At 40.0% G+C, this 72,089-nt stretch overlaps 2 protein-coding genes across 3 annotated transcripts; both read right to left on the bottom strand.

Annotated features, from left to right (window-relative positions):
* Positions 1-39,262: 39,262 nt before the first annotated feature.
* Positions 39,263-48,536, bottom strand: nfil3-2 (nuclear factor, interleukin 3 regulated, member 2). The gene is made up of 2 exons (XM_060902587.1): positions 48,233-48,536; positions 39,263-43,263 (listed from the first exon to the last, which is right to left on the bottom strand). Exon 2 carries the CDS (start codon positions 42,619-42,621, stop codon positions 41,050-41,052), a length of 1,572 nt encoding a protein of 523 aa, XP_060758570.1. The 5' UTR covers positions 42,622-43,263; positions 48,233-48,536; the 3' UTR covers positions 39,263-41,049.
* Positions 48,537-52,599: 4,063 nt separating this feature from the next.
* nfil3-6 (nuclear factor, interleukin 3 regulated, member 6) lies at positions 52,600-56,233 on the bottom strand. 2 transcript variants are annotated; one of them, XM_060901552.1, is made up of 2 exons: positions 55,949-56,233; positions 52,600-54,920 (listed from the first exon to the last, which is right to left on the bottom strand). In XM_060901552.1, exon 2 carries the CDS (start codon positions 54,837-54,839, stop codon positions 53,625-53,627), a length of 1,215 nt encoding a protein of 404 aa, XP_060757535.1. In that variant the 5' UTR covers positions 54,840-54,920; positions 55,949-56,233; the 3' UTR covers positions 52,600-53,624. The 2 variants fall into 2 exon arrangements, with proteins under 2 accessions (XP_060757535.1, XP_060757536.1); XM_060901553.1 differs by having other exon boundaries at positions 56,124-56,223.
* Between the last annotated feature and the right edge of the window lie 15,856 nt (positions 56,234-72,089).

Genomic DNA, 72,089 nt, shown 5'->3' with positions numbered 1-72,089 from the left:
TAATGCTTTTATGGCTGAGGACTACAGTTAACTTGCTAAATTTAGGACTGCAGTTGGCATGAACAGTTTTGCACTCAAGTTTCCATCAATGAAGAGTTTATAACATCAACAAAACTGACTTCTTGTTAAAACTGTTAATGTTATAGTCATGCTGTCTGTTGTTACCCAAATGAGGATGGGTTCCCTTTTGAGTCTGGTTCCTCTCGAGGTTTCTTCCTCATGTCGTCTGAGGGAGTTTTTCCTTGCCACCATCGCCACAGGCTTGCTCATTGGGGATAGATTAGGGATAAAATTAGCTCATGTTTTAAGTCGTTCAAATTGTGTAAAGCTGCTTTGTGACAATGTTTATTGTTAAAAGCGCTATACAAATATACTTGACTTGATTTAATTTATTTGAATTGCCTTGGTATTACGGAAACATCGGTTCAGTATATAGCTAGTGTTTCATTATCTCATTCTAACAGGCTGTTTATAACAGAGATACACATACTGACATGCCAAATAAAGTTTGGAAGTTTCAAGCTTGGTTTTATTTTATTTCTTTCTTTAATTTTTTGCCACCTGGATCATCCTCTGTTCATAAATTTGGCTAGCTAGTTTACTAGTGCTGTGTGCCTCATTCTACTAGTTAGTTATGAATATGCAAAATAAGAATGTTGTATAATTGATTTGTTGCAATTGATCTAAACAGTTTTCCAGGTTATAGCATTAACTTAAACACCTGTCCAGGACGAAGGTACCTAATTCAGTATCCAGCTTCATCTCCTTTTTGTGGAATAATTTTTTTTCAACAACAAGAACAACAACAATCTGACTATGCTGATTGCTTCTTAGCACAGGAATCTTGTTTACCACGTTTACCTTTCTGAGAACTTGAATGGGGTCATGCCTATGATGTACTGTAACTTACAGGATGAATGTTTGTACATTGTACACATGCTTTATGACAGGCTTACAGCAAATATGTTGTTTAAGTTCCCCACATACTTTAAGACAACAGAAACATTAACCAGTGCATGAGGCAGCATAACAGTGCTGGGAAAGAGAAAGGCAGATATAAAGAGAGACTGACATTCCACTGTGATCGGTGTGTCTGGGTGGAAAGATCTGACTCATTTTTTGGCAGGTCAGTGGGATTTTCAGCCTCGGCTCTGAGCCAGCAACGACCTTCCAGCACTGAGAGGCCTTGAATGGGCAACCACTTAGCAGCCAACGCCCGAAGTCAGGCTAACAAGTTTATTTATATACCCTTTAGGCTTGAGAGACCATAAGTATTTCCTAAGTTTGCATATTACAAAACTGGATTTGGACCACAGTTAAATATAGTTATACCTGAAGCCTTTCATTAGGACTAAGTTCAGAAGTTTAGGGTTTAGAAGTAAGAGCTGTTCAACAGTACTGTCTTTGTTCCTCCACAGACAAACTATCATCCTCTGATTAAGAGGCCCTCCTTTACTGCTGAATATGTCTTTACTGGGACTTAGCAATACATTTGGGTTCCTTGATCATTAATCACCACAGGACAGAGAACCCACGTGGAGATTACAAGGGATGGTAACATTTTATCTTGATTTCCACTTTATTGCTTTATTACTGTTGTAGGAAGTCATTACACATAATTGTATTGGTTCCAGATACATGTGCTCATCCCTGTAATCAGTGGCATGTTTTTTTTAAAGTGCTTGGCGCATATTTCATTCACATACCAGCCTTTTTACAGGGGTGTGTATGTGTATGTATATGAACACTTACATATAACTGGCTCTCATAAAACAGTGCAGGTACACAGCATATGGTAAAAGTTTGGACACACTGACTCATTCGTAGGTTTGTCTGTATTTTGACTATTCTCTATACTGTAGAACAATACTGAAGGCATCAAAACTATGAAATAACATATGGGACATAGATGGAATTATGTGGTAAACAAATGTGGCACAATATTGGCATTATCTTAACCAGCTTCATGAGGTAGTCACCTGGAATGCTTTTTAATTACCAGATGTGCCTCGTCAAAAGTTAATTAGTGTAATTTCATGCCTTCTTAATGTGTTTGAGATCAAACAGTAAAAAATAAATAAAAATACAGTAAATAGCCCTATTCAACAACTGTAGTAATCCATATTATGTCAAGAACCATTCAAATATGTAAAGAGAAACGACATCCATCATTATTTTAAGACATGAAGTGACTTTTAATTAATAAAAATAAATAAATAAACATTGAATTCAAAGGTGTGTCCAAATTTTTGCCTGGTACTGTATACAGTGGCGGCACGGTGGTGTAGTGGTTAGCGCTGTCGCCTCACAGCAAGAAGGTCCTGGGTTCGAGCCCCGGGGCCGGCGAGGGCCTTTCTGTGCGGAGTTTGCATGTTCTCCCCGTGTCCGCGTGGGTTTCCTCCGGGTGCTCCGGTTTCCCCCACAGTCCAAAGACATGCAGGTTAGGTTAACTGGTGACTCTAAATTGACCGTAGGTGTGAATATGAGTGTGAATGGTTGTCTGTGTCTATGTATCAGCCCTGTGATGACCTGGCGACTTGTCCAGGGTGTACCCCGCCTTTCGCCCATAGTCAGCTGGGATAGGCTCCAGCTTGCCTGCGACCCTGTAGAAGGATAAAGCGGCTAGAGATAATGAGAATGAGACTGTATACAGCTTATTTTGCACAAAGGTCCTGTATTGCTGTTCTATTAAGTTTGTACAAACTGAAAAATAGCACTTTATCACACACTCTTTGTGATAACTTTGTTCTCTCTCTCTCTCTCTCTCTCTCTCTCTCTCTCTCTCTCTCTCACACACACACACACACACACACACAAACACCAGCTTTTCAGTTTTTCACACTAAATTGCAAAATATTGCACACACTCTCACTTACATGCTAAATGTGACACTCCCTCTGAATAAGGTCAGCTTCCTCTTGTATGCTTGTGCCTGCACATCCTCTGCTTATACATTTTTTTCATAGTGCATATCACACTTTAAACTCACTTTGCATATATGATCTGAAATATAGACTTTCTACTTCCAAAATATTACACAAAGAGAAACTTTCATAAAGTGGGCAAGAAAAACACACATACAGATATTAAGCAGAGTCAAACAACTACAAATGAAGAATACTGATTCATGCATATAGCTAATTTAACTTATGTGTGTCTGTGGCTGAGTTCTAATGATATACAGCATTAGTACGTGAAGTTCATTCAAAGTGGCATAGAGCATTACTCTTAGCTCGTTGTGTTTTAAGTCCAACTTTTGTATAATAGAGAGTATTGTTATAGGGCACGCAATCAGTGTCCAGATCAATCAGGTAAATGAGCACTACATCCAGAGATCTTTAGGCTTCAAAGCCTTGCAGGCATACAGTCCTTGTTACTTAAACTTGACAGGAAACAGAAATTCTCAAACAGACTTGTAGTGTTAAAAGTAGCTTGGTCTAAAAATGAATATCTCTAGTGTGTAACTGCACTGCAAAGCACAACAAGCACTAACACAGCTAATAGAGCATCAGAACATTCACTAATATATTCGACAGAAGAAGTTTAGACTGTAAGGTTACAAAAATAATGCAATTTCCTTAAACTGTGATGTAATCGTGTTTGCTTCTCAGTGTTCTTACAACATATTCATTTCTAGTTAAAGACTACTGTCATGGAAACAATTCTGTGCAAGATTCTAGAAACCAAGAAGTTTCTAGAAGAAATCGACAATGAGGAATTTTAAGTGATGACATCAGAATAATTTATGGACTTGTAATGACAATTAACAAACTGTTGCATATTAGTGCAGCATCAACTTGGTCCTGAATGCCAACAACAACAAAGACTGCATTGTTGGTTTAAAGAAGAATGAATGTTTCACAGTGACTGGAGTTGATCCAAATTGATTTCTTACTTGTCTTGGACTTAAAATGTGAGAAAAATGCAGTGAAGCCTTTAGGCTCTGATAAGGAACATATTCTGGCATTGTGTCACTAAACCCACTGGCAGCTACAGATTAAGTGCTGTGGGGGAAAACCCCTGCTATAATCAAATACATACAGTATTATCCATCCATCTATAGTCGCTTATCCTGTGCAGGGTCACGGGCAAGCTGGAGTCTATCGCAGCTGACTATGGGGCAGGGTACACCCTGGACAAGTCGCCAGCTCATTACAGGGCTGACACATAGGTGGGGTTTACATTAGACCGTATCAGCGGATCATCAGATTAACGTTTTTAAAACGATTAGCGTGCACACAGCAACGCCAATACACGATTCGCGTGCACACAGCAACGCCAATACACGGATACGCTCGGCTCCGCAGGCATCCTGCGCTCCAAATCACTCCGCCCTGAACAGCGAGTGCCCTCTGGAGGGTGCGCACTCCGGCCCTGCGCAGCTCACAGATCGCGCGAGTGAAGCGCACGAGCAGTGATTCGGGACTGAGCCGCTGTGTGTGTGATCCTAGTGTATATCGTGGAAGGATGGCAAGCCTAAAGACAATCATAACTACACAATGGGCAGTATTTGCATCAGTATTTGCAGTATTTTCATACTTTTATACTCTTTAATGAAAGGTGATACAAGGCGGAAGTCCGCGCCATTTTTCAGCAGTCGCGTCACATGACCAACGCCAACGAATCAGGAAGGTAGATGTCACAGTGACGTTGTCCAATGACGACGCCAGCTAGAGCTCAGCACAGCGTATCCACGTATCCGCGTATTCTCAATGTTTACACAGCACCGGACCAGACACGATCTGGATTGAATACGTGGATCCTGGCGGATTCCCGTTTCCCGGCGTTTCCAGGCGTTTTAATGTAAACAGACAGTGCATCCGCGAAGAAAACGAGACAGATACGGTCTAATGTAAACTTGGCCATAGAGACAAACAACCATTCACACTCACACCAACAGTCAATTTAGAGCCATTAGTTAGCCTAACCTGCATGTCTTTGGACTGTGAGGGAAACCAGAGCACCCAGAGGAAACCCATGCAGACATGGGGAGAACATGCAAACACCCACACAGAAAGGCCCTCGTCAGCCACTGGGCTCAAACCCAGAACCTTCTTGCTGTGAGGCGACAGTGCTAACCACTACACCACCGTGCCGCCCATACAGTATTATATTTATACCCTAAGTGACCTACAAGTGTGATACAAGTCTTCGTGAATCCTGATATTTAATCTTATAACCCTTCACTTGCTGTCACAGAACCTTAACTTTTACTTCAGTGGATGCAAGAACAATATCTTCAAACATCCTAAAACATGAAATACTGTATCTGGACTTCTTCTTTCTTTCTTTTTTTTAAACTTTCTATTTGTAGTACCTATTTAGCCTGAATCCGTGATTATTATTAGGATTGAAGAAAAAAAACTTTGGTTAATGTTGCGTCCCAGGCTCTGTAAACAGAGAGGAAAAAATATTATGTAGACATAAACATATTATGTAAAAAATGTTTTATGTAAACCAGTCTGAGATATTTTCACCAGTGATTGTCCTTCTTTCTTTCATTTTAATTAAATGCAGAAATAAGTGTTGCCTATGTCTACAAAAAATAAATGAAAGACAAATAAAAAAAGAAACACGTCATATAGTCAGCTCTTACCATTCACCAGAAAGAGCCAGCTCAATCAGCCCACTCATTTGTGAAAGACATGTCAATATTGTGTATTTTCTTTCATCACAGCAGTCAATTACTATTTGCTGTATCTGATAATTAAGTCAAAAGCATCATAACATTGTACATTCTACAATATCATAAAACCCATAATCCCATAAAAAGACTAGATGATGTTTTTCCAATCTTCAACTGTTTAGTTTTGGTGAGTCTGTCCCTACTATCGACTCTGATTCCTGTTCTGGAACCTGATGTGGTCTTTTGTTGTTGTAGCCGATCTACCTCAAGGTTTAAGATGTTATGTATTATGAGATGCTTTTTTGCTCACCACGGTTATAACAAATTTGAGTTACCATAGCCTTCTTGTCAGCTTGAACCAGTCTGTTCATTCTTCTATGATGTTTGATCCATTCTTCTAATTGGCTGATTGGATAATTGCATGAATGTGCAGGTGTACATGGAGACGATAAAGGACTGTGTGTAAATCTGTGTTTAAATAATGAACAATTATTTGCCGAAGATGAAGGGAATATCGGTGAATAATAACCGAGACAAAGTCAAGGTTATTATTCATAGATATTCACTAAACCTGAGGTGGATAATTGTTTTAGTATAAATAAACAGGTAATTATTTCCCCCCCAAAAAATCATTTTGGGCGGCATGGTGGTGTAGTGGTTAGCGCTGTCGCCTCACAGCAAGAAGGTCCAGGTTCGAGCCCCGTGGCCGGCGAGGGCCTTTCTGTGTGGAGTTTGCAGGTTCTCCCCGTGTCCGCGTGGGTTTCCTCCGGGTGCTCTGGTTTCCCCCACAGTCCAAAGACATGCAGGTTAGGTTAACTGGTGACTCTAAATTGATCGTAGGTGTGAGTGTGAATGGTTGTCTGTGTCTATGTGTCAGCCCTGTGATGACCTGGCGACTTGTCCAGGGTGTACCCCGCCTTTCGACCGTAGTCAGCTGGGATAGGCTCCAGCTCGCCTGCAACCCTGTAGAACAGTATAAAGCGGCTAGAGATAATGAGATGAAAATCGTTTTGAAAATATTTATTTCCAACTTCAAAAATGGCATGCAAATGTAATAAAGGTACATGCAAACTTGTGTCACTTATCTATACCAAGTCACATAAAATACTTTGTTTTGAAATAGACAAAATAAATCACAATTCCTCTTTACCTCTGAATAGTTTTGACCAAACTTCATACCATCTATCATGCGTTTAGGAACAGCATTTTCTTTCAGAATTTGTAATTCTTCTTCACTTATAGTGATGAAATGATTGGCCGCCATTTTGCCAAGTCGCTCGAGGTGATTATTGAGAAATAATCCGAATCTCTCGACCAATCAGTGTGCACAATTTCCTATAATCACCTGTGTATTTATACTAATATTTTTTATTTTGGTCATAGATTTTATATTTTTATAATATTTCATGTGTTGAAATAATATTTTGGGAATTTTTGATGACTGCAATAGCATTATGATTTATAAAAGTATTTTCACTTTTATATATGCATTTATCTATGGCAAAACAAAAGAAGCAACATCTGTGGCTGAATACTTCGCTAACACATAAGGCGATGTAACAGTAACACTGACCAGTTATGAGACAACAAAATTTTTTACCTCACATATTTGCCTAATTTTACATTATACTCACAATAATTTGGAAGTTACTTAAGATACACAAAATATTAATTCATCCTACGTTCCTACTATAAACAGAAAAGATCTGACTTCAGTGGCAGATTGTGTATGTGATGTGATTAGAGGTTAGAGAAGATGGTGCATGTAAAGCAGACAACATGTCTGCAGCCAAGCCCTTCTCGAATCCTTATGTGTCCTGGTGCCTGTGTGACTCACAAACCTGTGCGGATTGCTGTAGGCTCACACGCTTGCTGCTAGCACATGGCCTGAGGAAAACACAGACTCCACCTTCACATGATGATCTCTCTCTCTTCCATCCCATGATCTTTAATGATCAACATACTTTTGTCTTTCAACATGTGTTGTTCTTCCAGGCAAGCACCTTAACAATGATTTCTTTTTCTATAGCATTAACACTGAGAGACACAGATGAATGTGATAAAGCATGGATTCTGGCTACCATTTAAACAATGCAAAAAAAAAAAAAAAAGAAGGCCCCCCAACAATAACCCAGTATCAAGCCTACAGTGTCAAGCAACTTTATTAACAAACAAACAATATATCCAGTTCTTTGTTTCACTTCAACATACTTCATTCAAATCATGAAGGGCTTCAGTGTTGAATTCATTGTTTTTTTTTTTCATTTTTTTTCTAAGGAAATTATTCTCACTTTTCTACATCAGTTATTCCTGCAGAGAAAATTTTCATCTATGTGCAAGCCCTTAAGAAGCAGAAACATAAAAGTCTTTCTAATGTTGTCTGTTTTTGCAGTCTCTGATTACCAGGAACCCAATGTTTCATTGAAAGCTGTGTGTTTTGGCTGGATGACAGGCGAAGGTCACCATGGCTTCTCTTCTCTTGCTGTGTTGTGGAAGCCCGATGTCTGTTGAGGAGGTTCCCTTCTGTTAAAGGAACAGTCCACCGTACTTCCATAATGAAATATGCTCTTATCTGAATTGAGACGAGCTGCTCCGTACCTCTCCGAGCTTTGCGCGACCTCCCAGTCAGTCAGACGCAGTCAGACGCGCTGTCACTCCTGTTAGCAATGTAGCTAGGCTCAGTATGGCCAATGGTATTTTTTGGGGCTGTAGTTAGATGCGACCAAACTCTTCCGCGTTTTTCCTGTTTACATAGGTTTATATGACCAGTGATATGAAACAAGTTCAGTTACACAAATTGAAACGTAGTGATTTTCTATGCTATGGAAAGTCCGCACTATAATGACAGGCGTACTAACACCTTCTGCGCGCTTCGGCAGCGCATTGATATCTGAGCTCCGTATCAATGCGCTGCCGAAGCGCGCAGAAGGTGTTAGTACGCCTGTCATTATAGTGCGGACTTTCCATAGCATAGAAAATCGCTACGTTTCAATTTGTGTAACTGAACTTGTTTCATATCACTGGTCATATAAACCTATGTAAACAGGAAAAACGCGGAAGAGTTTGGTCGCATCTAACTACAGCCCCCAAAAATACCATTGGCCATACTGAGCCTAGCTACATTGCTAACAGGAGTGACAGCGCGTCTGACTGCGTCTGACTGACTGGGAGGTCACGCAAAGCTCGGAGAGGTACGGAGCAGCTCGTCTCAATTCAGATAAGAGTATATTTCATTATGGAAGTACGGTGGACTGTTCCTTTAAATCTTAAATCCCAGAGTAGCCTCATTTTCAACCTAAACCCAGACGTATGAGGTTCATCTTTATCTTGTTTACCTAAATTCTTAATTGATATTGTAAGGTGTATTTCTGAAGTTTATCTTGAGAAAGCACACAACTGTAAACAACTCCCAAAAGTTTTTTTTTTTTTGTCTTGTAAATGAAACAAACAAACAAAACTTTAGATTTAGGCTGAAACTCAGGATTGCCAGATTAAATAGTTTGCAGTGCTGTATAGAATTAAAGCAGAATTCTGGTTTTTAGGCTGTTATTTGTCACTAACCAGTACCATTGTCACTAATGTTTGGCTGCTGATTGTCAAATGAAGTGAATAAAAATACACCTGGCATTATATCAACTAAAAGCAGGAGGCTACTAATGGTAAATGGTAACAGATCAAATGTTACATGCCGTGATACTCAGGTTGTGACATAAAAGGCTGTTATTAATACAATTCTGACTAATAAGGATTTAAAACGCATTCAGAGAAAGAATACAAGTGTAATTGAATTACAGGTATTTAAATGATACTGTCCTGAAGCAATTTAAAAACAGAAACCCCATTCCAGCAACACAACCCTCTGACGTTCCTGTTGTGTTTGTCTCTTCTGTAGCACTGCCCTTGGCACAGTTTCTAGGTTTTTACGTAACTGCTCTGGCCTCAGACACTGTGTTACAGTGACACGTTTACCTCCTGCTGCATGTGAACTCGCTGTCACATGGCAATGTACTTGCCTCCCTCCTCCCCTCCCTCCTCCCCTCCCTTCTTCCCTCCCTCCTTCCCTCTCACTCTCAGGTGCTTAGGTTAAAGGTAAAGAAAACATATCAACCAATCCAAAATGAAAAGCATCTGGGATATTTATAAATTCAACAATTGTGAGAAAAATAAAATACAGTATGCATATATTTTGTGTTGTTGTGTCACAAAATTGTACTTATACTTTGCTTCACAAAGGATGTGATGCCTCTAATGCTCACCACTCTCACTTTACCCACTTGTGTTTCTTGAAATTGCTTTGTAGCGTTGTACCATATGTTCTGTTGTGCAGCTGTAATCTACAACTACCACTTCAATAACAAAAATATACAGTGAAGAATTTACAGACTTCTGCTAGACAAAAGGTACAAGCTGGTTTGCCAGTTTGAAGAGGAAAATATTAATCCTGGTCGGGGTTGGATCTGGAGTCTATCCCTGGAGCAGTGGGCACGAGCTGGAAATACACCCGGGATGGGACACTAGTTCAGTTCACAATACAGAAATCTTCATTTCTAAAATTTTCTTCTTTCACCAGATGTCATTGACCAGCCAAAATATGTCTGGTGTCTTTTGCACAGAAATTACAAGGCTAAAAAGTTATGTAATTCCAGAAAAGAGGTGTGCATGGGTCTGTTATTTTAATTCTACTCATGCCTACTTTCAAAGGAACACAATTAATGTGTGTTGCAGCATGACCAACCCACCACATCCAATATGCTCTGATGTAAATGAATGTGGCCTTTCTTTGTGCCACACGTTTTATATCTGAATGTAAAAACCGTCACTCTAACCGACATTTTGTTCCCAGTCTTGATGCACACCTGTGGTCCAACTCTTTTGCATAAATAACCAGATATTCATATTGATGACATTCATATTCAAGTATTAATATACTTGCTTCCAACAACTAACTGTTAAGCTATCAAAACCACATTTTAAATAAACAATTTTGTTTAAAAATAAATAAATAAATAAATAAATAAGCGTGTATAGTTATTATCTATTGGTGGTCCTAATGTATTTGGCACCTTAGGCACAATTTTCAATTGAAACTTTGCATTTCCGTGTCAACCCTGCAATGACCTGACGATTTGTCCAGGGTGTACCCCGCCTCTTGCCCATAGTCAGCTGGGATAGACTCCAGCTTGCCTGAGACCCTGTAGAACAGGATAAACGGCTACAGATAATGGATGGATGGACGGACTTTACATTTCCACTGAAACTTCAAAATATATCTACGTTAGCTGCACTAAACCAAATCTAAACACATTTAATGCAAATCTAAACATATGGTTATGACTAAATCACCACTTTTTTTTTTTTTAAATTTGGTATTAGGATTGAGTTTGGAATTGGGTTGGGCAGCATTTGATTGCCTGTAGCCAGTACTGTGCCTGTGTTGGACAATTTTGATGACTTGCAAACTTACAATACAGCCAGAATAGGTGCTGTTGGGGAATAGGGATAGAGAGTTGTGTCCCATCTCGCATAATTATGATGCAGTAATATGATTCTCTCTGACCCATCAGTAGCCTGCAGTGTTTTCACATCACTTTTTGGCATTGCCTCAGCTCACATGGAACCTTGAGGGAGGTGATACCAAAAGAAATACTAGATACCAGGTACTACCCACAACTTTGGCCTGATGGAAAACTTACAATTGTTTTTGCTTTAATAACCTGTCATGTCAAAGTACAAGCAAATAATCATCCTATGTTTATCTTGTAAATACAATTCCCTGTAAATAATCATGAAGCCTGAAAGTATAACCATGACCTATAAATACCACTGAATTTATCATGTAGTTCATAACATGTCTACAAGATTATTCATTAATAACTGAAATAGTTACATTATTATATTACTAGTGCCTACAACATGAGCCTGAAGACTTTTTAGTGGAGTTCCCCATGTGTGAAGCAAAGCTCCATACTTAAGAGACTATGGTAATGCATTGACCTGATTTTTGATGGCTTTTATGACCATATGACATCCGTATGTACGAATGACATACATGTACCACCAAAGGGAACCCAATCGTAAGTGCAAGGTAATGTATCTCATAAACACCTGACCACTGTACAATGAAATTTGTACCTTTTATTTACATAAGATAGAAGGGTTTTTAATCCAGTGCTTATTTTTAATTTGCTTTTTAAAAAATAACGTGGGATTATTTACTAACACATTACGGGAAATATTCATGACAGTTTCATATAAAACTAGTTAAAAATGTTTCATTAGTCCACTAGCCTGTTGGACAATTGACAGTTGGAACCAGAGAACTGTTTGACATATCCAGTTTGAAATATCAAAATTGCAGCTCAAACCCTTGGAGCTCATATGCTGCATTTGGTTGAGGAGATGTTTTCCAGTAGGTTTTTTTTTTTTTTCATTTTTTTCAACATATCTTTGCACTGTATGCTTTTTTACCTGAATGATTTCTTCCTTTGAACACTCCATCCATCCATCCATTATCTGTAGCCACTTCCTACAGGGTCGCAGGCAAGCTGGAGCCTAGCTAGGTGACTATGGGCGAGAGGCGGGGTACACCCTGGACAAGTCGCCAGGTCATCACAGGGCTGACACACAGAGACACGGACAGCTATTCACACTCACATTCACACCTACGGTCAATTTAGAGCCACCAATTAGCCTAACCTGCATGTCTTTGGACTGTGGGGGAAACCGGAGCAGTCGGAGGAAACCCACGCAGACACTGGGAGAACATGCAAACTCCGCACAGAAAGGCTCTCGCCGGCCGCTGGGCTTGAACCCAGGACCTTCTTGCTGTGAGGCGACAGTGCTAACCACTACACCACCATGCTGCCCCCTTTGAACACTCGTATAAACATAATTATTGTATAGTTCAATAGCAATTATGGGCATCTTTCCTTAGTTTTAGATCATTTTAAAACTACCACAGATTGATATCAATTATTGCTTATGTCTGATAATATCTGATCATAATACACTCACCAGTCACTTTAATAGGAACTTGTTATTGATTCGAAGATTCTTGTTCTTGGCTGGCAGGAGTGGAACCCAATGTGGTCTTCTGCTGTTGCATGCTGAGATGCTTTTCTGCTCACCACGGTTGTAAAGAGTTGCTATATCCTTCCTGGCAGCTTGAACCAATCTGGCCATTTTCCTCTGATCTCTCTTATCAACAAGACATTTCCACCCACAGAACTGTCACTCACTCAATGTTTTTTGTTTTTTGCACCATTCTGTGTAAACTCTAGAGACTGTTGTGTGTGAAAACCCCAGGAGATCAGCAGTTTCTGAAATACTCAAATCAGTCCATCTGGCACAAAGACCCATGCTACGGTGAAGATCACAGAGATCACAATTTTTCCGATTCTGATGTTTGAAGTGAACATTAACTGAAGCTCTTGATTTGTATCTGCATGATTTTATGCATTGTGCTGCTGTCAAGGGATTGGCTGAGTAGAGAACTGCATAAAACAGCAGGTGAATGAGTGTTCCTAATAGAGTGGCCAGTGAGTGTATATAGTAATGATGTAATGTGAAAGTGCTGGTTCACTGCTGAACACCAGGCATCCAGCAGAGTCACACCATAATAAATGACGTGGTGTTGTTTCTGGCACGTGGCATGTGGTGTCAAAGAAAGGAATAAATATGTATCGTAACTGTGATGCATCTCTCATTATTGGTATCACTGTCACAAGAACATACAGCAATTTATTGACATGAAATACACTACACTACACTACACTACACTACACTACACTACACTACACTACACTACACTACACAATTCAATGGTTCATATGCTATAATATTATTATTCTATTCAGACTGATTTTGTGCCTTGGCAAATATTTTTCTCATTCACTCACCAGGAGCTCCGCTTTTAGGCAGTGTCTAAATATCTATATTATATTAAATAATGAGACATTCCTGCAGTCAGAAGACATACTTGCCTGTTTGATGACTAGCCTTTAATTAGACTCAGTCATTAGCATTATTCACACCTAGAGAATGTTTAGAGTAGCCAGTCCACCTACTGGCATGATTTTGGGACATGGGAGGAGACCTGGAAAACCCAGAGGAAACCCACAGACAGTAACCTGTGCCACCTTTACCCTTTCCCACCTTACCACTTCAGATAATTATACTTAAATAAATGTATCTTTAAAGTATCTTTAATATTTTGACATGTAGTAGTTCTCTGAAATACTGACCCAGTCATGTATTTTCTCAATTGCCTGAAAGTGACTGTATATTTTCTACTTCTTTAAGCCAGAAGGAGGGAGTAGGGAGGGTGGCGGGTGAAGGCTGCTCCCGTAACCTGACTCTCTCAGTACTGCTGCACAGTGGCTATTAATATAACCTCATTGGCCTCAGTGTTACAGAGTTCGTGGTCTCTATCTATCTTTCCCTCTCTTTCTGAGAAAGCAAGAGGTTTCATGGTTACAATGTTGAAATAATGATGGATTTTATGGTTTTCAACCACTTTTTTTTTTTTTAACATGCCCTGACTGAACCCTTAATAAAGCCTCAATGGCCTCAGGGTTCAAGACTCTCTCTCTTTCTTTCACTCTGTGTGTGTGTGTGTGTGTGTGTGTGTGTGTGTGTGTGTGTGTGAGAGAGAGAGAGAATTCAGAATTCAGGACCCCATGAAATACTGATCAGTTTTCATTTATCAATCAATAAACAGGGTTTATTGATTGACAAACAAAGTACGATTGATTTTAAGGTTTCAAAATGCAAGTGTTATCAGCTTACATTTTCCAAACATGCAACAGCCTCAGAGTTCAAGGTCTCTCTCTGTTTACTCAGCCATTTATTATTAGACATGGGTAAGGCTTATAACTGCACAAACTTTTTAAAGTTTCTTAGGATAGGAAACAGAACAGGATTTTCCTGCCATGGAGATTTAAAATATCTTCACACTAATTCCAGACAAGATTTTAAATGCGAAATGCGAGACTGAAAGTTTGAGAGCTAGATGTGTACTTAGATAAGGCCTAGATTAGATATTGTCACATATTAGTTGCATATATTACAATATTGTTTAAAGCTATTAATTATTAATGCCCACATTTAATTCACAGCTACTAAGTTATTAATATCTAATTATTGTATTGGTATCTGGACATCTGCCTGAAATAGAGATCTCTTTTGTTGACTTTGTCCTAATACCAGGAAGTTGACATTTGTCCAATTTATATTGTGTCTGTGCATTTCCTTCTCTGAAAAGCCAAACATACTTCCAAATCAGTGGCGGCTGGTAGTCTTTCAAACAGGGGAGGCCAGTCGGTTATGATATTTCCAGATTTTAAAAGAAAAAACACATCAATTTTTCCCATACGCTTGCCTCTGATCTGGCTGATTGTTGGCAGGGTCACAAACTGTGAAATAACAGGTTCTTTTGGCCCATTAGCCTACTATCCAATATACATGATGGTGGTGTTGGGGGGGGGGGTATATTTTAACATTTTATATTTTAAAATTGTGGCATGTGGCATGTTGTTTAAAAATTGATCATTATTGAAAGCAGCTCTTTGTCAGGAACCTCAGCAGTAACAGCAGAGTGTTCTGGAATAGGCACAAGCACTGACCTTGGGGAGCCAAACATAGAGCTGGGTGCCACACATTTCATTCAATGACACTTTCCCTATATTTTACTTATTTTGACTGAGAAATGTTTTATTGGCAATTTTGATAACCCTTCACTTTTAATCCAGGTCTGTAGTGTGAAATGTTCTCGGCTGTGTTTTTGTTTAAAAATGTTTTCCAAATTGTAGCTGTGTTTAATTAATATCCAGAGAAATATATATTCCAATATAATATACTCAGCATAAACATTTTAAATAGATTCTATATTTTTGGTCCATCCATGACATATTACTAAAGTAGCCTATTTACTGTTGTTGATGTGGGTCACTTGCTGTTAGCCAATTCACTTTCTCGTACCAGGAGAGCTGAAAGGAATGAGTATTATTCCCTACCTTTTTCACCAAGTCAATTTGAGGCATTGGTCTACCCTGCTCTTTAATTTTAATTTTTTCCCCGAAAGGAAGACTGGCAAATGGCTTCACCAAAATTAAATCAACAATGCTTGGCATCCGTGCGCAACTTTCTTGCTAGCTGACTAGCCCCCTCAAGTTCAAGTTCAGTCACTCAAATAAACGAAATTTCTGGAACTAAGATAGCAAACTTGACAACACTATATTTATACTTTATTTACAATGAAAATATATACAAACTAAAAAAGCTGGTAGAAATCATATGTAATGAATGAAATCGAAATGTAAGCTGATCTCTTACAATACACCACACCACTTGCGAATCCGCATGGGACTGAACTGAAATTCACCGCTGCCTGTCTATTTGAAACGAGCTGTCAATCAAAGAAAATATCCAGCCGCTTTCACCAATCTCCAGTCTCCTCGCGGAAAGCTTTGCCGTGTCCCTCTCATTGCCTCCCACTGTGAGGCTGGAAGTCCGTGGGAGTCCGTGGGCGGGCGTTTTCGCAGTATTTGTCCAATAATCATCTTGCATTTTGATATTGAAAAGCGCATAGCTCCCAAATGCCACTGAAGTCCACTGAGGCTGGGAGTCCGGTGGGTGGGCGTTTTCGCAGTATTTATCCAATAATCGTCTTGCATTTTGAGATTGAAAAGCGCATAGCTCCCAAATGCCATTGAAGTCCACTGAGGCTGGGCTGCATCGTGCTGTCACGAGGGGGAAAAACTCACGCACACATTAGGCGAACTGGGGAAAGTTATAACGGAATGATTTCGCACTGTAGTTGGGTTGAGCACATATATTTCTATGATTCTGGATCTGAAATAGCAATGTTATAAGGTCGGCTATAACATAAGCCTAGCGCAATTCATCCTACACGATGTTCGTCATTTTTAGAGGAGGCTGAGCCTCCCTCGTTGTCTTAGAGCAATCGCCTGTGTTCCAAATCTACACAAATCAATTCTTTGCAATGGTCATTTTTGTGTTTCAAGGACATGCTTAAACAAAAGTCTACACGTATATTAGAGTTCAAAATATCACTTATTGCATACAGTACAACTCAGAAGTTTGGACACACCTTCTTAACTGATTTTTCTTTATTTTCTTTAATTAACAGACACTTCATGTCTTAAAGTAATGATGGATGTCATTTCTCTTTACTTAGTTGAGCGGTCCTTGATATAATATGGATTACTATAGTTGTGGAATAGAGCTATTTACTGTATTTTTATTATTTACTGTTTATTGTTTGATCTCAGACACATTAAGAAGGCAAGAAATTGCACTAATTAACTTTTGATGAGGCACATCTGTTAATTGAAAAGCATTCCAGGTGACTACCTCATGAAGCTGATTAAGGCTACGGTCACGCTACAGCTTGTGATGCTTTGTGATGGGTTATTGATGAAAATGAGGCGTTTGGTGGCGATGCTTCCCCGAGCTTCAGGAAGTATCCCCAAACCCATGTGTGAGTATTCGCTGCTTAGTTTGCTGACGACAACATCACCACCAAATTTCAGTGCATGCATTGAAATTTTTCGCAACATTTTTGGCCACTCACGAGGCGGGGACACACCAAAAAAACAACTTGCGAAGCTCAAAGAGCATTCGCCGTGCATCACATGATTGGTAGCGATGCTACCAATTTTTCATCACCAAGTATTCGCAAATCCATCGCAAGCTGTAGTGTGACCAGGGCCTAAGATAATGTGCTCATAGTGTGCCAAGTGTCATCAAGGTAAACGGTGGCTACTTTGAAGAATCTAAAATAGGAAACATTGTTTTTTTAAACACTTTTTTGTTTACCACATAATTCCAGATATGTTTCATATGTTATTTCATAGTTTTGATGTCTTCAGTATTGTTCTACAATGTAGAGAATAGTCACAATACAGGAAAAAAACACATATGAATGAGTAGGTGTGTCCAAACTTTTGACTGGTACGGTATGTTAGACTGACTGACTATCTATCTATCTATCTATCTATCTATCTATCTATCTATCTATCTATCTATCTATCTATCTATCTAGTGGTGGGACTACTACCAAAAACTAGTGTATATACGTTGGCTATAACAGTACACATTAGCTGTGTGATGTCCCCATCCTCTCAGTCTGTATTGTCACATCCTTTTCAGATCAAACAACATGTTCTAACTGTTTCTTCATAACCATTTGCTTGAAAGGGCTTTATTGTTTGGAGTAGTTACATGACCATGGTGTTGTGTAAAAAACCCTCACACACACACACAGTTGTTGCCAAACACAGATAAGAGTGGTTGAATCATTAACGAGCCTAAGCCGGGGGGATGGTTGAGTTGGGTGTGTGTGTGTGAAAATGGAGCCAAAGGAAGAATAGTGAGTCAGAGAGAGAGAGAGAGAGAGAATGAACCAGGTCAGCAGTTGTATGTGAGAGGGTATTTTTGCCATCTGCAAAGAAAACTGAACCCACACACACACACACACACACACACACCTTCTCCTGGCTTTGGCAGGTAATCATTCAATCCATTCTGCCCTCTTATCTGTGTTTGACAACAAACCTGCCGGTATGGAGGAAGGGGACTGTAGAAACATTTTGAACACAGATTTCTAAGAAATTTAAGTCACTCCTGATATTTTCATATTTCTGGATTTCAGTGCTTTACTTGTACTTTGCTTGCTGCACACTATAACACAGTTATATCTACACGGGGCAGATGGTGGTGCAATGTGTAATGTTGCTGCCTCACTGCTCCAGGTTCCATCTTTCAGTCCTGAGCTTGTGTTACTGTCTGTGTGGAGTTTCACATGTTCTCCTTGTGTTTGCATGTGCTTCCTCCAGGTTCTCTGGTTTCCTTCCACCTTCCAAAAACACACCAGTAGATGGATTGGTGACTCTAAATTGCCATAGGTGTGAGTGAGTGAGTGAGTGAGTGAGTGAGTGTGAGCATGGTGCTCTGTGATGGACTGGCATCTCATCCGAGGTGAATTCTTTTAGAACAGGCTCCAGATCCACTGCTACACTGATTAGGACTGAGTTGTTACTGTAAATGACTGAATGTACTATTAATGGAATTACAATAGCAGATACAATGGAATTTCTGGCTCTCAAAGATCATGATTCAAAGTAGCATTAGGTCAAACTATGAACTTGAAAAACTCACCTCATGAGAAATTTGAATTGTTGCAAATTTGTAACAGTGATTGATGATGAGTTATATTCTATTAGTTTATGTTTTAGTATGATATACAGTTTAGTATGACACATAACTAGTTATTGTTACTTGCTAAAATGGAGTATGTCTCTTATTATGATTTGAGTAGGAGATTACAAACATTGATTAGTGATTACAGGATATTATTGTTTTGTTTTTCTTACCTGAGGTAAGAATATACTTGCCTTAAGGTGGTAAATTAATCTTTAAGGGAAAAGGAAGCCTCTCTGTAACCTTTCTTTAATTTTTAGAAGATTAACAAATTTTGAAGTGTTTACCAAAAACCTGAAGTGAGAGGGGTCTATTAATTTCTCCAGAGCAGAGCGGTGGAGGAGAATTGTGTGATTAATTTGCCTGATAGGTTACAGTTTACTGAAGAGTAACAATACCATTAGTGAATAGGAATTTATTCACCACTTTCCTTTTTTCCCCTGTTATCTCCATCTTCGGCGGCATGGTGGTGTAGTGGTTAGCGCTGTCGCCTCACAGCAAGAAGGTCCGGGTTCGAGCCCCGTGGCCGGTGAGGGCCTTTCTGTGTGGAGTTTGCATGTTCTCCCCGTGTCCGCGTGGGTTTCCTCCGGGTGCTCCGGTTTCCCCCACAGTCCAAAGACATGCAGGTTAGGTTAACTGGTGACTCTAAATTGACCGTAGGTGTGAATGTGAGTGTGAATGGTTGTCTGGGTCTATGTGTCAGCCCTGTGATGACCTGGCGACTTGTCCAGGGTGTACCCGCCTTTCGCCTGTAGTCAGCTGGGATAGGCTCCAGCTTGCCTGCGACCCTGTAGAACAGGATAAAGCAGCTAGAGATAATGAGATGAGAAAGAGATGAGATAATGAGATGAGATGAGACCTCCATCTTCTATACTAAGCTGTGACTAAAGGTAATAAGCTAAAAAGTTGGGATGGTATGTTGAAATTGAAATTAAAACTGAAAACAATGATTTATAAATAAGCTTTGACCTGTATTGCACTTAAAAAAACAACAGTACATTATTTGATGTTTTACTTCATGATCCCCCCCCAATAAACACATTTAAATTTTGATTCTTGCAACAGATTTTAAAAAAGTTGGGATGGTAAAGCATTTACCACTTTATAATGTTGCCATTCCTTCTCACAACACTTAAAAGATATTTAGGAACTGAAGACACTAAGTGATGAAGTGTTTCAGGTGTTATTTTGTCACATTCTTCCTGTAAACAGGACTTAAGGTATGCAACAGTACTGGATTATTGTTGTCATATTTTTGGTTTCAAAATTCACCACACATTCTCTATTGGAGACAAAGGGAACAGACACCCTCTTCTTCCACAGCCATGCCTTTGTATTGTATGCAGAATGTAGTTTCGCATTGTTTTGTTGAAATATACCTGAAAAAGATATTGGCTTGAATGCAGTATATGTTGCTCCAAAACCTCAATGTATTTTTCTGCATTAATGCTGCCTTCACTGAAGTGTAAGTTACTTTTGCCAAGGGCACTGACACAATCCCATACCATAACAGACCCTGACTTTCGGACTTGTTAACAGTCCGGATGGTCTTTTTTGTCTTTGGTCTGGAGCACACAGCATCTGTTTCTTCCAAAAAGACAAGGAATACAGTTTCGTTTGACCACAATACACATTTCCACTGTGTGATGGTCCATCCTAGATGCCTCTGAGAAGTCAACAGTGCTTCTGGACACAGTTAATACAAGGCTTCCCTTTTTCACAGTAAAATTTTAACTGGCATTTGTGGACAAAACTCCATATTGTAGTGCTTGACAAAGTTTTACCAAAGTAATCCTGAGCCCATGTGGTTATATCAGCTATTGATGAGTGATGGTTCTTGATGCAGTGCCATCTGAGGGCTCAGAGATCACGGGTATTCAGCTTAGGCTTGTGCCCTTGCCCTCTATGCACCGAAATTCCAGTATAGAAATAGATATTGTACCAAATCATGATTACAATCACCTGTTGACATCACCTGTTTCAAATCACATCATTATTTAATTGTTTTACCTCATTACTAGCCCAAAATTTCCCCCATCCCAACTTTTTTTTGGAATTTATTACCGGCTTGAAATGCAGGAATGGATGTAGATTAACAAATGAAATGAAGTTGACCAGACAAAACATGAAGAATCTTGGGTTCATACTGTCTGTAATGAAATACAAGTCAAAGTAAATTTAGAAAGCACTGCTTTCTTTTTTCTTTGCATTTTCCATACTGTCCTAGCTTTTTCTAACTTGGGGTTGTAGTACAAGCATAATTAGTAAACCAGCAGGGGCTGTAGGCCAGAGAAAAGGAGACAGTGGAGAGAGAGAGAGAGAGAGAGAGAGAGAGAGAAAAGCAGCCTTTGTTTGGCAGTGATGATGCACAAAGCAATTGTACTGGAGTCCAGGCCCGTGTCTAAGGTCACTGCCCTCTTCTGAGATTTATTCAGTATATTTACAGAGTTAGTCAAAATTATGTTAACACTAATGGATTATTTTTCTCCTGCAGATAGACGTACGCCATGGGTGACAGATTAAATGGTACTGTTGCTCGCTGGTTTTTGTGTGTTGAACACAATGGTCAACAGGTGGAGACCGTCCTGTAAATCATCTTGCACATATGATGTATGTTTTGTGAATAAATGGTTTCTACCATTTAAGTGTTAACATAATTTTGACTAACCCTGTATTTATATATGCAGTGTATGGGATGGACAAATAGACCAAATTGACACACACAAAAAAAGCACACTTAGTTCCTTGATGTCCAGGATCAGAATTGGTTATCCTCTTTATTATTAATTTCCCTTCTGTTCATAATTTATTAAAAGAACTGATGACAGCACTTTTCTATTGAAATCATAGATTAATGTGCATATAATTAGTGAATACAGCAGTTATTTGGGAACATGAAGAGCACTGTAGAAATAATATTTGCAGTTGTATTATCAGGATTCAACTGAGCAGTTCAGGCTTACGGGTCTTAAGGCTTAAATAAAGGACACAAAAAACACAAAGAAAATCAAAGAGGCACAGAGAATCTTTACCAATCTCACTACCATTTAAATATACAAGACATCCCACTATGGTATGGTTTCCTATTATTTTACTGTAAACCAACGCATTGCTCTAATTACACAATCATTTATCATTTAATCCTTTAAAATACTAAAACAGTACTTTGCTGTAAAAGAAATACTGTACATGCACAGCAGTTTTGTACAGTGAGCTTATTACTACTTTATTTAGTATTCTTATGCTTATATTTTTCTAATATTTCTCTTGCCTTATATTGTACCTGCTTCTCCTTCATAACTACAGTTTCTAGAAATGTATGTGACTCTTAATGTGAAGTGTTAGTAATATTAGTTTTTAGTTATTTATTTTTATTTATCCTTTATTTTAGGAAGTACTGTTATAATATTTGGAAATCTATTTTCTTTTTTAGTGTGCTCATTCTAATACATTATCATTTCTCTGGTAACAACTAAATCACGGTAACTTGGATGGCGCACAATCAAATTGATGGATTTTTAAAAAAGTGCCACCGCGCTTCAAAACAATCAGAGTTAAAGCTGATCCTGTAAGTTTTCAGACACAGGAAAATTTTCAGGACATATGATAACATGTCATGCTACATTGTTCTGCAACTTCAAGAGAGGAAAAAAACAGAGGCTGTTGACAGCTGCTATAATGTAATTTATAACAGGAACAAACTTGTTTTTCACGAACATTCCACAACGTTAAATGCAACTATAACCCCTTCGGATATAATTGTACACATGAAGTTCCATAGCATAAAGTTCCATAGCATTTTTCCTTGTGTCCAAAGGGGACAAACAGATAAAAAGTATGATGTGTTGCCCGTAAATGGAATTTTGCTTCGAGGCCACATTATACCATTGATTATTTTCTCTTTAAAGCATGCCCTGTTGTTCCCCCCTCCCCCCATCATCTGGGACTGACAGCTTGGGCCGGCTGAGCCAATACCTTCTTCCACTTGAGAAACCCATCCATCCATCCATCCATCCATCCATCCATCCATCCATCCATCCATCCATTATCTGTAGCCGCTTATCCTGTTCTACAGGGTCACAGGCAAGCTGGAGCCTATCCCAGCTGACTATGGGCGAGTGGCGGGGTACACCCTGGACAAGTCGCCAGATCATCGCAAAGCTGACACAGAGACAAACAACCATTCACACTCACATTCACACCTGCGGTCAATTTGGAGCCACCAATTAACCCAACCTGCATGTCTTTGGACTGTGGGGGGAAACCGGAGCACCCGGAGGAAACCCATGCAGACACGGGGAGAACATGCAAACTCCACACAGAAAGGCCCTCGCTGGCCACTGGGCTTGAACCCAGGACCTTCTTGCTGTGAGGTGACAGTGCTAACCACTACACCACTATGCCGCCCACTTGAGAAACCATGTATGACTAATTGTTCATTTACAACGATTGTTTAAACATTTCCAAATTTTATTATTTTCTAGCAACAGTGTCACTGTGTCTGAGTTATTACAGTCCAGCTCCACATCTAATAAAGAAAATAAATAAAAAATATTGAATAAAACTGGGTGTAATGGGTCCATTGCGCCTTATATGGAATGTGTAATTAAACTGGCATGGTGGTGTATTGGTTAGCACTTTCGCCTCACAACAAGAAGGTCCTGGGTTTGAGCCCAGTGGCTGACGGGGGCCTTTCTGTGTGGAGTTTGCATGTTCTCCCTGTGTTTGCGTGGGTTTCCTCTGGGTGCTCTGGTTTCCCCCACAGTCCAAAAACATGCAGGTTAGGCTAATTGGTGACTCTAAATTGTCCATAGGTGTGAGTGTGAATGGTTGAGAGGAGAAAACCTATATAATATTCCAGTAGAAGGCAACGGGAAACCACTACTGTAATGTTCCCTAGAGACTTTGATGGCTGAAGCCGTCAGAGCGGTCACGTCACTGTAGTGATATGCCAAAATGGATGGAATTAAACTACTTTACTTAATGCATATTAATGGGCTCAAGCATGTAGGCTACCAAGCAATCAAAGCTTTATTCTAAAAGAAAGTGATGCAGATGTTGTTATTTTAAAGGGCATATCATAGGTAAATTCAGGAGCAAGATCAATGTAATTCTCCTATTTTATATTAAACTTTGGTCAAATATCTGTAACATTCTGCATTCTCTGCAATTTTTTTACCTTGCACAATACCAGAAAAATTAAGTTGAAATCAAGCCATTTGAGGCGAATTGGTCCACCTCAAACTTTGCATTTGAATTTCCCGGGAAACACTGATTTTCGTGACGTCACATGCGGGACGCCTCCTTCTGAATCCTATGTCAGCACTGGTTTGTTTATGAGAAAACAACCTGGTGGTTTTCTGCAAATTTCTTCAACGTTATCACGTAATTATTAAAATGGTTAACAGCGTTAACATTGTAGGAGGGTGTAGCAACACCAATCTTGATATGATTAGTACTCATCGTTTTCCAAAAGACCGGACAATGAGAGAGAAATGGGAGCTCTTGGTCTACACAGGCTGTGCACTGAAACCATGCAAAGCTCGTGCAGCCTGCTCGTGCTTCCGCAGGTAACGTCACGATTCTGGTTCCAGACTCCCTTGGGATTTTTCCAGACGTGTTTTGTTATTTTATTTTTTTCTGCTGTAGACAGATGGCCTTGTGCAAAATTACCCTTCTGGATGAGTGTGTAAAGGGACATACTTTCATATAAAAAAAACCCCCAATTGGTCCAGAATATGCCCTTTAAGTCAGAAGGGCAACCTTTTATTTATTTATTTATTTATTTATTTATTTAACTTTTTGCTAACTTGGCTTACATCACAAAAAAAAAAAAGACTAAAAACATGACTAAGTCCAGTGTTGTCCAATGCCATTAGGTCTGATAAAACAATATGCTCATATGGGCTGCTGGTAAAGCTGAACATAAAAGCTACCTGCATTGACCACCTTCATTCATACACAGTGGCCAACATGATAGCCAATAATTCTGTGACTTTCACAGATCAGTTATCCTGATCTGTGAAAGTCAGGGTTCTTCTGAGTATCTACAGTAAATCCAGGCTGTATTGGAGTTGATTTGGCTGCAAACAAAAACATTTTCAAAATTCCTGCCTCATGCCTCTTCTGCTTTACATATTTTTGATTAAAATAAAGATGGATTGGGCGGCACGGTGGTGTAGTGGTTAGTGCTGTCGCCTCACAGCAAGAAGGTCCGGGTTCGAGTCCCGTGGCCGGTGAGGGCCTTTCTGTGTGGAGTTTACATGTTCTCCCCGTGTCCGCGTGGGTTTCCTCCGGGTGTTCCGGTTTCCCCCACAGTCCAAAGACATGCAGGTTAGGTTAACTGGCGACTCTAAATTGACCGTGAGTGTGAATGGTTGTTGTCTGTGTCTATGTGTCAGCCCTGTGATGACCTGGTGACTTGTCCAAGGTGTACCCCGCCTTTCGCCCGTAGTCAGCTGGGATAGGCTCCAGCTTGCCTGCAACCCTGTAGAACAGGATAAAGCGGCTAGAGATAATGAGATGAGATGAGAAGTCAACCTGTTGCTACACTTGACCTCTCACAAACAGTCAAAAATAAAAAAAAATGACAAACAATGGGGATTAGGTAAATAAGTCACCAGGTTAAATGGTCAGTCAACCAAAAGATGTTTAATTTCTAGCTTGCCAGCTAAGTTTGCTCCCTTCACACATTCAATGTCATGCTTTTATCAAGTTGTTGTCTATGTGACATATAAAAATGGATGTAAGCCAACATTCATTTTGTAAACAGTCTACATACCAACTGTCAAATGATCTGTGATAAAGTTAGAGAGACTCATGTAGATGATTTCTACATCTGTGTTTCTTTATAAATACTGTACATTTGAATTGAATGAATGAATGAATTTATTTTTATTTTCGAACATGTATAAAAAATGTATGTAACTATTTGTACATACAAAAGAAAGAAAATGAGAAATTAACAAAAAATAAATAAAATAACATAAAGAGCTAAGACATTCCAAAACACCGCACATTGTTCGAAAAAGGAGTGGGAAGAAGTACAATACTTCTTCACAAAAAGTACATTTTGTGACTAATGAAGAGGTAGACAGGGAATTTGCTTGCTATATTCTGTCATCTGAGTATACAATTGTTCTAAAAAGCCTATACGCCCCTATTAAAATAGCAGGTTTTTGTGAAGTAAAAAATGAAACTAAGATAAATCATGTCAGAACTTTTCCCACCCATATGAAATTACAAAGTATGTAAATGAAGTGAAAAATGATCTGAACCTTTTTCATTAAAAAAGCAGGAAAAAAACCTTTACATTAACCTAGTTGTATAAGTACACCACTAAACTAATACTTTGTTGAAGCATATTTAGATTTTATTACACCACTCAAGCTTTTTTTTACTAAGAGTTTATCAGCATGGCACATCATAACTTAGCAATATTTTCCCACTCTTTCTTCCAAAAATATTCTAGAGCCATCAAATTGTGAGGGCATCTCCTGTGCACAGCTTGCTTCAGGTCACCCCACAGATTTTTAGTTAGATTCAGGTCTGTGCTGTGTCTAAGCCATTCAAAAACTTTGATCTCCTTTTGGTTGAGCCATTCCTTTGTTGATTTGGATGTATGCTTTGGGTCACTGTCATGCTGAAAGGTGAAATTCTTTTTCATCTTCATCTTTCTGGCAGATGCCTGAATGTTTTACACTAAAATCAATTGGTATTTGTAGATATTCATGATTCCCTCCACCTTGATAAAAGCCCCAGTTCTGGTTGAAGAAATGTAGCTATAAAACATAATGCTGCCACCACCATGCTTCATCTTGGGTATAGTGCTCTTTTGGTGATGTGCTTTTTACGTGCCAAGAATATCCTTTGGAATCATGGACCTTTTAGGAATTGTTCTCATCAGACCATAATATGCTTTGCAAGACATGTGAAGAATATGAGAGATTGTTGTCACATGCAAAGAGAAATCAGGACATGTCAGATATTCCTTCTAGAGGCTGACATTTTTTGGGAATCCTGTGGGTCATGGGATACCTGTGGAATTCTCACAGGATTGGAGTTATTTTCATTATTCATCACGTGACTGGGATGGGACAGGAAAAAAAATCAATGGCAGTGGGCAGGATGGAAATCCTAATAAGAATAGATCCATTTTTATATATAAATATGCATTTATTATGTCAATAAACACTATTTTCGAACATGGGGACGGAATGGGACAGGAGTCATTCTTCTGGGAATGGGATGGGACAGGAACCTTTTATTATTATTTCTAATTCTCGGAAGGGACAGGAATATTTTTGTAGGTGTGGGATGAGACAGGAGTGAACATTCACTCCTGTGCCAACCTCTAATTCCTGCAGGTCCTTTAATGTTGCTCTAGGTCTCTTGGCAGAATCCCTGGTAACTTTTCTGTCGTGTCTTCATATAAAATTTAGAGAAAAGTTCTTGGTATAAAATTTAGAGGAAAGTTCTTGGTAATGTCACTGTGGTGGCCCATTTTCTCCACTTGTTGATGATGGCCTTCATGGTGTCCCATAGTACATCTAATGTTTATACCCCTCTCCTGATCAACATCTTTTGACAAGTGAGATACCATACATGCTTTGTAAGCTCTTTGTAGACCATGGCTTCAGCAGTCAGATGAAACCAAGAAGATGTCAAGAATATCCTACAGAAACAGCTGATTTTTATTTGGGGTTAATCAGAATAATTTCACTGGTTACACTGGTACTGCTGTATGAAAAATACTGCTATAAGCTCATTCAAAAGTACAGAAGGGGGACTTTACACTGTTTCTCAGTGTGTGTGGCCATGTTGAGTTTAAATTTCAGGTTGAAGGGCATTTTCTGTGGCTTTTATTGGTTGTAGGTAGGGAATTACAATTTCATCTTGAATGCAGCATTAGACCCTGTTTAGCAGCTCTTTTAAAAATGATTCACTATGGAGGGTCTTGGTAGATTAAGAGATGCAGGGCATTTCTGTTATTGCCCACCTTTGATCTTGGCTGTTGCGTAACACATTGATAAACAGAGATCAAGTACTTTATCTAATCTAGCTCTAAATTCCTCTCACCTCTCATCCATTAGTTTAGCTGCTTTCATCTTTTTATCTGAAAATTACTGTTGCCTTTGCATATGACTTCCTGCTTGTACCTCAAAGAAGAATCTTGCCAATGGTGATCAGTGTGATTGGGCTCTAGTTTCAAGCTGAAATCAAACACCATACTTTGTTCAAGTATGCATGAGAAAATGCCACACGAGTGAGTTGAGCTCTTTAGACTTTATCATATGAACTATTAGCTAAGCTGTTTCAATTTGTATGGTTGTAATAATTTGAATTTAACTTGGCTATTAGCTGCCCCCCTTTCAGACAAGGTGATAACTGCCCATCACTTATCACCTTGCCTGCCTACCTGCCCAGCTTGGCTGAATTTAACTAAACTGACCACCTTTCTCTTCAGTGGTCTTTGATTATGAACCAAAAAAAGAGTATGGGGTCAAAATGTAAGGTGGGCAGATAATACCAAGACCAAGGAGACTTGCTTATGTTAATATATATAAATGTCAACTCACTCCTCCATAGTGAACCCAAATCTCATCTCATTATCTCTAGCCGCTTTATCCTGTTCGACAGGGTCGCAGGCAAGCTGGAGCCTATCCCAGCTGACTATGGCAAAAGGCAGGGTACACCCTGGACAAGTCGCCAGGTCATCACAGGGCCAACACATAGACACAGACAACTATTCAGGCTCACATTCACGGTCAATTTAGAGTCACCAGTTAACCTAACCTGCATGTCTTTGGACTGTGGGGGAAACTGGAGCACCCGGAGGAAACCCACGCAGACAACATGCAAACTCTGCACAGAAAGGCCCTCGCCGGCCACAGGGCTTGAACCCGGACCTTCTTGCTGTGAGGCGACAGCGCTAACCAGTACACTGCCCTGAATCCAAATCTACAACCTTAAATGGGATTTGGGGGTACTTATATACTCGTAGATTAGAGTTTTAGTAGAGTTTTTTAATCATTTCAAGAACCACTTCTCTTTTTTAACCTATAATTGGAAGTTGGGGGAGTTAGCCAATGATTAAAAATAAAAAAGGAGATTATTTTTGTTTATTTTTGCCACTATTAGTGCATAACCTATTTAAATTATGTTGGCCAGAGGAAAAACAGTAAAGATGGTGCATTATTTCATGTAACATTCAACATGTGTGTTAGCAGTTTGTTCCCATGTCAGGGCTTCAACGCTAACCATCAATTTTGATCTTCCTTGGCTTTTTAAAATACACTCTCTTTACTAAGCAAAAAATAAAATAAAATAAAAAAATTTAGATTTCTGACGTTACTATTAGGATCTATTTTGTTACGTTTATGGATTCAACACACAACATGCTTTCTGCTTGTCACCAAGTGTTCTGTGTGTATATGTGTGTATATATGTGAGTGAAACCAGACCCCCAGACACATAAAAAGAAGCCTGTCTTTATCCCAGGCACTGACATGGCCAGCTGATGGGGCCCCCCAAAACACAAGTGCTAGCATTCCATCTCATGCACCGGAAAACATCCACCCATTCCTCCCTCCCCTGCCTTCCTTCTCTTTCTGTCCTTCTACCCACTCTCTTTCTGGCCACACGTGCTGCCTTTGTGTCCATGTCCTTATAAGGAGCTTTGTCTTTGACATGCAAACACTGTCTAGCACCCATAGCCCCAGGTTAGCATCAACGCAGTGATGAGGAACGCGTTGAACACTCAGATAAAAGCTCAGCGAGGGTCCCTTGTTAAGGCAGACTGTGATTAAAAAAAGCAAGACACGTGGCTTTGATCGAAGCTGTGTACAGATTCATGGAAAACACAGCTGAGTTCCTCAGAAGCAAGGAGCAGTAGAAGGAAGGGAGGAGGAAAGGGACTGCATGTGAGTGGGTGAAGAGTGAGGAAGTAGGAGGGCTTTATGGTGACTAGAATGGCCTGGTTTGTCTGGTTCTTACTCAACTCTGCCTTCTCCAACTCGGGTTGCATTGTGATTGGCTTGAACTCTAGTCGCCATGGTGAACGGGTTCGCTCTAGGCTCTTTGGGTAAAGACATGTTTGCTGGAGGGTGGGGAGGGGAAGGAGGAGGTTGGGGTGGTGGTGACCTACATTCTGATTTAGTCGCAGGCTTGACTGGTCAGCCCTCAAGCAACACGTTTTACATACTGCACACACAATCCATTTAGTGTCTGCAGGGGAATTTTCCTTTGTGAATGATTTGGCAAAGTTTTCAGCAGCTGGTGCTTACCACATGATGTGTTCTAAGATTTAATTAAACCTATCTCTCACAATGTGCCAACTATCTAAACATTTTTAGGTAGGATTTCTCGTTCCAGGATTGCTATTTAGTTTAGCTATTTATGATGTGTAATACAAATCTGTCACATTTGTAACATAACTAACTGGGTTAAAAAAAAAGCTCTCCATTAGGCTAAACTAACCATAACTAGGTTCTTTAGGCTTTTTTCCTGCTCCCTGTCTTACTCTGTTGACAGCACCTGTTGCTATGCTGCTGTGTCCAAACTGTGCTTAACTGCCATTTGGCATTTATGGGGTGTGTCTGTGAGTGCACTTTCTAGTGTACACACAATGTGGTCAGGGAGTCTATTAGTCAAATTCATCCACAGGGAGTTTCATGTCATATATGGGAATGGTGCAGGTTTAGACAGTAACAGGTCTTTGAGAAATAATGTGATTTTTTAAATTATGAATTATCACTCTTTCTGTGCTTCCCCCATAGGTCAGCTGACCTTAATTCAAGCCACAAATGGGGAAATGGGAGACGAAAAACAAAGGTGAAGTCACACACACACACAAAAGCACTTGGCAAACTAGCTTTGCAGGAAGGGTCTTTGTTCATATTGGCACACACACACACAGCCTGGGGTTACACAACATACAGTAACATGTTGTGTTATCTGTCTTTCCTGTTTGCTCCTGGGGATAGTGTTCTTATTTTGACATATACTTGGAATCTGGTATAACTCACTGTAAATGTAACACTGCAAAGTATGAAGATGTACTCATGTTTCCAGCTCACTAATGATCATGAACATGAGTTTCACATCAGCTTGGAACACATAGTTCAGTGTTCGGCCAGAGACGGGAACACGGTGGAATCAAAATGTTCATGCTCCAACCTTAGGTGGAATGACAAGAATGTTTATTGCTGTGCAATTTATTTGGGGCAGTGGCCTTTATTTATTTTTTTCTGAATTTGCTCATAACACTGCTGTCATGTTTTTTGAATAAAGCTTATATCTTTTATATTATATCACTATCTTATCACCCATATGTTATATAACTACTGACACAAATATGGATTTTTCACTATATTACTGTTCTTTTGACAACAGTTCCAGGTAATGAGCACAGGTTTGCTGATGAAGTCATGATGGGAGGGTGTGTTTTACTGTACATAAACAAATTAATTAATTGCAACACACACACACAGTGCAGAAAGTTGGAAACGTACCAAATACAATGCAACTGAAATTATTATGTAATAATAATATTGATTATGTAAATATATGTTGTATTGTTCATCCCTGGAGTCTTATTTGTTTAATGAGTGATTACAACCAGTCTCCTATTTACACTATAAGATCTTGCATGTAATATCAGTGATAGTGTTATCCATTCCTTATGTTGGATAATTAGTTTTTTTGTGTGTCTAATATATAAGTCTTGGTCTTGATATTAGTCTCAAGGCTACTGTATCTTTGACCTTTGTCTCCTCTTAATTTTGAGCTTATTGTATCTCAATCATGCCTTGGTCTTAGGCACATGTCTCAAACTAATTTAACCTTCAAATCTACTGTTATATTATAAAATGCTGCTGAGGTCATATTGTATTTCTGGAAATGGTTGCAAAATAGACTTGTCTCTTGTTTATTTTGTTGATTACAGTCTACTCCAAAAAAAGTGACTCAAGTGTGGTTGTATTTACAGTACATGATAAATTTTAGTAATTGTTTACGTTTATATGATAAAGAGTTGACAATATACATTCTAAACAATAATTTCCAGTTATCACTAATTATGAAAGAAAGTAATAGCTGAGATGAAATTCATAGAATGATAATAGTCATAATTAAATATTATCCTTTGTGATAAATGAAGTTGGACCAGCATATGTATGTAGACCACAATGTATAGACTGGCTACACATTAAAAAAAAAAAATCTTAAACGGACTAGTATGTATGAGTGCTTCAGAGGGTCTCAGACTGTTAAGAGTAGTGAAAATTGACAGTCCGCAACCAAAGAATATATGTATAATTACAATTATGGAATTACAGTTTTGCACTCAAGTCTCCATCAATAAACAGTTGATAACATCAACAAAACTGACTTTGTGTTAAAACTCTAATGAACTTCCTGGTTACACAATTGCACATTTTGACCATATAGGACACAGTGCGTTATTTATAATCACTATCTTATCACCCAAATGAAGATAGCTTCCCTATTGAGTCTGGTTCTCCTCAAGGTTTCTTCCTCATGTCATCTCAGAGTTTTTCCTTGCCACCGTCTGCTCAGGCTTACTCAGTAGGGATAAATTTATTAATTTATATGTTGCAAATGTATATTTTTCTTTACAGCTGCTTTGGAATAATGACTATTGTTAAAAGTGCTGTACAAATAAAACTGACTTGATTTGACTTGACCTTATATGCCACATATTGTCATCTGACTGGCTCTATTATTTGGTGTAAAAAGTAAAACAGAATGGTACAATAAGATTGTAAATATAAATAAACACGTTTCAGTTACAAAGTGATTCACTACATAAACAGATTACCTTACATTTCCAAAATACAGTGTGACTGACTATATTGGACACTTACAGTAATACATTTATACCTGAAGACTACAGTTAACTTGCTAACTTTAGGACTGCAGTTGTTGTGAACAGTTTTTTTTACTCAAGTTTCTATCAATGAACAGTTTATAACTTCAACAAAACAGACCATGTTAAAACTATAATGAATTTCCTGGGTACATAGTTATACTTTGTGACTATATAGGACACCATTGTAGAAGCAAGTTATTTATAATCATGTTGTCTGTTATCACCCAAATGAGGATGGGTTCCTCTCAAAGTTTCTTCCTCATGTCGTCTGAGGGAGTTTTTCCTTGCCACCGTTGCCACAGGCTTGCTCACTGGGGATAGATTAGGGATAAAATTAGGTAATGTTTAAAGACTTTAAATTTCTGTAAATCTGCTTTGCGACAATGTCTATTGTTAAAAGTGCTATAAAAAAAACTTGATTTGACTATAATTTTAGGCTGAGGTGTGTAGGATTCTGGTCCATCTGGAGTGTAGCCCAAGAGCATTAGCTCAAAATTGAGTCCAACCCGGAACAAATTAGTAACAAGCTGAATTTTTCAGAATATACCCTTAGGAATAACATACTAAAAGTCCCCGGGAATCCACCTTGTGCTCTCTGAGAAATTCAAGATGGCGTCCAAAATGGCCGCCGATTGGAGATTTTTCAATATCTCAGGGATAAAACATAATATAAATGCAATTAAAATGTTAAATTATATGTTCTCTCATACAAGCAATGCAAATTCACCATTGTCACACTGTTAAAATTAAAATTAACCAAGATTACAAGGTCATTAATGTGGAAATTACATGGAATTTGATGGTTGACATGATTGACAGATTAGCTTAGTAGGCTACCTACATACATGAACATAATGTAAGACAACAATTAGACATCAATTTCCTTAATATTTAGTGCATCTTTAAGCTTTGATAAAATATTAAAGGGAAATTAAATTTGAGAACTCTATCTTCTAAAACTACAATGGCAAGCTGTTTCAGTACACTTCTTCAACATTCCGGCAACTTTCATGACAAAAAGGTCTGCCTCAATAAAAGCTCTTGCTTATAAACAATGAGTAGACTTAAACACTTCTCAGTGCCTCAGTTGTAATGCTTGGACCTTTGTTGTACCATCAATGAAGTAGGGAATTTATTCAAGCTTGTTTAAGGGTGGAAAAAAATTAATCTTTGAGTTTCTAGCACCAGTCTTTACTACTAGCAATGCCAGTGTGTTCGGACAAAAAATGACTAAACTCAGCATGACCTTTTAAAAATGACTGAACTCAGCATGACCTTTTAACATGCCATTTTTCATTTTACACCACCAATTTACTTTAATTAATATTAATGAAAATAAGTGCTCCAACCCCTAGTAATTGTGTTTGTTGTTTTGTGAACAGAATAGGATGATATGGAGTGAACGAGTAACCAATGGATCCACACTATACACAAATATACTGTTATAATAATGTGTACATTGTTATTATATAATGTTAATACACAATGTAATTAATACACACATGTTGGAATTTACTCTCCTACCCTACAAAACATATATTCTGACCTTTTAATTGCATTAATATTTTGTTTTGGGCCTGAGATATGGGTAGATCTCCATTTGGTGGCCATTTTGGACGCCATCTTGAATGTCTCAGAGAGCACAAAGGGGATTTCCAGGGACTTTTAGTATGTTATTCCTAAAGGTATTCTGAACATATTCTGAAATTTTCAGCTTGTTACTAATTTGTTCCGGGTATAACCCTATTACTCCTGGGCTATGACTAGATTAGACTGCTTGATTGGCAGCTCTCCTATTAAAGACTTTTGGTTAGGAATTGTTGATTAGGGAGGAAACAGGGATGTGGTGGGTGTAGAAACTTTGTCACTATTAGAGAAAGAGAGAAATGGCAATTTATACAACGTTAACTAGGAATTAGGTAGAGCTTCAGGTGTTGACTTTCTTCACAGCTTCACTTCCATTTTAATGTCATCACTTGAACAAGTTTAATCTTGGACACTGCTGTTACAGCTGTTAGTAAATATGAAGCAGCTATAACTGAATGGAGAAACTGATGTAAATCTACTATCTACTCATTAAAATGCTGATTTCTTGTACACTTTTACTGATTGACCGATTACAGTAATGGGGTGTGGTTGATCTGATTTATGTTGCTGTCACACTTCATGATTCATGCTCCAAGGATTAACCTTACTGAAAATAACTCTGAGAACTTTAATAACACATTTTTATGAACAACTCTTTCAGTTTCATGTCTTGTAAATCTTACAAGCCTTTCAAGACTATCTTTAAAGGACTAATTCTTAGAAGCTACAGTACAGGCTATACCTGCACTTACTGGCACTGATCATTAAAAGTCTTGGTTGTGTCTTGGTATTAAGTGAGGGTTGCAATTCACTTGATATTTTTTAGAAATCTACTGCATTAAAGGTAACTCTTAAATCCACTCTAAGCACTGAATCTTAGATTAAATTGCAGATATGATGAAGTGGACAACCTGGGGCATGGGCCACCTGTGACCAGCTGAGAGACAAAAGGAAAAAGCAACAGGAAGACAAGAAGAGATAGCATACTGTATTTCTTTGTATTTTTCTTTGATATTTAAACTACTGCCATATTTCAACTTGCTCTACCTTGTTCAGTCCCTCCTCCATTTTCTCTCTCTCTCTCTCTCTCTCTCTCTCTCTCTCTCTCTCTCTCATTCTAGTGCTCATTGTGGCCTCCCATTGCCCTTGTCACTTCTTCTTGTATTTTCTGACCTACTTTCAAGTAAGAGACACAGTTGCATAATTGGAAAATGTTGTTTTCAACTAATCTTCTACTTTCTGAGCCAAAGGCTGCTCTCTGTAGGTATGTTTGCTGTATTTGGTGCCAGTGAAAGAACCAGTTTTGAGTAAAATGTTTATTTAGTCACAAAGATAGATAAAAGCTTCCCTTGCAGTTCAGAGGCTGAATGGACAAATAACTGAAGCAAGACAAATGCTCTCTTAGTTTTTTGGAGTAAAGATATGTACAAATGCAAAATTCTGTATGGTGTATTGGCCTTCAGTAAAGACAGGCTTGGGTAATTTGCAATTCCATTTAAGCATACTAAGATCTGACCTATGGAAGAGTTTATTACTGATTACTAGGACATTCTGCGCATGCTATTTCATACCTCGATCAAATTCAAGGAGGATATGTTCATTATAGCAACACAATGTTCTTGTGGCACCTGGTAAAAATTCCCTTAGAAAAGCCTGGGAAAGACCAAGTGTTGCAAAACAATATTAATTTATCAATTTATTCATTTCTTTTATCATGGCAGATTTGGAGACTATACAGGGTAAACTGGGCACAAGAACATTTATTGTGCCCATTGAATTATTAGAAACTTGGCCCAGACAGTTCCTTATCCAAAGCTGAAACGGGCTGAAATTCACAGAACGAGCACAACATGTGAGATGTGACAGATTTTTGAAGCTCATCCACATTTTTTCGGCAACATTGTTTCAAAACAGCGCAATCAAAACCACTCACATCGCCTTGTAATGGAAAAAAATAGTTTTTTTTTAGCTCTAACTTCTGTGCCAAGACCTCTTTAAATATAAATGTTTACAGTAAAGAAAACCATATCATATGGATTGATGACAGATATACGCATTACAACAGATTCAACAGGCATTGTTACTTCAGTGATCCAGTGAACTTCAGTGGTATTGGTTTGCAGGCCAGTGTTAGCTTCACTCAGAGTGATGTTTAGGTGACAGCTCCAAGTGAGAATCAGTGCCAGTTGGGTTTATAGTGGGCTTGGAACAGACATGACAGCAGTTCTGGCTAGCTCTGACGAGTTTCAAAATATTGCAGTCTCTCTAGGGGATCTTCGTCCCTGGTGCGCACACACACACACACACACACACACACACACACACACACACACACACACACACACACAGTATGTCCAAAAAGAAAGCACAAAGAAGGAGGGTTGCTCAGCACTGCTTTTGTAAATGGTGCTCAGTGTGTAGTTAGTGTATGATTGATGTCCGTGTGTTTCAGAAAACACACACATGCAAAATTTTGTCTTTCTTTAAAGGTCTCCAGATGCAGTAGTTCTATCAAATATTTATATAGACCTTTCCATCTTTTAGGGTAACTATTACAGTAAACAGAATAGTCTGTTAATGATGTCGGAATCAGTGATTTTGGAGTAAAACAGATTAATACCAGCTGCATTGTGATCACATTTACATATACATGTGCACAGAACAAGGGCAGATAATAACACAGTAATCAAACAATTATCTGTAGGATTACTGTCTGTTATCTCCTTACTAAATCGTGTAAAGCAGTGACAGGTCTTGTTTTAATTCTCCGAGCTCAAATGTTGTCTCTCTGAATTTTGTCAATTGCTGCTTTATTAGAAATGACAGCAATGCTGTGGCTTCTTTTGAACAGTGTAAGGAATGTCAGTGCATTACAGATGAAGCTCACACTGTAGGCTCTTTATGCATATTTCACTCAATTTCTTCCTGTTTCTGTCTGCCTCTGTCCTCCAGCGCTGGCCTGCTCCTCTGACCTACAACCACAAGCTCAGTGGAACAAGCCAGGTAATGTGAGAGCTCTGTGTTCGCTTGCTGTGCTCGAACTGTTCTTTCACAGAAGCCTCTTTTACAATGCACAGCCTCTCTAGCTTCCACTCACCCTCCATCCGTCCCATCCCACGGTCCCTCCCTTCTGTGTTGACCTACTTTTCAACTGACCTGTTTATGTAGACTCCTGTCCACACCGATTAAATCTGAGTGGGATAAAAAAAAGTGCTGCTGTTGCTGTCTTCATCATTAGGAAATGTCACCTTGTCAGTGCTGCACAGATCCTGTGGCATGGCCAAAACTCATAATACGCTAGGTACTGAATAAGGGAACAAAGAGGGTACTTTGTGGTTCTGTGTGTTTTTGTTATGTGGAAGAAAGACACTGACATATTTACTTAACACAGTTACTTTTTTGTGTACAAACAGTCCTTTTCACATGCACGTATCCTTTTTTTATGGCTTCCTTCTAAATGCAGTCAATAAACAATTTGAGAAAAGCTGTATGTCATAGTGGGAGATCTCTTTCTCTTTCTCTGTCCCTCACTCCCAGACTTATTTCAGTTCCAGACATGGCCTGTCTGCTTTTAGGCACGTCTATACTTCTTTTTAGCCCAGTTACATAATATTCCCAGTAGTTTTATATATAATGGACAGTTGCTTCTTTTTCCCCCTCTGTTTTTAGGCACCTGTTGGTACGGCTTTTGCAAAATATGACAGCTAAGGCCAAAAAACTGAGTCTTACGCCAAGTCTTTTTAAATTTTAATTTTTTCCCCAGGTCCTCATAACTAGGGAACTTGGGGTTATTTATCTAGATTATGCACTTGAACATTATGGTCTGATGTCCTTCACCTGTTTTCCCTGCTTGCTGAATACACTGTAAATAATTTCGGTCATTTCTATAATAAAATACTGTGTAGTACCAAATACAATACTTTTATGGAAAAAAACATATTTACAGTGCTGTGTAAATATTTATACAATGTCAAATGACCTTACTGTAAAACTACTGTACAATTGCTGTAACTATAGTAAAGTATATAGTATAATTAGCTTTACTGCAAAACTATACAGCAAAGGCACTGAAGCAGCAAGTACATAAACCATAGTGCTGTTGAATTCTTAAATCTGATTAGCCAGAAGGTGTGCATTAATTTCTTTTAACAGCATGGCTCTGACACTAATGCTGGCTGCACAAGACACAAGTCACAAGTTTATATAAATGTGCTCATTCTGATATGTTATTGATTCCACAGTACTGGTTTCTATAGAGCCACATTGCTGTAAAACATTATGGACAAGTGTAAGTGACAAAAAAGAGAAGAAGACGCAGTGATTCATGCTGATACATTCTATTCATCTGCTTTATTTTCTTCCCCTTTGAAGGAAATGCAAAGTGTTATGATGTGTTTGATTAGTTATGACTTTTGGATACTGAACAGCAAACTCAATGTGCATGTAATTTTGAGAGAGAGAGAGAATTTTCTTCCATTCTGCTGCTGGATTTTAGCAGTAGGCTGAGTAACTAAGTAAATAGGCCAGTGTTACATCAGGAAAGTGAACATGCATAAGTAGGTCTGAGACAAAGTGTGTCAGTGTGTCAGGTCTCTCTGAGCTAACCTGACTCAGGGCTTCAGGATTTGCTCAAAGCTCTAGTGCCGTCACACTCTGCCTAATGAGGAATGCTGCCCTGTAGTAGATTAGCGCCATTCTCACAATAGGTAAATGTTTGTTTGTTCAAATCAAGGGCACATTCCATCTCACTGGAAGCAGCAGGTGTAAAACATTGGATTGTTATTTCAGATATTTTTAATGCTCTTGTTTGCATCAGTAGATGTGTTGCAAAGTATCACAAACTCTTTTTTTTTTTTTTAGAACAGAACTTAAATGGAGCGTAGTTATAAATTATAGGAAGAATACCACAATTATAAGAAATGGAAGAAACTGACCAATTGTCAGAAAAGCAACATCCTTTTTATTATTTTTTTCATTTTGCATTTGCACCCATTGTCTTTGATGTATATTAGTGTTGTAACATCATGAATCCATTTCAAAACAGTGTGACAACAATGACACAAGTCTTGTTGAATCTTTGTTTCTTTTTCAAATTATGAACAGAAAACACAAAGATCACTGAATTTAATACACGTCGATAGAATGAGGGAAAAGGCTTTGAAGAGGAGAACAGGAGAAGATGTCAGAGGTGGGTTTAAATACATGAAAACAGGACAACACTTTTCTCAAAAATCACACATAATAAAAAAAAAGCACAGAATACAGTGTCATCCAGGGTAGAAGAAATTTTACATTTATACATTAATAAGTGCTCTATGCCAGACGTGACATGTAGACTTGACTTAAAAATGAAAAACAAAAGACAGTGAATCTAAATGAGGCACATTCAAAAACAAAATACAAACAAACAAATAAAAAACAAACAAAAAACACACAAATACATTTTTATCATTAAAATAAGTTAAATATGGGAAATATGTAGGGTTTTGTCTACAACAGACATACAAGTTCTGTGAACGTCAGTGAGCCAAATGGCTTAAGTAAGGGTTCAAGGGCAGGACATCAAAATCATGGCTGCAAACTGCAGCGTCATCATACTTCTGTAACTCAGTTACCTATTTGTAAGCAGTTGGACTTGTTAAAATATTTGTATTGGTTACATTTTATTTATTTCCAGTCTTATATAATTGCTGTAATTGCACTAAAATTGTTTAATCTATGACATTCCAGATACCGCAGGTTTTTTTTTTAAAACAATTCGGGGCATTTTGAATTTCTTTAAAAAGGTAAGTTGCTGAAAACAATGAGAACTTTTAAAATAACAAATACACAATCAAAAAAGGTACTTAAATGACACCTGAACAGTAAACACAATGATATTATACAGTATTTTTGACGAATTAGTGAGTCATCTAAATCCTTTTTGCCCTTCAATTTTTTCTTTTTTTTCCAAAACAATTTGATTTTATTCTTAAAATATATATTTATATATAATAATTATATCACAGTAATATACAAACCAAGTGCTTGGACAAGAGAAAGTGGTGTCTCGGATTGTGAGTATGGTTTCAGGAACAGGAATAGGGAAAATGAAAAAGATGTATGGCAGAGGTATGAAATGTAAAGCTATTGTATTTCTTTGGTCAAGGGAATATTCCCAGAATGCTCAAATGTTTGATATGTTTTGTGGTGAACAGCTAGCCTCTGATTTGGTATAAAAATGGACACAAACCAGCAGGTATTTACAGTTAGTGAGTAGGTTAGAATGCCTCACAGATGGTTACTATTGCCATGTTTGCTGTTACCTTGACATCATGTTTTAACAAATTGTGATTGGGAAAAATGTGAAAAGATCATCCACTCCTCTCATTTGCTGCACAAGTGCTTTTGTAATTATGGGATGAGATACAGAAACAAAGCAGTCTTTACAGTATAATACAGTTTAACCAGAAGTTCTGTCTGCTTTTGGGACTGACATTTCTATATCTATGTCTCTGCTGCCCAAGCACACCAATACCAGGTGAAGGAGGATAAAGGATATGTCTGATAGCATGCTACCACAGTGGGTCCCATAGTGTCCTTCACTCTTAGTCATGCCTCCTATTCATGCTGTTGCATACACCAGGATTTTGCTTTCCACAATCCATTCTTCTTTCCTCTGTTGAAGTGGCCTGCTGGCAGAACTCTGGGGTTGGCTGGCCCTTAACCCCTGTTTCAGCCTTTCTCAACCAACCTGAAGTTGCTGGGTGGACTGAGGCAAAGCCAGGTAAGGGTGCTGAGGTAATGGATGCACATGTGCTGGTGGTGTAGGTGGAGATTCTTGAGTTGCTGATCCAGCATTACTCATAGATCTGTGCTTAAGGCGTAGTTTGTGCGGTAATGCTGTTCCTTTGACCTCTATTTGACTGTCTTTGCTTTGGCTTTGTGGGGAGGAATATGGCCCTCCAGCCAAAGGGGATTGCTGGTGATAACTGCCAGATTCAGAACAAAATGAAGATGGGCACTCATCATCAGTGGATGCATCTTTGTCAGAACTGCGGGGATCACCATCACTTAAGGAGGTGTCCTTTCCTGAGTGACCCTGATAGTACCCTTCTTTCCTGGGACCTCCTTCATAACTCAGTACCGGAGGCTCCTCATCCTGTGGGCTGTCATAGTGGTACAACTCTTCACCTCCTTGTCTGCAAAGGTCTGGCGCCATGGTCTCAGCTTTCTGACAACTACCCACAAGCCGCTGATGTTGGGCCCTGTATGCTTGTTTCATTGCTGCTTCTCCATCTGAGTATTCATAAGGCAGAGTGTCTAAAGTCTTACTTTCATGCTGACTAGATGCCTCTGATAGGCTTTCAGTGCTTTTGGTAGACCCCTCTGTAGGTTGGAGAAGGATCTGTGGCAGTTTCTGTTGAGTGATTTCCTGAGGTCTTGCATTCTCTACAGGATATGAGACACTGCTAGAGCGATACAGGATGACACTTCTTTGAGCAGTCTGCACTGGAGGGGCAGCAGCACTGACGACAGTCTCTTGGTGCTGATGCTGTTGTTGGTGGCTATGATATCCTGATTGAAAGGTGTGTTGATGATGCGCTATGGACAACTCACGACGGATGTTAAACATAATTGGTGTGGTTGTGCTGTTTGCAATGTCCATATCTATCCCTGGCCCTTCCTGCTTGATATCATAGTTCATTGGCTCTGGACTGTCACGGGAAGAACCATCAGACATATCTGAGAGAGAACCTCGAGGAGAATACTTAATTAACTGGGCAAGTCCCTCACCCCGGACAGACTGCTCAGCCTCTGAAGAATCAGAATTCATCACTTGGGAGCCACTGGAGTAGCCATTAGGGTAGAAATGACTGGAAGAAGAAGAAGAGGAGCATGCAGATGTTCCATTCATTGTTCCTCCAATTTGCTGACTCTTCTCCATATAGGAGGCTGCACTGATGAGGCCAAATCTGAGTTTCAGCTGCAGGAGTTCTGTTTTTAGACGTACATTCTCATCATTCAGTGCAATAACTCTATTCTCCAAAACCATGTCATTGAGTCTCCGTTTTTCCCGAGAGCGCTTAGCTGCTTCGTTGTTCTTGCGGCGTTTCTCCCAGTAGGAGGCATCTTTCTTCTCATCAGAGATAAACTCACGCTTGCGTCGGCAGGTCATGTTTGGCTTGGCTTTTAAAAGACGGACAGAACGAGAATTGCCCTTGGGTGAAGGAAGAGTGTTGTTATAGCCTGAGAAAGTTTCTTTATTGTCTATGGTTTTGCCGACACTGGAATTTGCTGGGCTTAAGCTTTCCATTGTTCTTTAGAGGAATCCAGTTTGGAATCTTCTTGCTACCATCGGAAATGGTTACTGATGGGAAAATAAGGGATGGGGTGGAGGGGAAAGGCGGTTATCAAGATGGCTGTAAGGTCTCCCTCCTTTCAGTAGTCTTGAATGTTGGACTAAGTAGCTGGATCAGCAAAAATCTTGTGAGGTATTTTATCTGCAGTTGGGGTCAACCTCATTGATTTTGATGAAGTTCCTATGCTAATAATTAATAAGCTTTGTTAAGTGTCCAGATTGGCTAAAAAGATCAAAAATAGGTGAGCCTCTGTGACAGTTTCCTGCATTTAACTAGTGTTAAACATCCAATGCACTCCCTAACCAGCCACTCCAACAGCCAATGGGATAAACAGGACAGAAAAAAGAAGAAAAATTCCTGAAGTCTCAAGAATGTGAAACTATTGACTTAGGGCAACTGTCACTTGTTCTTTTTGCTTGTTTTCAGGGTTTTTCCCCTTGCTTTTCAACAAGGCTATGTTAATAAGCTGGCAGAGACAGACTCCAGTGCTTGAGGCGTATTGCAGGATGTAGGTCACTCAGTCTGTCTCAGCTTGTCAGACAGTGGGGAGGGGTGCAACCTATATCTGAGCCTCCAGATGGCTATGTATTGGAAGGCTGTGGACACAAAAGCAAAAACATAGCTCTGTTAATTCCTTGAGAAGAACATAAACACTCAGTCTTCAACTTGTTTTTTTCTCCCAGAACATTTCCCCCAGTACATCTAGAGAATTGAAGGATTTAGGAATATTTTTTTTTATTGGGAGACCCTCACCTAATCCTGTGCTTAGCATGTCTGGCTTTAGTTGGATGGTTTCCCATGGCAACCCTCGATAGTCTCTTGTGCAGGCCTAACCACTGTCTGACCTTTTAGCCTTGCTATTGATCTCCTCTGTCTATGACCCATGACCTCTGTTCTCCATCTAAATGTTGCCTATTATAATTAGGCTAACAAAAGAGAGCGAGAGCTCACAGGAATTTTACATAACAAAAAAAAAAAGACAATGCTGTCTTAGTAACTCTGTTTTAATTCCTACAACCTGACATCTCTTAAATCAATTTGTTTGACTCACCAACTGTAAATGCTTACAGCATTAATCTCCCTTGTGCAAAATTCCCCTACAGGATTGAGAACTGTGACCATAACTGCATGTCTGGCAAGCATTAACAATGAGCACATGATTTGTTTTTACATTCTGAAACACTAGCCTGTATTACATCAGAGTGGAGAAATCAAAGCAAGGCTGAAGCACATGCTTTTTAAAACATTAACATGTTACTCCTTCTCTTCTTTGGGTGCACAGCCTGAATAATATGATAAAGAGATCTGGTATAGCTTTTAACAGATCTTACAGGTGCAACCATATAGTTTTCTACGGGTCAAGGGATAGATTCCAAAACAGCCAGGCAGAAAAAACAAAAACCAGGCAGGTCGAGTGTACTTATTTTCTGGGGATAAATCATTAAATCGCTATCAGATGACAGCTGATGAAGGGCCAGATCTATTTGTTTAACAATGAAGAACAGGCAAGACTCTCACTGATGAATTAGGTCAGTTGAATGGCCTAGACAGGCTCCACTGCCTGTGTTTGGAAACGGGTGACAAGGGAATGTTCTGTCAACTTAACTAACACTCTGGGGAGGTAACAAGGTTCCACCTGGCCAGAGCAAGCTCTGTGGAAAATATAATGACAGCAAGTGACTTTGAATTTACATCTGCTGTTTTCCTATTTCTGATGTCCTATAATGGCAGAACACACAACAGCTTGTTGTGTCAAATAAAAATGGGTTCAAATGGACACACTTAAGGGCTCAAGTGACAGATCTTGGAGTGCTTGGAGATAAATTCAGTAATTGTACCTGCATTTAATATTGTGCTCAATGAAGACTTAGTTTAATAACTCATAGGAGCCCAAAAGGCACAGATCATAATACAGTACTTGCTGCAATGAAATAACATTTTTTTTTGCTTTCTAATCTCACAATCTGGGAACCTTTTCTTTGGCATTATCTCATCATAATATGTGACATTATTTACCTGATAATAAATTCTCCCAAGCTTTACTTTAAAAATCTTTTCTCATCTGGTAAGAAATTTCCAGCTACAAAAAGCTGATAATAAGCAGCAAGTGACTATAAGAACAAAATCTTTCAAGTTTAAGAATAATCTAGGAATTTTATGTTAAACTTTTCTAAATATGTTAAAGCTCGCAAGAGTTCATGGGTAATGAGGTCAAATAGACAGATGTCACGCCAGGATTATACACTAGTTAATCTAATATTCAGAGTTTAGAGTCCTGAAGCCACATAACTAAGGGTTAAAGAAAGAGAGACTCTTTCCCTTGCTGGCCCACTAACCCAGAAACTGGGCAGCGCGTGAGACAAGGCTGTGCTCAAATATAGGTCAGGAATGCTTCAGCAAGAGCTGGAGCTAGAAAATGAGTGGGAGGGGTCAGATATTTAGCTAAAAATAGAGGGAGGTGAGCAAAAGATTGAGGGAGACTGAGACGAAGAACGAGACAGACAAAGAGGAAAAAAGGGAGGGGGAAAATAATGGTTCATAGATGATTGCAGTCAGAAGACAGACTTGAATACAAGTAGTGCTAACAAAGGGCCACCCCACTATCTCCAAAGGAGAGATAACTGAGTGATTACAAAAATAAGGATTTATGTATCATCGCCAAACCGTGCACAAGTCATTTCCATTTGGCTTATCAAATTTGACCAAATAATAACACATTATGTTCGGAAATGCTACTGCTTACTGTGAAAGTAAAGGACTCTTCCGTAATATCTGTGATTCTTGAAATAAACACTGTACCTATGTAGCCCTATTTTTAATATCAAATACAAATGGTTGTTGCAAGCAACTACTTAATACCATCAGTGAAATCACTTTAAGACCAGGTTAGGTTTTCCTAAAGTATTCCCAAGGACCAGACATCATTAATGGTGACTGAGACAAAGGATCTTGCACTTCTTGATCATTTGGGGGGTGGGGGTGGTTGGAGTAATCATAGACAAATCCAGCATCATATTAATAATGTGGTGATCACCTCTGACAACAACCCTATCTTCATGTGTTGTAGTGTGGATGCAGTCTTACAGACACAATAAAGAGACACTGCTGTAGTCAAAGGTTGGGGTGAGGCATGGAAACTAATTTGATGCAGTTGCTGCACATGTTGCGTTGGGGTTTCTTTTAAGTAATGGAAATAGCAATGGCCAAGCTCCTGACCCCATGGGTCAAATTATAATTGTCGGGGGGGGGGGGGGGGGGGGGGGGGCTTAAATCCCATGGTTGGGCTCACCTTTTTTTTTTTTTAAAGAAAAGAACAATTCATGCCTGCTGAGTTTTGTAGAGTTTTCAGACATATGCACTGTCATTTTCCACTTTTAAATCCATCAATATTGTACTTTGGCTCTTTATTTACTAACTTCAGAAGCTGGAAGAGGTAATCACACTCAAGCAGATCAGACTGATTTGTGAGAAAAAAAAATCAGTCTTGTTTGTTTTTTGGTTAGTGTTTGACTGTATGAGAAAGCGAATGTACTCTAGTTCTTGATTTTGCAAGCTCATTTCCAATGCAAATACAATCCCATCAATATTCATGTAGGTTCACTTGGGGTACTAGGTACATTTAGTGAATCCGGTTTTGTAAAAAAAAATTCACAAACAATTTTTTTCTTTAATGTAGGCCTATTTAATTGCTTTATACACTTCTGCTGTCTAATGGAATGACAGGGCAGAAGCTATTCCCAAACTTACTGGTCCAGTGCAGACCCTAGGCCATTCTACGCTACACTTTAGGTCAATAAAATCACACTGCTAATAAGATAATTATTTTAAATGCTTAAGAAAGGTATGACAACAATTCGAAATGATGTACAGTAATGATGATGATAGCACACAAGGACACGCCCTTTTCCCGTTGTGTGTCTTCTTTGTGAGCATTTCAGCACATGGTGGAGTGCTTATTCTGGTTTCATCTGATGGAGGACATGTTCCCTCCTTTTGACAAACATGACCTACATTCATGTGTGTGTGTGTGTGAGACCACACACACACACACACACACACACACACAGGGCCTCAGAATACATGGGGGTTTCCGTCGATTGCATCATCTTTTGTCCGGCTCAGACCATTTAATTAATTCAGAACTGGAAAATGTGTCCCATGTGTTTATACCGCAAAGGCAAACAAGCGATCCGATATATTAATCAGAGTGTAATCGTATCGCGTATAGTATGAGTACAGTGTGAGTACAGTATGAGCTCCAGGAGTGTAGTAGCCTAATGAAAATGGGTTTTCATCACCACCTGCAACATTTTACCTTTTTGTTTTTTGTCCATTTATGTCATGGAACACCCGACTGAGTATCTCAGTATGACACAATATTAATCCACTAACTAAGTATTACAGTCGGCTGTTATGAGATTTTGAATTTTCTACTAATTGTTGTGACTTTCGTATTGCGTAAACACAACAGATTAGCGAGATTTCTGCAACGCGGTTTCCTTTAAAAAACAATTCACGCCTTATATTCCAGGAATAGGATAGATGTCCCTGAGACAACACCTGAACTTAGTGAAAGTAGGTTACTAGGCTAGTTTTGGACACAAAGCACACACTCGGTAGCCGTAAGCTAGCAATCGCTTCAGCTAACCGCAGAACCGCACTCAGAGATTTATAAAACATACAGGTATATCCAGGTGTGGTTTAAGAGTATAAACAGAGCTGGATGAAGTAAAACACTGCCAGTTTAGTTAGCTTTGGCTTCAGATAACTGGTTCCAGTCTGTTTAGTTCAAAAGTTCTGGACAGTCACTTCTCCTTCAGCCACAGTCAACAGTAGCGCCATAAACAAGGCGACTATTGGGGTGTAGGAGAGGCTAATTCTCCCCGGGGCTGGAAGGAAAGGGTTAACGGGTTGGCTCGACACCACCGCGTTCACCTTTCTCGGGACTGCAGGTCACACGTGACGGCCAGAAGCGTGTCATCATCATCATCTCTGCATGTTAAACCGGAATCAAAAAGTGCTTCTCATTTTATCCGGTACATCACACCCAGGAAAATGATGCCACAATTAAATGCCAGGAGTAAATTTAGGCTACTATTAACTCGTCCACGTGCCAAACCCATCAGTCATGAAAGCCCTAAAAGGTTATCCATAACCTCGTGCACTGGTTCCTGAGCAGAAATCCCGCACAGGAACATGGAGACGGGGCTCCAAGCCTCGCCTTGACATTGAGAAAATACACCCAGACAGACCACGAGCTGGATGTGGAACGTTAAGGACACAGCATGGAACAAAAGCCTGTAGCAGCCTATTCGACTCTGTAGTCGTGCGTGCGTGCGCGAGCGAGCGAGCGCTTTCTCGTATGCAAGGGGGGAAAAAAGGAACATTTTAAACAATAACATTTGGCATCTTACGTCATAATATGAATATTCCGACCCGCGTGTTTATTGTGTTGCCGCCGCTGGCTGGTATTGCAGCTGCTGACTTCCAATAAAACCAATACACAATACACAATAAAACCAAAATTATACCTGATTGATAAAAAAAAAAAACCCAACAACTTACCGTTGGTGCTTTAAACGCGTATCCAAATTAACACACAATACAGCCGCTGGTTGCTCTGTAGCCGGTGTGTCGGATAGGTAGAAACTGATAAGACATGCAAAGTGTCACGATTCTCCTTTCTCGTTCAGCGTTCTGTTCTTCTCTCCTTTGCTCTGCTCGTATGCAGGCACGCGTTCAGTGTGACTCGTATTTTGGTTCCTCGTGTTGTGTTGAGGCGCTCCAATGTCCTCCCTCCCTCGCTGTGCTGGAAATATATGTTAGTAGGTCACAGTTGCATAACTAGTTGCATAACATTCTCTCTCTCTCTCTCCTCTCTCTCTCTCAGTCCATCCTCGAACCATGTTGCAGCAGAGAGCAGGGAGGGACTAGGCACGTAGCCAGACGTGCTCCATGCATATAATAAGGTTACCAGAGAGAGAGGGAGAGAGATCCTGGAACCCAGAGAACAGAAGACATTTTTAGAAACAAGCCCTCACAGAGACGATATAAAAAGAAACGGTTGGGAGAGGCTTGCGGGAGGGGAGCACTGATCCCTCTGACACTATACTAATTCAGATTTCAAGATATAGAAACAGTGCATGCACATGCAAGCGGTTTGTTTGTTTGTTTGTTTATTTATTTACTACAGGATGTACATTTTTAAAACGACCGTTCACTTAAGTACAAAGATTAAATCTGAGCGTTCACATGCTTTCTTAATCAGGATCTGGCCCACAAATAAGACACAGAAGAAACAGTAGGCCACAAATAACAACCTCTAATCTCAACACGTGCCAGAGTACAAGTCTTTTATCGTATGAGTGTATATCCATATATATATTCCATATATTCCTGTATATCCATATGCTTGTCTCACTGCATTGCTGTCCCCTCAGTGTTAGGCAATATGTGCAAGATAAAATAAGTGGTTAGGCCCGTGAAACCATTTCCCCCCTCCAGACAAGTATTATTTGCAAATTGTCAAGCACTCAACAAACTTATGTGAATACAAAAGATGTCTTATAACCGTCTGGAGTCTGTCTGGTGAGGTTAGATTAATCACTAGAAATAACCATGGGTTTTTAATGGAAAATTATATAACAAGCACCAACAAGACCTCCATTGCTTTTGTAAGCAAGCCACTGAACAATTAAATGTGCTCTAAAGAGAAACCCTTCCCATGTTTTGACTCACGAATGCCTGTGAGGAAAATAAAAGAGACGTAACATCCCATCTTAAATTACAGTCTGATGACACCTCAGCATGAAGATGATGGATTTATTTTAAACTGCATGGGTCTGGTAATTACAGTATTTGACCATCTTTTATGTTTCCACAAAGCTGTCTTGTCCATCACAGCTCAGCTAATGCTGAAAGTTCTATATTTTCACATAAATGAAAGAAATGCATCTATAATTTGTTTAACCCTCAACTTCTGGCCTTTCATTTCTTTTGTCTGTCAGTGGTGGCATTCACAGCAGCATTGCGATGGCCTTGAACTTGCCAGTTCTCTTGCTCCCCCTTCTTCTCATTGGTCCCGCCCACTCCCCCATGTACCCCACCCTACCCCACCCAGCTTCATGGGTAGGCGGTTCCCATGGTAACTGTCATCAAGCCTGCCTAGTAACAGCCATGGTCTCATGCTGCATAAAGTGTGAAGGGGGTCGGAGGAGCGAAGAGGCTCAGGATTGTGTGTGTGTGTGTGTGTGTGTGTGTGTGTGTGTGTGTGTGTGTGTGTGTGTGTGTGTGTGTGTGAGATGAAGGGAGGCACTGGAATCTTCATTAAAACAAGCTCTTTTAGCTGAGCTCCACTGCCACTCAATTCTTGGCACCCCAGGATGACCTAATTTTATATGAAGCTGAGCTCTCCCCCAAATGGAAGAAGTTAATAAAAAGATTTGCTCAGCAGCACTGATGGTCACATGTTTTTAGAATGGTCCTCATTTTAGAACAGGATTGACACAGAACCCCTGGGATTTTCATGTTCTTTCACAGGAACATGAGAGAGTTTTGTGTCTTATGTTTTCTTTCTTTCTTTCTTTCTTTCTTTCTTTCTTTCTTTCTTTCTTTCTTTCTTTCTTTTTTTAATCTAGAATAAAATTAGTCATGTATTCTTTTAAATCTGTGAAATGCTTATTTTCTGATATGAGGCTGAGCACTGTACTACATTAAATCTTTTTTTTAACCATTCCTAAATGATTAAACTGCCAAAAATGTGCAAAGACATATTAGAACAAAATAGTGACCTTACTATTTCATTCTGTGAAGGATAATATGCAACAAAACTTATCATTATTTGTCTGAGGTAACATTGGTTCATACTTTAATTGCTTTGTTCACACTGTAGTTAGGCTTTATGTAGACTCAGTCAATCCATATTCATTAAAAGACTTTAAAATCGCATATGATAAGCGCTGCATTACATCAACTGTTTCAAGACTGAGCTAAGGAGTAATAAAAGAATTACGTAATTGCTGCCCTCTTGTGGATGAAGAATATATTTGTAGAAATTAATCCTGATTATGAATATCGCTTCCCTGCCATACACAGGTCTGGCTGACTCTTCAGTAAATAATTTGGTCAGATGCTGTTACAGACTCCATAGCTATATTGTTTGGATTTAGTGAAGACTGACTAAATAAATGTTGTGCAACCAGCTTTATTTTACTACTATATAGACACTGTAGATAATGGAGTTACTATTCAGTTATTACAACCCCAGTTCCAAAAAAAGAAAAAAAAAGTTGGAATGCTGTGTAAAATGTAAATATAAACTGAATGCAATGATTTGAAAAATCCTTTTCGACTTGTATTCAATTGAATACAATACAAAGACAAGATATTTCATCTTCAAACTGGTAAACTTTTTTTTTTGGTAAATATACACACATTCTGAATTTGATACCTGCAACACGTTCCGAAAAAGTTGGGACAGGGGCATGTTTATCACTGTGTTACATCATCTTTTCTTTTAACAACACTCAGTAAGCAACTGAGAACTGAGGACAGAAATTGTTGAAGTTTCAACCATGAAATTCTTTCCCATTCCTGCTTGATATACAATTTAAGCTGCTCAACAATCTGGGGTCTTCACTGACATATTTTGCCTCTCATAATGCGCTGCACATTTTCAAAGGGAGGCAGGTAGGCCAGTTTAGCCCCTGCACTCTTTTACTATGAAGCCACACTGTTGTAACATGTGCAGAATGTGGCTTGGCTTTGTCTTGCTGGAATAAGCAGGGACGTCCCTGAAAAAGACATTGTCTGGATGGCAGCATATGTTGCTCCAAAATCTGTATATACCTTTCAGCAATAATGGTGCCTTCACAGATGTGCAAATTACCCATGCCATGGGCACTAACACTCCCCATACCATCACTGATGCTGACTTTTGATCTTTGTGCTGGTAACAGCCTTTTCCTCTTTAGCCTGGAGGACACAACATCCATGATTTTCAAAAACAATTTGAAAGATGGACTCATCAGACTATAGCACACTTTTTCACTTTGTGTCAGTCCATCTCAGATGAGCTCAGGGCCAAAGAATTTGGCTGTGTTTTTGGATGTTGTTGATATATGGCTTTCACTTTGCATGGTTGTTGCAGCAACAAGCTGTGTTTACTGACAATGATTTTCCGAAGTATTCCCAAGCCCATGTAGGAATATCCTTTATACAGTCATGTCATTTTTTAATGCAGTGCTGCCTGAGGGATCAAAGGTCATGGAAATTCAATGTTGGTTTTTGGCCTTATCCTTTACATGCAGAGATTTCTCTGGATTCTCTGAATCTTTTGATGATGTTATAGATTGCCGATGGTGAAATCCCTAAATGCCTTGCAATTGTATGTTGAGAAACATTGTTCTTAAACTGTTGGGAGTATTTGCCCACACAGTTTTTCACAAAGTGGTGAACCTCGACTCATCCTTGCTTGTGGATGACTGAGGCTTTCCAATTACCAATTAACCTGTTTACCTGTAAAATATTTCAAACAGGTGTTTCTGTTTGGTCCTGCAAGAGCTGCGTGAATGCCAAACGCAGGTAGCAAGCTGTGTCAGTCAGTTACAGGTGTGTTTCTGCCACAGGCTACATCTAATACTATGAGGACATTTTCACTGCAGTTCAGGAATTTTGGATTGTTTGTGTTTACTTTTGGTAATTTTAATATGCAGTCCAGTGACATACTGTACATTCTATCTTGATTCCTTACTGTTTATCGACCTACTGTGCAGCACCAGAGCTTACATGAAATAATTAGAAAGATATGTACTGTATATTCTTAGACAGCATTTAAGTTATTACATACTTCTGATTTACACATGGAAAAAATATATACTGTATATTCTTAATGGATGTTTGACTGCAAAGAAGGAAAACTTTATATACGTTGTCAAATATTTATTCACATATAAAAACACTGAACACACACATAAATACACAAGGCAATACAGGTTTTTGCCACCATTATACACATTACAGTGTAGTTTTAATTACTAGTTACATACAATCCTGATTTCAGATGGCAGTAACAAGCAGTATAAAGGGGGGAAATTCAGGAAAAGGCATTTATGTAATGTGTTGGGCTATGATACTATGATATTCTGCATTCCAACAATTCATCTTGACAAATCATGACACATCATGATTGATTGTATTTTTTTTTACTGATGCTGTATAAAGTGACACTGAGTTTAAGAAAGGTGCTATACAAATATGTATTATTATTATTATTATTATTATTATTATTATTATTATTATTATTATTAATAAAATTGTACCAATCTAAAATAATAGCAAAAATACTCCAGACCTATTTTGGTCTTTCCTAATTTTTTTCTCCATTTAATGAAAGCTTGGTGCAGTCATTAGTATTTGCACACTGAAAAAAAAAAGAAAAAAAAAATTAAATCGATGACAGATGGGATATTTACCTGTAAACACAATCAGCACCAAATTAATATCCTATGCATTTTCAAATCCATAAACCTGACATACATCAGCAGAGCTGTCACTGAACATGGGAATGTTGTGCTAAATATGGATGATACGCTTTGGTTTGGTGACCCACTGGAGTTTAGCAGTAATGTCTGTGTGGAATGACTGAAGTCTTATAGGTAAGAGCCTGCTGGTAGAGCAAGAAACGTCCTCTCCCTGGTATGAGGGGTTACACATACAGTGATATCCATACTTTATCTCCATCTCACACGAACCCTGCCTACTTTTATTCTCTCTTCCTGTCATGAAACTAGTTAAAGAATCTGAAGGATAGTCTAGGACTACTAGAGTCATGACCATGCCTTACAATTCAGTTTCAACACTGTTCTGAATAACCACCTTATGATTTATTGTTTATGGTTTGGTCTGGCTCGGAAAGACCAAGCTCCCTATACTGAGTCTGTTGTAGAGAGCTGAGATTTTAGTTCATTTTAGAGAGCTGTTCAGAGAAGAGCTTCTTGAGCTGTGCCACTTCCTCGCCAAGGGAGCTAAGCTGAGATTTAAGCATACTGTTCTCAGCATGGTAATATGCCTCGCTGTGGTTCCCATGTGGCTGACCACTGCTGAAACCACCCACTGGGCCGCTGTGTTGATGAGGGAGTATTTTTCGAGATTCATCTCCTTCATGCTGTGACCAGAGCCGAGCCCCTTCACCCAGGCCAAACGGGAAATGATTTCTGGGGTTTTCCCGTCCTCCTGTGTGCTGCACTGGACTACGTCTTTCACTGGAGTTCTCGCCATCACCGCTGCCTGGACACTTGAAGCGTAATTTGTGTGGGAGACTCTTCATACCTTCCACTGAGTCTCCATTTCCAGAGACTGTGGAGGTGTGTGTTGTTGACACTTGTGCCACAAGTGTATCAGGGGCAGGAGAGTGGTGATATTCACAGCCCAACTCATCAGATCTGTTTGGAGACAGTTTGCCATGATCGCTCAGCCGGTCCTCAAAAAACACAGGACTTCCAACACTGGAGCCTCCAGGAGTTGAGAAGCCTGAGTCCTCGGACATGCTGCCATTCTCCCTGATACCTCGTCCCACATGGAATAGAGTCTGAGTGGAATTCGGATGGGGCACCACAGTAGTACTGGGGTGAAGCCCATCTTCGCGGAGTAGGTAATAATGTGAGTTGGCAGCTTGAGGAACACACGGGGTTGTGGTAGTTAGCGGAAGGATGCTTGCATTCGAGGGTTCTTTAACCAAGCCAAAGCGATATTTGAGTGCTAGCAGTTCTGCTCTGAGCCTGGCGTTCTCCTCAAGCAGCCCAAGTACACGGTTCTCTAGCACCATGTCATTGACGCGCCGCTTCTCCCGCGAGCGCTTGGCTGCTTCGTTGTTCTTCTTGCGCTTGTCCCAGTACCCTTCATCCTTCTTCTCCTGGGGGATGAACTCACGCTTACGCCTCAGTGTGCTTCCACCCGGGGTCACCTCTTTGCGTTTTAATGCTGATGTACGGCCTAACAATGAGCGAGCCAGCAGGCTGCTCGATGTTAGAATGGAGACAGCCTCCTCTGTGAAAGACATTGTGCTGCTTTGGGTTGCCACATCTAATCCTAGCATTCCTGTGCTCACAGCCTCCACAGCTGGCAGCACCCCTGCATTCTGCTCTCTCATTTCTTGAGAACCTTCTTCAAACATACTTGGAATAAAACTGTCAAGTCACACGAGTCTCCTTTTTAATTTAGGCCAGCTTCAGCTTTGTTTGTATAACACCTCCACCTAGAGGCCACACAGAGAAAAAAAAAAGTCTTGAATCGTTACGTAAGAGCCATTACAACACAATGTTATGTAACTCAGAAGATGTTTCCAGTAAGCCAGAGTACATTTGTGCAACATGTCGTAATCGAGCCAAAAGACCTTCGGCTATATTTACTGTTTGCCTGCTACCTCTTAAAGGCAAAGTCAGAGTTTATAACAGTATGTTAAGAATTTTAAGCTATCTGTCTGTTTGTAAAGAGTGCTTTGTGGTGTTGAGAACCGAATACCTCATCATGCTTGTGAAATAACTGCACAATTTCATACATTTTTATACATGTAATAGGCTAGATTTCTGTACTACAGTTCTTAATTTGGGGTTCAGACATACAGGAACGTTGAGTGCATGACGTCACGCTATAATGCTGAAAAGTGACTTCTAGGAATTGTGCTGACCTCAGCACAGTGTGTCCTGGTGTCTGGGTTTAGTGCAACCAACTATCCTGTCCTCGGACAACTAGAAGTGCTAACAGATAATACAATATAATAACCACTGATCATCCAGACCTCAATGGTATTAAAAATACACATAGACTACTGAAGATACACAAAGTTTTCAGACATCTGCTAGTTTGTTTTTATTCTTTAGAGCCAAAACAACGGCACAAACTTATTTGTTGTCCAAAAGCAGACATCTGTGAAAATACTTTTGCTAGGCGATTATCTCGGTGTCACGTGACATTGCAGAATTAAATACATCAATTATTTTGTTAGAACGTCAACAGCATGTTAGTGGAGCTGCAATTCAACACCTCACACATACTCAACTTACATCACTTTATATCAGTGATACCTGTTTTACACACTTAAATCATTCGTAAAGCAGTTTCACGATTGTGAGAAAATCAAACAAAGCTTGACGCGCGAGATTTTCTTGGCAATGCACCAAAACTTTCATTTTGCATTTGGGGAAATTGTCAAATCCTGTCTGTTAAAGTTCCCGAATAAAAACACAGCAGATCAGTGTCCAGGCTGTTACTATGCGTGCTTACCTTTAAAATGATCTCAGAAGTCCTATCCTGGGAAAAATTACAGGTTAAAGCGAAAAGCGTTTGCTTCCAAGTGAAGGCAGCTGTTTGTTTGTTTTTCAGTAGACTGAAGGATTTAGGAAATTAAACGTGTCACAAGGTGTAAACTGTTACAGAATGTCATCTGCTGTGCTGCTACCTTTCCTGGCTCGACTGTGCCCCGTTTGAACGCCGCAGCTCCTATTTGTAGCTTTGCATGTGGAGTTCAGCCGAGGACGCTCTCTATCCTTGCCTGAACCAGCGGCTCTCCAGTGAGTCGGCTCCTTTATGAACGATTCGTTAGTCGGGAAATCCGATTCTCAAGAACAATTTTTTTTTTTTTGCGTGTGTGTGTTTTTCCTGTGTGAGACAGGTTTTCATGACTGTGTTTTGTGATATGAAAGAAACAGAAATGCACTTAATTACACAAAGTAGCGTGTACTGTAAATGTTTAGAACCATTTAAAGGTCATTAGTAGGCTCTTTAGTGTACTTGTCCTTGTGGGAATTGTTGTCACTTCAGTTTAGGGTTGTTTTACAATCAGAGTACAAAGTTTGTGTCACAGGGGTCCAAAATTCAAATTGATTCAAACTGGTTCTTGTACCAGTTTTTAAGTGAAGGACAAGTTAAAGAACATGTAAAGAATGTAAAGAATGTAAGGTTTGGGTGACCCCAAACCTTTGAACGGTAGTGTATGTGTATGGTAGTTTTGTGTAATCTGCTATAAGATAAAGAAAAGTAGCAAAAATGTTATCAAAGACTCATCTCATCTCATTATCTCTAGCCGCTTTATCCTTCTACAGGGTCACAGGCAAGCTGGAGCCTATCCCAGCTGACTACGGGCGAAAGGCGGGGTACACCCTGGACAAGTCGCCAGGTCATCACAGGGCTGACACATAGACACAGACAACCATTCACACCTACGGTCAATTTAGAGTCACCAGTTAACCTAACCTGCATGTCTTTGGACTGTGGGGGAAACCGAAGCACCCGGAGGAAACCCACGCAGACACGGGGAGAACATGCAAACTCCGCACAGAAAGGCCCTCACTGGCCACGGGGCTCGAACCCAGGACCTTCTTGCTGTGAGGCGACAGCGCTAACCACTACACCACCGTGCCGCCCGTTATCAAAGACTCCTTGTCAAAAAATAGCTGATAGAAATAAAATTCCAACAGTTAAGAAATTGTTAGTAGTCCATAACATTCACGTAATGTTATAGCATGTTCATTAACTATTTAGGTTTTTTTTCTAAGTAAATTAAGTGTAGCTTTAAGCAGGGCTGGGAGAAACAAATGAAGTGATTCTTGGAGAGGACATTTTTTTTTTGACAATTCAGAATCCACTACATCCATATAAGGCTGTAAGCTTTGTGTTAATTGTCTCTAATATTTATGTCCCAATATCTTGACCACATTTTAGGATGAAAATAATCATTTTAGATATGTTATTTTATATTGAAAAATTAGCTGTCTTGGAGAGGACATTTTTTGGACACAATTACATACTAATTTGATCAAAATACTCTGAAAACTTACTGGCATTCAACATTAAAACTTAACTATGTTTCCAATGATATGGAACCAAATATTTGTTTTATGGTATAAAGAATGATTTAAGTGCATCCCTTTGGGAGCTACCTGTGGTCAAAAAAGCACTTTTTCTAAATGACACGAGTAATTTTGCTAAATATGACATATATTGCCATACATTCACCAAAAATAACGTTATCACCAAATTATTTTTTGCATGGTAAATAGAGCTATCACAGGGCTACAATAAACAACCAAGTTTATTTAGTCAAGTCTTTTGATATTGAAGATAATAAGTGTTAAATGTGATTTTTAGCTTGCGTACCCTGATTGTAAAACAACCCTCTAGGCAACAGCATGTGGTGTGCATGCTAACTGAAAATGCAGGATGTTATCCAGCACTTAAGTACAACTCCAAATCAGAAAAAGTTTGGATGGTATGAAATTGATATTAAACCTGAAAACAACAATTTGTAAGTAATCTTTGTCCTCTGTCGCATTCAAAACAATACAACAGCACCTTATTTGATGTTCTACCTCATGAAATTTGTTGCTTTTTCAAAATAAACACTTACAGTGGTGCTTGAAAGTTTGTGACCCTTTTAGAATTTTCTACATAAATATGACCCAAAAAACATCATCAGATTTTCACACAAGTCCTAATAGTAGATAAAGAGAACCCAGTTAAACAAATGAGACAAAAATATTATACTCTGTCATTTATTTATTGAGGGTGGCACGGTGGTGTAATGGTTAGTGCTGTCGCCTCACAGCAAGAAGGTCCGGGTTTGAGCCCTGTGGCCGGCGAGGGCCTTTCTGTGTGGAGTTTGCATGTTCTCCCCGTGTCCGCATAGGTTTCTTCCGGGTGCTCCGGTTTCCCCCGCAGTCCAAAGACATGCAGGTTAGGTTAACTGGTGACTCTAAATTGACCATAGGTGTGAATGTGAGTGTGAATGGTTGTCTGTGTCTGTGTGTCAGCCCTATGATGACCTGGTGACTTGTCCAGGGCGTACCCCGCCTTTCGCCCATAGTCAGCTGGGATAGGCTCCAGCTTGCCTGCGACCCTGTAGAACAGGATAAAGCGGCTAGAGATAATGAGATGAGAATGACATTTATTTATTGAGGAAAATGATCCAATATTATATATCTGTGAGTGGCAAAAGTATGTGAACCTTTGCTTTCAGTATCTGGTGTGACCCCCTTGTGCAGCAATAACTGCAACTAAACATTTCCGGTAACTGTTGATCCATCCTGCACACCGGCTTGGAGGAATTTTAGCCCATTCCTCTGTACAGAACAACTTCAACTCTGAGATGTTGGTAGGTTTCCTAACATGAACTGCTCACTTCAGGTCCTTCCACAACATTTTGATTGGATTAAGGTCAGGATTTTAACTTGGCCATTCCAAAACATTAACTTTATTCTTCTTTAACCATTCTTTGGTAGAACGACTTGTGTGCTTAGGGTTGTTGTCTTGTTGCATGACCCACCTTCTCTTGAGATTCAGTTCATGGACAGATGTCCTGGCATTTTCCTTTAGAATTCACTGGTATAATTCAGAATTCATTGTTCCATCAATGATGGCAAGCCGTCCTGGCCCAGATGCAGCAAAACAGGCCCAAACCATGATACTACCACCACCATGTTTCACAGATGGGATAAAGTTCTTATGCTGGAATGCAGTGTTTTCCTTTCTCCAAACATAATGCTTCTCATTTAAACCAAAAAGTTCTATTTTGGTCTCATCAGTCCACAAAATATTTTTCCAATAGCCTTCTGGCTGGTCCACGTGATCTTTAGCAAAGTGCAGACGAGCAGCAATGTTCTTTTTGGAGAGCAGTGGCTTTCTCCTTGCAACCCTGCCATGCACACCATTGTTGTTCAGTGTTCTCCTGATGGTGGACTCATGAACATTAACATTAGCCAATGTGAGAGAGGCCTTCAGTTGCTTAGAAGTTACCCTGGGGTCCTTTGTGACCTCGCCAACTATTACATGCCTTGCTCTTGGAGTGATCTTTGTTGGTCAACCACTCCTGGGGAGGGTAACAAATGTCTTGAATTGCCTCCATTTGTACACAATCTGTCTGACTGTGGATTGGTGGAGTCTAAACTCTTTAGAGATGGTTTTGTAACCTTTTCCAGCCTGATGAGCATCAACAACGCTTTTTCTGAGGTCCTCAGAAATCTCCTTTGTTCGTGCCAAACATGTGTTGTGAAGATCAGACTTTGATTGATCCCTGTTCTTTAAATAAAACAGGGTGCCCACTCACACCTGATTGTCATCCCATTGATTGGAAACACCTGACTCTAATTTCATTTTCAAATGAACTGCTAATCCTAGAGGTTCACATCATTTTCCTCAATAAATAAATGGCCAAGTAAAATATTTTTGTCTCATTTGTTTAACTGGGTTCTCTTTATCTACTTTTAGGACTTGTGTGAAAATCTGATGATGTTTTAGGTCATTTATGCAGAAATATAGAAAATTCTAAAGGGTTCACAAACTTTCATGCACCACTGTATTTCAATTTTGATTCTTGCAACACATTTATATTTAAAAAGTTGGTTAAAAAACTAAAGCATTTACCACTTTATAATGTTGCCGGTCCTTCTCACAACATTTAAAAGATGTTCAGGGACTGAAAACACCAAGTGATGAAGTGTTTCAGGTGTTATCTTGTCCCGTTTTTCCTGCAAACAGGTTTACATTTTTTTTGTTTCAAAATTCACCACATATTCTTGAATGGGGACAGAGGGCTTCTTGCACAGCCATGTCTTTGTAATATGGGCAGAATGTGGTTTTGCATTGTCTTGTCTTGTTGAAATCTCCTTGGAAAAAAAGAGGTCGTCTTGAAGGCAGCATATGTTGCTCCAAAATCTTTATGCACTTTTCTGCATTAATGCTGCCATCACAGAAGTATAAGTTACCTTTGCCAAGGGCACTGACACAACCTCATACCCTGACAGACTATTTTGATTGCTACTTGTTTTGGTTAGTTAAATCCTTGAGATTTATCTTCGCTTGTACATTCTGTTCTCTGCTTACTGAAGGTTATGTTGACCAGTAATGCCTTTCTTCTTTTCATAGGATAATGATCCTGACACATGATGTAATGGTACATAATGTCTCTCTTCTTTCATAAAGTAGTGTAGTTTAAATCAGTAATGTAATGCTTCATCACACATTTACGTTACCCTGTCATACACAGACAACTCAGCTTCTTAAGTCATCATCATCCAATCACATAGCTACAACACACTCTTGAATGTGAATATATACTCATGTTTGTTCTACAATAACCTGAGAAACATCTCTGAACAGCTGTGTCTGTGTCAGTGACTGTTGCTCCCGGATCCGTGAGGCAGAATCTCTTAGGTGGCAGAGGTTTACATTCCTAGATCACACTTAATCAATTCAACCTCCTTCAGTACAGACAGATCAAAACCTAACATTTAATGTCCTTTATTCCTCACCGTTTCACCCACAGAACCAAAACCAGTTATATTGTTTAAAAACATGTATCACAGAAACATCACATTTTTATTTATTTTTTTTAATTGAAAAAAAGCCATCCATGCTAAAATTTGAGGGGTCCAAACACATAAAACTGGAAGGGTCAAGGGCCTAAACTCAGTATGTGTCTATTTGCTTTTCTTTATATAAGTGAATAAATGGAGCATAATTATATGGATTTTAAAATTATCCTTAATTAATGAGTGTGAAAGATGCATGAGTTCAGAAAACTTATACACTACTGTTCAAAAGTTTGGGGTCACTTTGAAATGTCCTTATTTTTGAAAGAAAAGCACTGTTCTTTTCAATGAAGACCACTTCAAACTAATCAGAAACACACTCTATACATTGCTAATGTGGTAAATGACTATTCTAGCTAAATTCTACTAAATGTCTGGTTTTTGGTGCAATATCTCCATAGGTGTATAGAGGCCCATTTCCAGCAACTATCACTCCAGTGTTCTAATGGTACAATGTGTTTGCTCATTGCCTCAGAAGGCTAATGGATGATTAGAAAACCCTTGTACAATCATGTTAGCACAGCTGAAAACAGTTGAGCTCTTTAGAGAAGCTATAAAACTGACCTTCCTTTGAGCAGATTGAGTTTCTGGAGCATCACATTTGTGGGGTCTATTTAAATGCTCAAAATGGCCAGAAAAATGTCTTGACTATATTTTCTATTCATTTTACAACTTATGGTGGTAAATAAAAGTGTGACTTTTCATGGAAAACACAAAATTGTCTGGGTGACCCCAAACTTTTGAATGGTAGTGTATAACACCATCTCGATTTGAAAAGATGACATGTCTCCTGCTAAAACGCTTTCAAAACACTTCAAACCCTAGTGACTATAGAACTGAAGTGAAAAACAAGTTGTTTGTATGAAATGTAGTATCAAATCTACTACAGTTATTTCCAGTATTCTTTACTAGTGTAAACACAGGACAGCTCAGTGACGTTTACAGTAACATTAGTTGTTAGTCCAGTTGTCAGACAACCTGTCCCTGATCACATCACGTTTCCATGGACACAGTGAAAAATATAAGACTGTATGTATATGACAACTGTATATGACAAATTAGAATTAATGCACGAAAACCAGCAAATGCATCCTAACAACATGCCAGTCATGTTTCACATACAGTGCCTTGCAGAATTATTGGCACCCTTCATAAAAATGGTGGTTGAGATTGTGAAGATTGATGGCATCATACTTTTTTATTTTTCAGCCCCAAACCTGGTTGTCTTTGGCAGAAGGTTCAGACTTGGCTACAGATGGAGCTGCACAGGAAATGGTTAATGAAACACACACACAGAAATACAATATTTTGCAATAGCTGTCTTAGTCTTTGGATTTGAACCAAAACCCAGCAGTGGATATCTACAAATGTCTCCAGTGTTGTTAGTCATTATAGGAATAGATTCAGTGCTGCTGTTCTTTAATTTTAAAGAAGTTTATGAACCCCCCCCCCCCCCCCCCACACACACACACACACACACACACACACCCCACACACAATATTAAAGTTGTGTTTGACTAAAACAATACATATGTTCCTGTATGTCTGAGCTCAAAACATCACAAACTGCAGTGTTTTAATCTTTATAAATATGAATTAGCTCATCCTCAATAAGGACACTGATAATTCTGGAAGGCTCTGAATAACTAGACACTCAATATGTTTACAACAGTTAATACTATTCTGCTAGAAAGAGTTTGTATCATGAGACTTCCAAAACACTATTATAGATCAGAATTTATGCATCTTTAATGTCTTATATGAAGATAAATCAGCACTCAGTGTATTATCCTGGATTAACATCAGTAAAAGCTCCCCTAATTATTTTGTGACTGATGATTGTGTGCATTGCATTATTTATTGAGGTCAATGGGTGTGTTTATACGTGGACTGGATACATGAGATCATGATATCAGCTAATATTCAACATTGTAATGGATATGCCTACATTCATTTCATAACTTATTACACAGCTGTCAAGTTTCCTAATCAACCCGGTACAAGCTGTTCCACATATCAAAATAGCTTCGCTTGCATAACACTTGATAAGGCTCACAACTTTGTGATATTGTGTGATACAGTGTGTCCAATACATGTATGTAATGATTACATGTGATATGCTAAATGTGGAATGTGAAGATCAAAGTTCTGAGAATACTAATTCACGTCATTTTTGATATGTTTTATTGTATTTATTGGTCCATGTCTGTCTTTTCATCAGTCTTTTAATCTCAATTTACAATCTGTCCACTGTGTGTGTGTGCGCGCGCGTGTATTAACTATGATAATCCTTACTTACCTCACTCTCAACCACATTAACATGCTTAGACACTTAACCTCAGTGGACCCTGTAACAAGTGATGTAACACTATGTACTATTTATGTAAAGCTGCTTCGTGGCAATATGTATTGTTAAAGGGCTATACAGATAAAACTGAACTGAAAAATTACAAAAAGACTAAAATTTAAAACTGAAGCATGATCACAATTATATGTTAATTATTTACATTAATAACTCATCCATATGTTAAGGAAGAAGGTGGACACTAAGAAGGTATACTTTACTTGCTAAATTAGAGATTTAAAAACTACTGATGCTGTGAATAATTTTTTGAACAACATCTGAACCTCAGCATCTTTACAAAAACTACAAATTTAACCAGCACAACATTAAGAGGTTCCAAAAGAGTTCACCTTTATGACATACTTTTCTAACTCAGTGTCACACATTCTGCTGTGGTTGTGAATGTTTTTTCCAGCTGTCTGCTCTGGTAAAGCATTTGGAAGAGAGTTTGTCCCCATCTGCCCTCTAGCATGGGTTTACCAGTTCATGTGGCAAAACAGATAATCCCTATAAGCCTTCCCACTCTCTTGCACCATCCCTAAGCTTCCACCGCCCCTTTATCCTGCTACTTTATTCATTATGTTTTTCCTTTCCACACACATCAATATATACAGTACATCTGTTTTCAATAAGCTTACAGTATATGCACTCATGCTTACTCACTCAGTTCTCTCTCTCTTCACCTTCTGTGCCTGCAAAATAAGCGTATGACCAGAATTCAAACTATTTTATGCCTAAGAAGAAATAGTATGTCGTACAAAAGGAAATGAATGTGAGATCAGTTAAGGTGGAACAACATCTTGCAAAACTGCAGGCAAAAATTGCCAGCACAGAATGTGATAATGCAAAATCATGGCAACCCTGTACAGTGCCTTTCACAATTATTGGCAACCCCTCGTAAAGGTTAGTAAAAGGGGTTAGAAGTAACTTAATTTCACACTGAAACAATGAGAAAAATCCACCTTTAATTTAAATACATTTATTCAGAGAAAAACAAATCCCTCATCAAGAAATAATTATTTTCAACAAAAACACATGTGCCACTATTACTGGCACCCCTGGAAATTATAGTGAACACAATGTAACTGAAGCATGTTTCCCATTTAAATTGTACATTTTTGAGTTGATTGGGGTGTGTAGGAACTTTCAAGCCGTAATCCATGACTTCCTGATTAACTGGGGTACAAATATGAGGTGACAGAGACCAAATCCATCAACATGGGAAAAATAAGAGAACACATAAACCAAATGAGGGAGAAGTGTGTTGACCTTCATAAGTCAGGGAATGGTTATTTTTTTATTATTATTATTTTTAAATAGCTACTTGCCTGAAAATGAACATTTCTACTACAAGTATTAGGGCAATAATAAAAACATGGAAACCAAATGTAAAATGTTACAAACTTGCTTGGAAGAGGACCCAAATTTATTTTGATTTTTATGGTCTGATGAAAAAAAATGGAGCTTTTAGGCAATAAACACTCAAAGTGGGTTTGGTGTAAAAAGAAGGATGGCTATAAAGAAAAGAACCCGATCTCAACTGTAAAATATCTTGGAAGTTCTGTGATGTTTTGGGGCTGTTTTTCCTCCAAAGGCCATGGAAACCTTGTTAGGGTCCATGGCATCATGAATTCTGTCACGAGTGGCGAGCTGAGGTGAAGTGAGGACCCAAGAGCAGACTCAGAAAACAGGCAGTGTAAAGAGAAAATGTCTTTAATGAAGTAGATGGCAGAAAGGCAAAGGTACAGTAGGGCTCAGGCAAAAATTGGTAGTCAAAAAACAGGCCAGGAGGTCAAAAACACAGAGGAGCAGGTAGACACGTTCAGGGACAAAAAACAGGACAGAAAAATCTTCACAAAACCGATGAGCACAGGGACAAGGGAAATCCAGGCAGAGATAGCAAAAGACAATCTAAAAGAACAGGCAGGCGAAAACAGGGACAAAAAAATGGACAGAAAAACAAGGAAAAATTCAGGCAGGGGGGAATCAAGAAGACACAATACCAATGAGCTGTAGCGAGGTGAGGAAAGTCTACAAGAGACAGTCTGGCAAATGGAGTAGCTCCAAACAGTTCTTAAAAAGCCCTGGCTGATGGGAGAGGAGGGGTAGCAGGTGTGGGAGTGTCGCTTCAGGAAATGGCCTTCAGCAAGGCAGGACTGAATTCCTGTCCTGGAGCCGGCATGGAAGTCTCACAATCTAAGGCATGGATGGACCAGACTGTGACAGTACCCCCCCCCCCCCCCCCCAACGGGCACCTCCAGGTACCTCCAGGCACCTTAGAAAGTGCCTCAGGGTGTTGTTGGTGGAAGTCTGTGATAAGGGTGGGATCCATGATGAACCTGGCAGGAACCCAGCTCCTCTCCTCAGGACCATACCCCTCCCAGTCAACCAGGTACTGGAGTCCTCTGCCTCGGCGTCATACCTTCAGCAACCTCCTGACAGTGAAGACCTCACCACCATCTATGAACCTGGGAAGAGGAGGGGGTTTGGAGGGTGGGGACAGGGAACTGAAGACAAGGGATTTGACTTGGGAGACATGGAAAGTTGGGTGAATATGGCACATGGTTACAGGCAGAGACAGTCTTACAGAGCAGGGATTAATTACTTTGGAGACAGACAAACATCCTATGAACCTGGGAGCCAATTTGCAAGAGACTGTCTTGAGGGGCAAGTGGTGAGTGGAGAGCATTACCCACTGCCCCACCCGATAAATAGGAGCTGCCGAGCGGTGTTTGTTGGCTTGTTCTTTAAACAGCTTTACAGAACGCAGGAGCTTTTTCCTGGTCAATGCCCAGGTTCTCCTGCAGCGGCACACAAACATCTGGGCAGAGGGCATGGCAACTTCTTCTTGGATGGGGAAGAGTGGTGGCTGGTAACCCAGAGAGCACTGGAAGGGGGAAAGACCTGTAGCAGAGGTGGGTAAGGAGTTGTGAGCATACTCTATCCAAGGAAGGGTCTTGCTCCAGGAGGCAGCATCCTTGGATACCATGCACCTGAGAGCCACTTCCAGCTCCTGGTTGGCCCGTTCTGTCTGTCCATTGGTCTGAGGGTGAAAATCTGAAGACAGGCTGAGAGAAGCACCAATGAGTTTACAGAAAGCCTTCCAGAATTGGGCAGAGAACTGGGGTCCACAGTCTGATACGATGTCTGAGGGGAGTCCGTGTAGACAGAAAACATGGAGTATCAGCAATTCGGCAGTCTCCTTGGCAGTGGGAAGCTTGGGCAGAGGGATAAAATGAACAGCTTTAGAAAAACAGTCAACAACAGTGAGGATACAAGTATTGCCACCTGAATTAGGGAGTCCTGTGATGAAATCCAGGGCTATGTGTGACTAGTGCCGGTGGGGAACAGGGAGGGATCTCAGCAGGCCGGCAGGGGGTCTGTTACCAATCTTGTTCCTGGTGCAGATGTTGCAAGCTGCCACAAACCTCTGGATGCCCTCCTTGATGGATGGCCACCAAAAATGTTGTCAGATGAGTGCCAGAGTCCGGGCTGCTCCTGGGTGGCATGCCATTCTGGAACCATGACCCCACTGCAACACCTGTGCCCACACAGAAACAGGAACAAAAAGATGGTTTGGAGGTGCATTACTGGGCCCTGGGTCCTGCTCATGGGCCTTCTGGACCAGGGTTTCCACCTCTAACAGAGTGGCCCCCACCAGGCACTGTGGAGGAAGGATGGTCTCAGGGGAGGTCAATTCCTCCTGGAGGGGAGAAAACATTCTGGACAAGGCATCGGGCTTACCAGTCTTAGAGCCTGGGTGGAAGGAAAGTGTGAACTTGAAGTGGGAAAAGAGGAGACTATTGGGCCTGATGAGAATTGAGGCGCTTGGCAGTCCTGAGGTATTCGAGGTTCTTGTGATCTGTCTATATGATGAAGGGAAGGTCTGACCCCTCCAATGTCTCCATTCTTCCAAGGCCAGTTTAACGGCCAACAGTTCCCTATTGCCAACGTCATAGTTTCTCTCAGAGGGGGAAAGCTGACAAGAGAAGAAGGAGCAAGGATGAAGCTGCTTGTCACTAGCCAATCTTTGGGACAATATGGCCCCCACCCCTGACTCCGAAGCATTGACCTCAACCACAGACTGCCGGGACAGATCTGGAATGGTGAGTATAGGTGCTGATGTGAACCTTCATTTGAGCTTGGAGAACGCCTTCTCGGCCCCTTCCTTCCAGCTGAAAGGGACCTTGGTGGAAGTTAGAGCCATGAGGGGCCCAGCCACTGTACTAAAGTTCCTGATGAATTGCCTGTAGAAATTTGCAAACCCAAGAAACCACTGGAGTTCTCACCGAGAGGATGGGGTGGGCCAGTCAGCAACTGCCTTGAGTTTCAGGGGGTCCATCTGAATCTGTGCAGGGAAAATAATGAAACCCAGAAAGGAGACAGAACTTCTGTGGAACTCACATTTCTCAGCCTTAACAAAGAGTTTATTTTCTAGGAGTCACTGAAGGACCTTCCTGACATGGATGCGGTGTTAATCAAGGGAGCGGGGAGAAAAAAAAATATTGTCCAGATAAACAAAAATGTTAATGTAATCCCTCAGGACATCATTAACGAGGGCCTGGAAAACCGCGGGAGCGTTAGTCAGGCCGAACGGGATCACAAGATATTCGTAGTGGCCCGTGGGGGTGTTAAACACCATCTTCCATTTGTCCCCTTCCCTGACCCTCATGAGGTGGTAAGCATTACGCAGGTCTAGCTTGGTGAAAATCTGGGCTCCCTGGAGTAACTCAAATGCCGTAGACATGAGAGGTAGGGGGTAACGGTTCTTGATGGTGATGTCATTTAGCCCACGGTAATCAATGCAAGGGCGCAAGGATTTGTCCTTCTCCACAAAAAAGAATCCTGCCCCTGCAGGAGAAAAGGAGGGATGAATAATTCCAGCTGCTAAGGACTTGGTGATGTATTTATCCATGACTTGCCTTTCAGAAGGAGAGAGAGAGAGTAAAGTCACCCCTTAGGTGGTGCAGTCCCAGGGAGAAAGTCAATTCCACAGTCATACGGCCTATGGGGAGGAAGGGAAACAGCTTGAGACTTGCTGAACACAGGTTTTAAGTCATTATACTCGGGAGGCATGTTAGAGAGGTCAGGATATTCACCACTGGTGGGCTAGAGCAGCTCAGCATGAAGGAGGGCAGATCTCAGGCATGACAATAAACAGAATTGACTCCATCCTAAAATGGTGTTAGTCCAATTGACATGGGAGTTATGTAGAGTTAGCCAGGGCAGACCAAGAACTATGGACACATGGGGATTACTCATGACAAAAAACTGGATGGATTCAGAGTGGTTGCCAGAAATTCTTAAGGTGACCAGGGCTGTTCTATGGGTGATGGTGATCAGACCAGTACCATTAAGGGTCAGGACAGTGAGGGATGGGTTCAGAGCCAGTAGTGGAATCCCCAGGTGCTTGGCGATGGTCAAGCAGATCAGGTTTCTGTCAGCCCCTGAATCAATGAGTGCCTGGAGGTTGTGGGGTTGATTGCCATGGATAATGACCACTGGGAGTAGCGGTCGATCAGTAGGGGGCTGATTCTGGACATTGCCCACCAGGGCCCCTAAACTCACTGGTGGGCTCTTCCTTTTAAAAGGGCAAAATTGTCAGAAATGCCCCAGCTGTCCGCAATAAAAACATGCCCTCATATCCCAACGGCGCTGTCGTTGAAATGCGGACTTGGTCTACCTGCATTGGGTCAGTGGAAGGAATGGGAAGCTGAGGGGGAGCAAGACTAGTCCGAGTTCTCTCCTTCACCCACTGGCTGATCCAGGAGTCAATATGACTGGTGAGGTCCATGAGACCAGGGAGATCAGGTGGCAGTTTTGTGAGATCAGCTCATCCTTGATGGAGTCTGACAGCCCGTTCAAAAATGCGTCAAACAAGGCACTTTCATTCCAGCCACAAGATGCCGCCAAAGTGCGAAACTCAATCGCATAGTCAAAAGCGGACCGGGCACCCTGCCGCAGCCCCATGATTTCTCTTTTTGCCTCTCTGCCAGACAGAGAGCGATCAAAGGTTCACCTCATCTCCTCTGTGAAATCCTTGAAGCTGTTACAGCATGGTGCATTGGCATCCCACATAGCTGTTCCCCACTCCCTAGCTTTGCCAGTGAGGAGAGTGATGGTGTAGGACACTCGGGAATGCTTTGTAGGGAAGGCCAGTGGTTGAAGCTCAAGGGTTAGTGAGCATTGAGATAAAAATGATCTGCAGGTACCTGGTTCTCTGTCGTATGGCTGTGGGGCAGGAAGTCTCGGCTCTCTGAAGAGGGCTGGAGCAGGAGCTGGAGGAGCGGTAGGTGAAGGGGGTTGTGTAGGAGCAGACGTTACTTGAAGCTGTTGTAGCTGAGTGGCAAGAAGATTGAGAGTGTCAGAGATAGCGACAAGGTTTTGATTCACCTGTTGGATTTCCTGTTGGTGAGTCCCAAGGAGAGCTCCCAGTTTCTGCACCACTGCTCTTAGCTGGGTGAAATCTGCTGGGTCCATGTTGGCCAGACTGTGCGGTCACGAGTGGCAAGCTGAGGTGAAGTGAGGACCCAAGAGCAGACTCAAAACAGGAAGTGTAAAGAGAAAACTTCTTTAATGATGTAGATGGCAGAAAGGCAAAGGTACAGTAGGGCTCAGGCAAAAATTGGTAGTCAAAAAACAGGCCAGGAGGTCAAAAACACAGAGGAGCCGGTAGACATGATCAGGGACAAAAAACAGGGCAAAAAAATCTTCACAAAACCAATGAGCACAGGGACAAGGGAAATCCAGGCAGAGGTAGCAAAAGACACAATCCAAAAGAACAGGCAGGCGAAAACAGGGATGAAAAACATGACAAAAAATCCCAAGGAAAAATTCAGGCAGGGGGGAATCAAGAAGACACAATACCAATGAGCTGTAGCAAGGCGAGGAAAGTCTACAAGAGACAGTCTGGCAAATGGAGTGGCTCCAAACAGTTCTTAAAAAGCCCTGGCTGATGGGAGAGGAGTGGTAGCAGGTGTGGGAGTGCTGCTTCAGGAAATGGCCTTCAGCAAGGCAGGACTGAATTCCTGTCCTGGATCCAGCCTGGAAGTCCCACTATCTAAGGCATGGATGGACTGGACCGGACTGTGATAGAATTCCATGAAATACCAGGACATTTTAAATCAAAATCTGTCTGCTTCTGCCAGGAAACTAAAACTGGGTTGTCAATGGATCTTCCAGTAGGACAATGATCTGAAGCATATGTCCAAATCAACACAAAAATGGTTAGCTGACCACAGAATCAAGCTTATGTTGTGGACATCTCAGTCCCCTGACCTGAACCCCATTGAAAACCTGTGGGGAAAGCTGAAGAGGAGAGAGTACAAGATAGGGCCTGGGACCGTGGATGATCTGGAGAGATTCTGCATTAAAAACAGATATGATTCTATTGTGGAAATTGCTGCATGGCTCAGGAACACTTCTGAAAACCATTGTCTGGAAGTACAGTTCATCACTGCATCCAGAACCCCAGCAAGACTAAAAACATGGTAGTGACGTTTAATAACAAGCAGAGCACTGCTGCAGTCATCACCACCATTCATGGGAAGCCGGTGGAGATCGTTGAGGAGGACAAGTACTTGGGCACAGTCTTTGATAATAAACTCAGATTTGCCACCAACACAGAGGAGATCCTCAGAAAGTGCCAGCAGCGACAGTACTTCCTGAGGAAGCTTAAGTCCTTTGGGGTCAGCAAGGACATTCTGACTATTTCCTACTACTCCTTCATTGAGAATATAATGATGTTTTCCATAACCTGCTTGGTTCCACTCCCTTAGCCTTCAGAACAAAAACTGCCTGCAGAGCACAGTCAAGATGTGCTCTAAAATTACTAGCCTCCCCCTCAGGTCACTCTCAACTCTCTGTGAGCGACAGACAGTAAACTCAACTAACAGTATTCTTCAGGACCCTTCACATGTCCTTTTCCCTGCATTTGAGTGGCTCCCCTCAGGACGCCGGCTCCGTTGTCTGAGCTGCCGAACACAGAGGAGAAGAGCGACCTTTCAGCTCCTCAACTCTCTGCCATCCTTGTCCCTCTACTCAACCCTCCAGCCCCTTCCCCCTTCTTCACATGCACTCTAATCTGTCTGGTGCACTAACCACCCCCTCTGCACACATACCACTTTAAAGATAGACTCTGCTGCTATTGATCCTTCTACCTCATAAGCAAATTGCACCACACGATATTTTTGTATGTACTGTTTTTTTAATCATCATATTTATACATATTATACCACTGTACAGTTATTTATCCACATACTGCCACCTTGCACACTGTCATAATTTTTTTTTATGTTTAAGAGTTTTTTTTTAAATATGTATTATGTGCTTAACTGTATTTCTCTGTGTGTCTTTAAATTGCCCCTAGAGGACAAATAAAGTGTTTTGAATTTGAATATATAAACAATACCCAGAAGCACCGCTGCCTTCTCTGTGTCTGAGGTCATTTATGATGGACTGAGGTAAAGTGAAAAACTGTCCTGTGGTCTGACGTTTCTAAATTTGAAATTCTTTTGGGAAATCCTGGACACTGTGTCCTCCATGCTAAAGAGGAAGAAGGACCATCTGTTTTATTTATTTATTTTTATCAGCACACAGCTCAAAAGCCAACATCTGTGATGGCATGAAGGTGCATTCGTACACATGGCATGGGTAGTTTGCACATCTTGGAAGGCATCATTAATGCTGAATGATATATACTGGTTTAAGATAATAA

The sequence above is a fragment of the Neoarius graeffei genome, chromosome 20 (assembly GCF_027579695.1).
Source record: "Neoarius graeffei isolate fNeoGra1 chromosome 20, fNeoGra1.pri, whole genome shotgun sequence".
In the NCBI taxonomy this organism is placed as follows: Eukaryota; Metazoa; Chordata; class Actinopteri; order Siluriformes; family Ariidae; genus Neoarius; species Neoarius graeffei.
Note: the sequence above shows the minus strand (reverse complement) of the source record. Positions and strands in the feature narration are given on the sequence as shown.

Coding starts and splice junctions, on each gene's coding strand:
- nfil3-2 (XM_060902587.1), bottom strand. CDS start 42,621: ATGGAAAGCTTAAGCCCAGCAAATTCCAGTGTCGGCAAAACCATAGAC.
- nfil3-6 (XM_060901552.1), bottom strand. CDS start 54,839: ATGTTTGAAGAAGGTTCTCAAGAAATGAGAGAGCAGAATGCAGGGGTG.